This window comes from Ranitomeya imitator, chromosome 2 (genome assembly GCF_032444005.1).
Source record: "Ranitomeya imitator isolate aRanImi1 chromosome 2, aRanImi1.pri, whole genome shotgun sequence".
Classification (NCBI taxonomy): domain Eukaryota; kingdom Metazoa; phylum Chordata; class Amphibia; order Anura; family Dendrobatidae; genus Ranitomeya; species Ranitomeya imitator.
Genome location: NC_091283.1, coordinates 411,413,472 through 411,485,560, shown reverse-complemented (window position 1 = coordinate 411,485,560; position 72,089 = coordinate 411,413,472). Strand labels below are relative to the sequence as shown.

Sequence of the window (72,089 nt, the reverse complement as noted above, 5' to 3'; positions counted from 1 at the left end):
TCCTCTGCTGCACAGGGGGAATCTCGATCCGTGTCTGCTGTGGTCTCCCATTCGGTATCGGCCGCAGTGGGCTCTGCTCAGCGGAGACGTCGCTCCCAGCGTCTCACTGAGGCTGATTTGGTGCATAGGGTCACTACTGCCTTTTCTGGCTTTCCTATGGTACCCTGCACTGATCTGCGGCGAGCGAGCCTCTCTGGGACTAAGTCCTTGTTTACTCACACTGAGCATGCCCAGGGCAGGGTCTCCCATTGGAGGTCGAGGGCCACATGTTCGCTCACATGCTCAGGTGCTGCAGTACATTCCATTGGTCCTCCTGGAAGGTCCTGAAAGGGCAAAACATGCTCAGGTACTGCAGCACTTTCCATTGGTCCTTCTGGAAGGTCCTGAAAGGGCAAAAACTTCAGTAGCAGCTTCCTGTGCTGCAACTATATAAACTGCGCATGACCGCACGGCCATGCGCTAGTATTGTCTTGAAAATATGTGTGTGTGTAGATGGATGTATGTCGAAGGATGAAAGCTCCTAAATATCCCTCCCTAGTGTTGTTGACTGTTTGCGGATGATGGTAGCTATCTAGCGCCCGACTAGCCATCAGCACAAAACACACATAACAGCGTCTAGTTGCTGTGACCGCCTGTACGGCGCCGTGCGCTTTCCTTACCCAAGCCTGGGTGGTTAGCGGCGTCCGTTTGTGCGGCACCGCACGCACTCTCGTGCCTTTATTTACTATTTCGATAGTTTCCTTACACACCCAGTTGTGGTGTTGTGCCAGCAGTGGTCTAATCGGACTTCAATCCTAGTTGGGGTTGTGTTCGCTGACTTATTGCTCGCGCTCTATGTGCGGTACCGCGGTCCTGTGACGCAACAGGATCGCTTCCTTCACGCAGGGTGAAGTTAACCCTTGTATGTATACTTATAGTACCGCCATATAGTCCGTCTTACTTAGCAGCAGGTACTTTCCTGCACGGTGGATCCCGGGTTGAGAACGCACCAATTCCATCTAATAAACTATATATTTGGTGCGTTCCGCCAACCCTAACACCGAGTCAGCCTATCCCGAGCGTGGAGCCAGCCGAAGCGAAGCTATGGAGATCGGAGTCGCCACCGAGAGCCGCGTCGGGAGAACCGCAGTGCGAGCCGCAGCCAATTCCAGCGGCCTTATCAACGGAATCGATCGGCATCGGTGGAACCATATCAGACGGAGGTACGGAAAACGCCCCTGCCCTCATGATCGATCCAGTTCCCCCGACAGCTCCCCATCCTGACAGTGACCGATTCCCTGCCCCTAAACTGGTGGCTATAACCCCTGGCACCATGGAGAAGCTGGTGCCTCCGCTACCAACAACTATGGGGACACCACTGTGCGTGAGCTCCGAGGGGGTGATCTTCCAATGGGATAACCCGAGGGTAGAGCCAGACGGGACCAGACAGGAGGGCCTCAGCATCGCTTCGCTCACTTGGGAACAATATAAACAATGCCTGATTTTACACTGGAAAGACCGAAAAGAGACAGAGCAAAGTGACCCACCGAAAGTACAAGGACCAAAGACAGGACGCAATAAAAGAAGTACGGTAAAGCGGGGAATTGTGCTAGCCTTTCACCCGAAGCGAGGTTGGGACTATATTCAGGAACCGGGGCTACCGACAGAAATCTTCTTTGCTAGCTACAATGTGAAAGAGCCGCGCCGCGAACGAGGTGATGGACAGCTGTTACATAGAGGGGACCAGGTGACGTACACCCGCCATCGGAGTGCGCAGGGGTGGTGCGCTCGAAATGTCTACCGATGCGAGCCGGTGATGACGCCACCTGCTGCCCTGATTACGACTAACCCTGATTTGACGAATTACACCCCTATCACCACAGTGTGCATTATCGCCGCTACTGAACTTGCAACCAAAGCTGACATTCGGATCCAGACACCGGGTGACCTGGCCGCACCTGAGAGACGAACCCACGACACTGACACCGCATCAGGCGAGAACACGGAACCAGGGCTTCCATGGCCGGGAAGTGTTCCTTACCGATGGATGCCTTGCAACATGTTATAGGAATAAACCTCGAAACCCTGAGATTTGTATATAGTTCATTGTGTTCCTGCAGCTACCTTCAACCCGTCCAGGGTTAACTCCTAGGGATCCCTTCGTTTACCCGGGATCCCTATTGTTTTCCACTGTTTTTCTACTGTAGCACCATGTTCATCATTGTTTTAAAGACTGCCGGATCATGGACGGTGAATGATTCAGAACTGCTTTGTAAATAGTTTGCACCTTCTTAAAGGTGCTCCCTACTGGTTTTATAAGCCAAATAAGACTTTGTGAAGACATTATGCAGAAGGACTTGCTTGCTGTGAACTTGCTTGCTGAAAGAGAATCTGCACCAGAGACTTGGGTCCCTCTTAAAGGGAATGTTTGATAATTACTTTGATAAAGGTTGAAACGTTAATAATGTTGAAGAACTTAGATAGTTTAATAATGTTGACAAAGATTGAGGACAGGAAAGTTTGGAAGTGAACCCGTAGGGGTTAGAAGGAGAGTCCTCCTGAGAAATGTAGAAAGATGGTCGGTACAATGACAGTAGGCCCAGCCAAGGAGCTAGGCGGTCCCGCATTGGGGAAGTTGGAACAGAAAGAAAAGTTGAGTTATGTCGCATTCTATGGTAGGCCTTTAGTGGGTTCAGCGAATACGCCCTTAAAGGAAGAGTTAGTTATTGTTCAAAAATTTGCGCTTAGTAGAATACCCGGCTGGGTACTGAAAGTTATTTATACTCTAAATGTTATTTAAAAATATTTAATCTTGTTATTGTTTGTAACGTTTAAGCGTCCTCACCTCCCATAAAGGGAAGCACCTTTTCTATTTACTTGTTCTTAGCATTCAAAAATTTTGTATGTCTTTCACTGCATTATATTGTTGTTCTTCTTCCCAGTCCAGGAGTACTGGATTTAACCGGGGGGGAGTGCAGCGCCCCAGAGACCTGGTCGTTGCAGTATGGCGCTCTGCCGCTAAGGGGAGCAGCGGTACGTCTGATGGCACTAAGGAGTTCTCCTGACCAGGTATCACCAGAACACATTACACTTCACACTCCGGCCACTAGCGGGAGAAAAAGGCTTTATTTATTGGGCCACTCCTCACACTGGTAAAACTAGGGGCTGGGGAGGAAGTTAGTCAGAAGCTGACTGGGTTGGAACCAGGCAACATCCCGTGGCAGGGGGTGTTGCAGGGAGAAGGCACAGGGGGGTCCCTGTCAGGCGTGGGAACCTGGCAGGTGCCTAGCGAACAGAACAGAACGTAACGGAACCGCGCCTGCACACCCTGCGGCGGTATCCTAAGAAAGAGACATGAAGGGAAGGATATTGTGGAACCGTGTAAACGAGTTCAAACACAAAGGAGAGCCAGTAAGAGTCGTGCCGAGAGAGAGAAAGGCAACATCTTACTGAGGCGTGTAGTCGGTGGCCGGAACACCGTAGGAGTAACTGACTTCAGGCCTTACTTCAAACTCCGCTGGACAGTCAGTCATAGGCTGGCTGTCTACCTTCTACACCAATGAAGACATAGGGGGCAACATTGGGAGAGGGGCATCTCTAGGGTTCCGGAAGACCTCCAAGCCTTCCCGTCACACGGGTGGCGTCCTAGCCATAACATATCTGGGGGACGTTAGAAACTAGTAACATCTGGAACCAAAAAACGAGAGAGAGAAAGAAAGCTGTAGAGAACGAACGAACGGGAGCAGCAGTTGTGAGGACTATTCCGAATGCTCAGCAGGGTAGGACTACAACACACAGGCGCTATTGGTAGGCAACGATTTCCATCTGCGAGGGAAACTCTGGATGTGCCCATCGGACCGGCCGGTCTCTGATAGCCCGGTTGAACGTGCTCTGAACTGAGGATATTGAAGCCTTCAGTAAAGAGGTAAAGAGACTGCAACCTTGTGTCCTCGTTATTGCCTGCACCTCACACCATCACCATCTACCTTACTGGGAAGCCCTGGGGACATACTTCACCTGTGGGAAGGTATACCATCCAGCTGCCATTCCATCACCCCAGCGGACCCCACCGCAGCGTCGGTCACCCTGACCGAACACCACAGGTGGCGTCACGAACCCCTGACAGACTGTACTATCACCTTTATTGGACGCCCCTTAGCAGGGTCATGACCGGGTCCAGCCACCGTGACAACCGTATAACCGAGCAGAAAGGACCGGTACCGAGTGACTTGTGGCCCTGTGTCTGGGGGCGATCCAGTTCCCCCCACATATGGGGTATCAGCGTACTCAGGACAAATTGGACAACAACTTTTGGGGTCGAATTTCTCCTGTTACCCTCGGGAAAATACAAAACTGGGGGCTAAAAAATAATTTTTGTGGGAGAAATTTTTAGTTTTATTGTTACAGCTCTGCATTATAAACTTCTGTGAAGCCCTTGGTGGCTCAAAGTGCTCATCACACATCTAGATAAGTTCCTTAGGGGGTCTACTTTCCAAAATGATGTCACTTGTGGGGGGTTTCAATGTTTAGGCACATCAGTGGCTCTCCAAACGCAACATGGCGTCCCATCTCAATTCCTGTCAATTTTGCATTGAAAAGTCAAATGGCACTCCTTCCCTTCCGAGCTCTCCCATGTGCCCAAACAGTGGTTTACCCCCACATATGGGGTATCAGCGTACTCAGGACAAATTGTACAACAACTTTTGGGGTTCAATTTCTTCTCTTACTCTTGGGAAAATAAAAAATTGGGGGCAAAAATATAATTTTTGTGAAAAAATATGATTTTTTATTTTTACGGTTCTGCATTATAAACTTCTGTAAAGCACTTGGTGGGTCAAAGTGCTCACCACACCTCTAGATAAGTTTCTTAGGGGGTCTACTTTCCAAAATGGTGTCACTTGTGGGGGGTTTCAATGTTTAAGCACATCAGGGGCTCTCCAAACGCAACATGGTGTCCCATCTCGATTCCAGTCAATTTTGCATTGAAAAGTCAAATGGCGCTCCTTCGCTTCCGAGCTCTGTCATGCGCCCAAACAGTGGTTTGCCCCCACATATGGGGTATCAGTGTACTCAGGACAAATTGTACAACAACTTTTGGGGTCCATTTTCTCCTGTTACCCTTGGTAAAATAAAACAAATTGGAGCTGAAGTAAATTTTTTGTGAAAAAACGTTACATGTTCATTTTTATTTAAACATTCCAAAAATTCCTGTGAACCACCAGAAGGGTTAATAAACTTCTTGAATATGGTTTTGAGCACCTTGAGGGGTGCAGTTTTTAGAATGGTGTCACACTTGGGTATTTTCTATCATATAGACCCCTCAAAATGACTTCAAATGAGATGTGGTCCCTAAAAAAAATGGTGTTGTAAAAATGAGAAATTGCTGGTCAACTTTTAACCCTTATAACTCCCTAACAAAAAAAAATTTTGGTTCCAAAATTGTGCTGATGTAAAGTAGACATGTGGGAAATGTTACTTATTAAGTATTTTGTGTGACATATCTCTGTGATTTAATTGCATAAAAATTCAAATTTGGAAAATTGAAAAATTTTCAACATTTTCGCCAAATTTCCATTTTTTTCACAAATAAACGCAGGTAATATCAAAGAAATTTTACCACTATCATGAAGTACAATATGTCACGAGAAAACAATGTCAGAATCACTGGGATCCGTTGAAGCGTTCCAGAGTTATAACCTCATAAAAGGACAGTGGTCAGAATTGTAAAAATTGGCCCGGTCATTAACGTGCAAACCACCCTTGGGGGTAAAGGGGTTAAAAACGCATACATTATGCATCCTATCATTTAGAATGCATTCTGCATGTTTTGTGCACATGATGCTTTTTTTCCACGAAAAAACGCATCGCGGTAAAAAAAAGCACCATGTTCATTAATTTTGCGGATTTTCTGTGTTTTTCCCACTATCCTATGCATTTGGGAAAAACGCACCAAAACCGCGTCAAAAATGCATGAAAAAATGCATGCGGATTTCTGGCAGAAATGTCCGGTTTTTGTCGGGAAAATTTCTGCAAGAAATCCTGACGTGTGCACATACCCTTACACTTTTTGCTCCTTAGTGTCTGTGCTGTGTGACTGTGCTTATGTTTTTCCCTGTATATCTTGTTTGTGTTTTCCCATACACTTCTGCCCTACCTCCCTAGGAACAGATTAGCGTAATTTATGAGCATAGCCAGGAACGAGATGCAGGCATCCCCAATATCAGGGGTAATCCTGGAGACAGGGATATCCTAGGGTCCCCTAGCTTGTGGAAAGAATAGGAGCCTATTGTCCCACACTATCCCAGAGTCACACTGTGACGGTCGTATAATCAAGAACTTTAAAGAGAAGTTCAATTGTTGGGAAGAAGACTTCAGGACAACCAAGAAAGTCCAGCAACTGCCAGGACAGACTGTCTCCTAAAGAGGATTCAGCCACAGGATTGGTTCAACACCGATGCAGAGTTTGCTCAAAGATGGCAGCAGGCAGGTGGATTACCTGACATCAAGGACAGAAAAGAAGCTGAACTTTACAAAAAAATTCAAATAACAGCCTTACACTCTGTAGGACTGTACAGGAATTGGACTTCAGGGGACTGAGGCAAGGTTATTTTATCTGATGAAGCCCCTTCAGACTATTTGGGACATCTAGAAGAATGATTGTCCAGAGAAGAAATGGTGAGCCCTACCATGAATCCTGTGTATGCCAACATTAAATAAAGCGACCTGAGACCATTCATATGTGGGGGCTTTTTATCCTTGGAGGGGGATCACTCACAATTTCGCATAAGAACACTGCCATAAATTAAAACTGTGATCTAAGCATCCTCCGAAAGCAACTTCTTCCAACAATCCACAAGCAATTTGGTGATGAATAATGGTTTTTCCAGCATGATACACAAAGTAAAAATGATAACTGTGGATCGGTGAAAAAAAATATTGAAATTCGAGGTCGATGAGAAGGAAACTTCCAGATCTCATAAATTATTAATAATAATAATAATAATAATAATAATTTTATTTATATAGCGCCAACATATTCCACAGCGCTTTACAAATTATAGAGGGGACTTGTACAGACAATAGACATTACAGCATAACAGAAATCACAGTTCAAAATAGATACCAAGAGGAGTGAGGGCCCTGCTCGCAAGCTTACAAACTATGAGGAAAAGGGGAGACACGAGAGGTGGATGGTAACAATTGCTTTAGTTATTCGGACCAGCCATAGTGTAAGAATCGGGTGTTCATGTAAAGCTGAATGAACCAGTTAACTGCCTAAGTATGTAGCAGTACAGACACAGAGGGCTATTAACAGCATAAAGTGTATGAGAACATGATGCGAGGAACCTGATTATGTTTTTTTTTTTTGAATGGGCCACACAGGGATAGTTAGGTAAATGCGTTGAGGCGGTAGGCCAATCTGAACAAATGAGTTTTTAGGGCACGCTTAAAACTGTGGGGATTGGGGATTAATCGTATTAACCTAGGTAGTGCATTCCAAAGAATCGGTGCAGCGCGTGTAAAGTCTTGGAGACGGAAGTGAGAGGTTCTGATTATTGAGGATGCTAACCTGAGGTCATTAGCGGAGCGGAGGGCACGGGTAGGGTGGTTAACTGAGACCAGAGAGAAGATGTAGGGTGGTGCTGAGCCATGGAGTGCTTTGTGGATGAGGGTAGTAGTTTTGTACTGGATTCTTGAGTGGATGAGTAGCCAGTGTAATGACTGGCACAAGGTAGAGGCATCGGTGTAACGGTTGGTGAGGAATATGATCCTGGCTGCACAATTCAGGACAGATTGGAGCGGGGAAAGTTTGGAAAAAGGGAGGCCGATTAGTAGAAAGTTACAATAGTCCAGACGAGAATGAATAAGTGAAACAGTAAGAGTTTTTGCAGAGTTGAAAGTAAGAAAAGGGCGAATTCTAGAAATGTTTTTGAGATGCAGATAAGAAGAGTGAGCCAGTGATCGGATGTGGGGGGTGAATGAAAGCTCGGAATCAAGTATGACCCCAAGGCAGCGGGCATGTTGCTTTGGAGTAATGATGGACCCGCACACGGAGATGGCAATATCAGGCAAAGGTAGGTTAATGGAGGGAGAAAACACGAGGAGTTCAGTTTTTGACAGGTTCAGTTTCAGATAGAGGGAGGACATGATGTTAGAGACAGTGGTAAGACAATCACTGGTGTTTTCTAAAAAGGTTGGCGTGATAACAGGAGAAGAAGAATATAATTGGGTGTCGTCAGCATAGAGATGGTACTGGAAACCAAATCTACTGATTGCTTGTCCAATAGGGGCAGTATACAAAGAGAAGAGGAGGGGGCCTAGGACTGATCCTTGAGGAACCCCAACAGTAAGGGGAAGGTGAGAGGACGAGGAACCAGCAAATTATACAGTGAAGGAGCGGTCAGAGAGATAGGAGGAGAACCAGGAGAGAACGGTGTCCTTGAGGCCGATGGAGCAGAGCATAGTGAGGAGGAGCTGATGATCCACAGTGTTGAATGCTGCGGAGAGATCCAAGAGAATTAGCATGGAGTAGTGACCATTAGATTTAGCTGTTAGTAGGTCATTAGAGACTTTAGTGAGGGCAGTTTCAGTAGAGTGTAAAGAGCGGAAACCGGATTGAAGAGGGTTGAGAAGAGAGTTATCTGAGAGATAGCGGGTAAGACGGGAGTGGACCAGGCGTTCGAGGAGTTTAGAGATGAAGGAAAGATTAGAGATAGGTCTAAAATTAGAGGCACAGTTTTGATCGAGGGATGGTTTTTTAAGTAATGGATGTATGATGGCATGCTTAAATGAGGAGGGAAAAATACCGGAAGTGAGAGAAAGGTTGAATATTTTTGTTAGGTGAGAGGTGACAGCCGGGGAAAGGGACTGGAGGAGATGTGACGGAATGGGGTCACTGGTGCAAGTGGTCGGGCGAGAAGATGCAAGGAGCCTGATTACTTCTTCTTCTGTAACTGGTTCAAAGTCAGAGCGTGAACTAGATGCAGTGGGGGAGGGAGGACAGTGCATGGTATGAAGAGATTGAGATAAATTACATGTACGGTATATTATTGACTACAAAACAGACACAGTTGGCATTGCACATGTCAGCAGGACTCCTCTGGTGTAGTGAAGGAGGACACTATACTGTTTTCATACATATCATTTCAGATATTTTCACTTTGTAGAATGCTGTTTGCATAGGCCGATACATGCAGGTTGTAGGCATGAAATCATAGAGTTCCAGAGGGTGTGACTGTTTTCACTGTATAGCACAATTTGATCACAATAAACACTCACTGAATGGACTCGCTCACTGTGATGGACACATATGTTTGTCAAGTGCGGAAAAGTTGACGGGTCTCTCCGTTCCAGTTTCCTTCACTGAGTAGCGGTACGAGCGATACTTATCTTATATAAATTAAGTAAAAAAAACACAATATCAGTCTCAGTATGTGAGAAGACGCCTGGGGCATATAACCTCGGGCAGTGAGAGGAGTGATTGTGGTAAGGGCCAGTTGGTGGCAGTGGATGAACAGCAACAACAAAAAAATTTTACATTTGTTCTTGAACAAATAAGGTGTTCCTGCACCTTTCACTTCCACATTGCATGGGGCTGACATGGCATTGTTGACCACTTGCCAGGTCTCAAAACGAAGCCTGTTAAGTGGCTGTCAACATCGACATCAGTAGACTGTCTCCCCTCCCAATAATCCCTTTGACTATTCTGAAATTTAACATTCTTGATCCTTTGTTCATGAAGGAGAGTCAGATATACCTGGCAGCTGCTCATCTCTATCTCAGCATTTCTCAATTGAGGTGCCACTGAAATACCCAAGAGTTGCCAAAACATACCAATTAAAAATGGTGGTTGCAAATGATTTATTCAATTGTTTCCACATCTTCAGGAGACTGCAGTGTAGTTATAACAGGTGAAGAGGTAGCAATTGTATTTTAGCTCTATACACAGATGAGAGCCCAAAGGTCCCTCTGCCACTAACATAGTAGTCTCTGTTCCAGAGTTTGCATTGGGGCCCAGCAGCTGCAACTTATGACCCCGCTCCTGGGAAGAGCTGGAGTTATGTTGGAGTCAAGGCTCCTAGTTAATGGCCATTTTTGCCCGCACTATAGTCCAGTTTTGCATGTGAAGGATACAGTTTTCTAGCTTAGAAATGTTTGCCCTGAACTTAAAAATAGTAGCTGTCCTAAAGAAAACTTTGTTAGATAAAATAAGGATTGGAGCCATATAATATCATACTTTTCCTGCCTCCTGATCCAGTGGCTGCCGTGAGCAAACACATTTTGAAAAGGGGTTGTCCATATTGGACATATTATAATATTATAAAGCTGACCATACACATTAGACTTATGTCGACAGAACCCGCTGATATTGATGGGTTCTGGGGACGGTTTAGCATGTATGGGGGTGCCGGCCAACTGATGGTCGGGAGAGACATCAATTAGGAATGTCCGATTTTGGACTGCATTGCTCTCTCTGAGATAAGCCACCAGCCAATGTGTGTGTTGGGGGCATTCTCATAGCGAACACTGGCCGAACGAGTGTTGCACTACCATAGATTATTATTTAACAATGCTTACCAATAGTTTCAGCCTTACAAAGCCTCTTATATGTTATCATGAAAGCATACCAGGATGAAGAGCGTCCCACTCTGGACTCCACACATATGGTCATGTTGACCTTGTGTCCTACACACAGACCTGAAACTGAACAGGTTGCCAGGGCAGGAAATAAGTGTGTTTATATAAAGTGATCACATCCCCTCCGTGGACATCTCATTTCTAGTGCAAATAAATACTTTCTTCATAACTGAAATCTAAAATCCACTTGCATTAATCCTCACGATTCAGTTTACGACATTCGTACATTTAAATTAGTAGGAAATAAATTGAAAAATCATTTTTTCCCTGAAATGGTCAGCAAATTTTACCTGAATTTTGCATAAATCAATAAGGCAAATGAGTGTAAGGAATGGTGTAGCATATCTGAAAAATGTGTGTTTACCCCACATCTTAACCACTTCTACCCCCTCACCCTGCCTCCTGAACTCATCATTTACTTTGAAAAAGCATTCATTCTCAAAGCCATCCTATTTGCAGCAAGAACTGCTGGGTCACTGAGAGATCATATTACAGCTTTCTATTAAATGTTCATCTCACGCCAGTGCTGAATTCACAGATACACTGCTCTGCATCACTGTGCAATGTCCTTCTTGCTTCTACTGCTTCTGAACATGTACCTGAACCTGAGAGACAAGAGAGCATGGATCCCTCATATCTGTGTAAGCTGTGAATGGGAGACATCACAGCAGCTATTCTCCATGCACTAGCTCAGAGACAATTGAAAAGGATAGAACTTACAAAGGGGATGCTAGTTGCTTGTTCTGGCTAAAGCACTGGGCTTTGCTCCTTTCTTCTTTGGTTGAGTCCCTCTGTTAATGTTTGAGCTGGATTATTGTGGCAACCTGGCAAGAACCCCGGATGTCATGTGTCCAATAGATGTAAATAATTGTATTGAAAAGGGAAACAAAATGTAAAATATATTTCAATGGTCCTTTATGGTAACAAAAAAAGAAAGAAATGGAAAAAAAGTGAATAACAATAACATTTCCTTTAATTTCCCAATGATATTGCCCAATATCAGCAAAAAGCAGAGATTATGAAAATAACAAAAAAAAAATAAGCTCTATGTATCACAAAAAAAGAAGCAAAAGACGAAAAACTTTTAGAGCTCTTTAAAACCCATGTTTGAAAGAAACCAAAAATATGCCTGTTAAGGAACGAGGGTAAATGGCTTTTTTTCAACTGGTTAAGGAAGAGGTTTACTTTTTTGGTGGTTTTACCTTATTACAATTGATTGACGAACAGCCCATTACCACGCTGGTCAAGAGGCCATTATCACGCCGGTTAAGAGGCCATTACCATGCCAGTCAAGAGGCCATTACCATGAGAGTCAAGAGCCTATTACCACACCGGTCAAGAGGCCATTACCATGTCGGGTAAGAGGCCATTACCATGCCAAACAAGAGGCCATTACTACGCCGGTCAAATGCCCATTACCATGCCGGGCCATTACCACGATGGCCAAGAGGCCATTACCATGCCAGTCAAGAGCCCATTACTATGCCGGACAAGAGGTTATTACCATGCTGGTCAAGTGTCCACTACCACGCCGGTCAAGAGGCCATTACCATGCCAGACAAGAGGCCATTACCATGCCGGTCAAAAGCCCATTACCACGCCGGTCAAGAGGCCATTACCACGCCGGTATAAGAGGCCATTACGACGCCGGTCAAGAGGCCATTACCACGTCGGTCAAGTGCCCATTACCACGCTGGTCAAGAGTTTTGTTTTGACTAAAGCAATATTTCTAAGTAGTGAAATAAGCAGAAAGTTCCACAAATGTATACACTAAATACAGACTGCTTACGATGATTGCAAGGAAAGTTCATAACTGACTGTAATAGGTTGCCAAGGATAAGAGTCCTTCAGGGCTCTGTCCTAGGGCCCCTACTTTTTTCCATCTATACTCTTGGCCTAGGACAACTCATAAAGTTCCATGGCTTCCAGTACCACCTGTATGCGGACGACACTCAGATCTACCTCTCTGGCCCAGATGTCACCTCTCTGCTGTCCAGAATCCCAAAGTGTCTGTCAGCCATATCCTCCTTCTTCACCTCTCGCTTCCTAAAACTCAATGTAGACAAAACTGAACTCATCATCTTTCCCCCATCTCACGTATCCCCCTTACCTGACCTATCTATTATGGTAAACAGCATCACGCTCTCTCCCGCACCTGAAATCCACTGCCTTGGGGTAACTCTCGAATCTGCCCTGTCCTTCAAACCGCACGTCCAAACTCTTGCCACCTCCTGTCGCCTCCAACTCAAAAATATTGCCAGAATCCGTTCCTTCCTCAGCCCACAATCTACCAAAACTCTTGTGCATGCCCTCATCATCTCCTGCCTCGACTACTGCAACACCCTCCTCTGTGGCCTTCCCGCTAACTCTCTTGCACTACTCCAGCCTGTCCTCAACTCTGCTGAAGGCTAATCCACCTCTCTCCTCGCTACTACCCTGCTTCTCCCCTCTGCAAATCCCTCCACTGGCTCCCCATTCCCCAACGAATCCAGTTCAAACTACTAATACTGATCTACAAAGCCATCCACAACCTGTCCCCTCCCTATATCTCTGAACTAATCTCCCAATATCTTCCCTCACGTAATCTCCGATCCTCCCAAGACCTCCTATTCTCCTTTACACTTATTCGTTCCTCACACAACCGCCTCCAAGATTTCTCCCGAATATCCCCTACCCTCTGGAATTCCATGCCTCAACACGTCCGACTATCCACCACCCTCGGCTCCTTCAGACGGAACCTGAAAACCCATCTCTTCAAGAAAGCCTACAGCCTGCAATAACCATTCTGCCGCCTCACCATCGCCAGAGCCACCGCCTCGCCATCGCCAGAGCCGCCGCCTCGCCCCTACCTTCTGTCTCTCCCCACTATCCCATAGAATATAAGTCCGCAAGGACAGGGTCCTCTCCCCTCTGTACCAGTCTGTCAATGTAAACCTGCTTACTGTAATCGATATCTATAACCCTGTATGTAACTCCTTTCTTATGTACAGCACCATGGAATTAATGGTGCTATATAAATAAATAATAATAATAAGAAACAAGAAATCTGTCCCCCTCAACAACATCACTCTTTTCATAGTTTTCATTTGGAATTCCAGCTCAGCTCCATTTGCATCAAACAGAATTAGTTGCTGTACCAGATAAAGTTCTAGGACATGTTACCCTGTTTTTGTACAAAAAAAAGTAGACCCTGTTATATAATTTTATTTATTTTATAACTCCTTTAAATGACTGAATATAATTCCATATCTTTCCTATGGACCAGGGGTCTTGAACTCGGCAGGGTAAATGGGGCGCACATTAAAAAAAAAAACTTCGTAGTTGATGAGCCTTATACTTTGCGGAACTAGACGATGTTTCCAGTGATACCATTTTTATATGATGTTTTGATCACTATTTATTCCGTTTTTTGTGTGTCAGTCTAATGAAACAGCTTAACCTTTGGCATGTTTTTTTTTTTGTTTTTTTTATGCTGTTCATCTCATGTGTAATAGGACAGTTTCACGACTGGGATTGTTCAAGTGTCGGTGAGACCTAAAAGTGTACTCTTATTATTTACTTTCAATTTTACATAACAATGGTTTGAGTGGCAAAATATTTTTCCGTTATTTTTTCAAACTTTATTTAGATTTTTTTTATTCATATTTTTCCCCCAACTTTTATTTGCCTAATTGCTGGCGTAATATCCTGAAATATTTCTGTACAGCAGGATATTAGATCTGTCAGTTTTACACTGACACTTCTCCTGTTTGACACAGCTTATTGCAGGGTCTTACAGGTCACCAAAGCTTGCTGACCCCAAGGCCATTATTTGGCTTTGGTTTGGTAGGGCAACAACCGGAACCCCTCGATCTTTAGATACCAACAGACTTAAAGGGACTCTGTCACCTGAATTTGGAGGGAACAATCTTCAGCCATAGGGGTGGGGTTTTCGGGTGTTTGATTCATCCTTTCCTTACCCGCTGGCTGCATGCTGGCTGCAATATTGGATTGAAGTTCATTCTCTGTCCTCCATAGTACACGCCTGCGCAAGGCAAGATTGTCCCTTTAAAGAGTGAGACACCACCTTAAAAAAAACATCTATGGGAAACCCCTTTAAGTGGTGTTTTATAAATTCACGTGCCCTGTGGCGGTATCTGCAGAAGACTGAGCAATTAAAACAACAGTAGGGAATGAGCTGACTACGAGCTGTTAAGAGAAAACACGCAGAGAACTTTCCATTTCAAGAACAACATTAGAGAATATGAGGTCTGCTGAAATGTCCGGGAGAGGCTGGGGGTCTCTTTTATTCTCCTGCACCACTTTCATCGTGACCAAACAAACTCAAGATTCGTCTGTCGCAGGCCTTGCTCCAAAACAAACATTTAGATCCAGTTTCAGGAAACTCAAGACCCTGGCGAGAAGTGTCTTCTTGGGGACTGATAGATGACAGAGACAGCGGGCTGGCAACCAATGCAGATCAGTATTGGATTGTGGAATTAATCATTCTGACAGGCGGCTGAGCAGTGGCAAATTACTGAGTGTTGGTCTGCTGTTTGCAAGGTCGCTGGTTCACGTCCCTGGAGGGTACATACACGTGTGCAGTGGCACACCAAGAGTGGCAGGCTGTTAAAACAAACTGGGAACCATGAAATAGTCTCAGACTCCATGTAGTAATATTAGCCACACTGCTGTCTGCAAAAAAACACTAGTATGTGGTCAGGAACAAGAGCGTCTTGCTACGATTGTAGAGGCTTTTTTATGTTGAATATTGAATATTGAATACACATACGGATAGCAGTGCGATAAATTTTATTTGTGACGGTTTGACATTTGTCTTGAAGCACAATGCCAGATTTGATGATCAATGGTATGCGCAATATGAGGGGACCGCTATGGGTACGTCAGTCACATGTACCCTGGCAAACCTCTACTTGGCAGCGCTAGAGGAAAAACTTGTTGATTCTATAACCAATCCTTTCTTAAAACACATTAAATTGTTTATAAGGCTAGGTTCAGATTGCGTTAGTGCAATCCGTTTAGCGCCTAGCGCTAGCGGATTGCGCTAACGCAATGTGTTGTAAAGGGGTCGCGTTAAACGTCCCCGCTCTCGCAGATCTCCGATCTGCGAGAGCGGGGAACGGACCGCGGGCACGCCTCGGACGCTGCAAGCAGCGTCCGCGGCGCGCCACAAAACACCGGCACATCGCTAGTAATGCGCGTCCCCATTGCTGTTAAGGGGCGCGCTAACGGACGCGTTGCACGGCGTTAATTTCGCCGTGCAACGCTGTCCGTTAGCGCGGTCCCATTAACGCAATGGGAACCTAGCCTAAGATATGTGGACGATGTCCTGGTGGTATGGGATGGGACAGAGGATACTTTCTTTCATTCAATTTGTCGATTTTTGGGGAAAAAACAACACTATGAACATGAAATTCACATGTCAATATGGTGGTCAGAAATGAGAATTTCTAGATGTTAGACTTGAAATACAAGGTGGTACAATACAGGGGTGTCAAACTGCATTCCTCGAGGGCTGCAAACAGGTCATGTTTTCAGGATTTCCTTGTACTGCACAGGTGATAATTTAATCACCAACTCATTATTTGTGTAGGTGATTAAATTATCACCTGTGCAGTACAAGGAAATCCTGAAAACATGACCTATTTGCAGCCCTCGAGGAATGCAGATTGACACCCCTGGTACAATATATACTGAGGTCTTCCGAAAACCCACCTCTTCCAATGCACTCCTCCACTATTATAGTGCCCACCCAAATTACACCAAGCAGGCTTTACCATATAGCCAATTCTTAAGGGTGAAAAGAGTCAATAGTAGCCACAGTGGTTTTAAACAACAATCACATGAGCTATACAAACGTTTTGAGAATAGCGGTTACCCCCGCACGTTGTTAAATGCAGCCCTGGAAAGGGCAGAAAAAGAAGAGTTATCCCTAAAAAATCCAGAGAAAAAAACTATAAAAAAGAAAAGCGATTTGTGTTCAGTTTTAAATTCGGCCCCATGGACACATATATTAGATCTATAATTAGAAAAAATTGGCATATACTGGGAAAAGACACTGACCTCACGGATATGGTAGAAAAGGGTCCATTACTTGCTAGTCGGCAGGGAAAAAACATTAAAGATTTGTTAGTCCGCAATCGTGTTCAGGGTGATCACACAAATTGGTTGGATAGAAGCATCCCGAAGGGTAACTTCAAATGCGGGCAATGTAGCTTTTGCTCCTACCATCTAATAGGTAGCACTTTGAAAATCGGGCCTATTAGTCACAAAGTTCGGGAATTTATTTCTTGTAAGTCAGCATACGTGGTATATGTAATATTTTGCCCTTGTGGCTTTTATTATATAGGAAAAACTATTCGAGCCCTTTTTGTGCGAATCAGAGAACATTTCAGTTCCGTACGCACAGGGAAGGGAGTCCCGCGTTTAGTGAACCATGTAATACACTGTCATGCAGGTAATGTTCACACACTCCGTTTTGCAGGCATTGAAAGGGTGAGTCCACCGCAGCAAGGAAGCAATCTAAATCAGCTACTTCTGAGGCGAGAAGCAAGGTGGATAATGCGCACATGCGCAACAGGGCCAATTGGCCTGAATGAAAGAATAGACATGTCGGTCTTTCTATAAGATTTCCACCTAATGATGTTCTCTGAATTTTCTAAAGTTTGTTCATGTTCTTATTGCTTTTCTTCTGCTATGATGTTATTCTCAGTATCACATGATTTTAAATGTGTATATATATATATATATATATATATATATATATATATATATATATATATATATTTTGTAGTAGTCTATGTTACTCACGTTTTGAAACTAGGTGCTCATTAGCACCGATGACGTAGGTAAGGGGGAGTGCACAGTTTTTGGGTTAATTATAAATCCAACCTCCCCATTTCCTTTAGTCATTGGGACCTGTAGAAGCACATACGTGCGAAACAGCTGTCGTCCTTTTATCTGCACGTTTTTCCTCGTCTGTAACCGCCTTATGTCCAAATAAAGGAAACTGATTTATGGGACCGGTGAGTGCACATCATTTTTTTCTTTTTTATGTTTTAGATATGTGAAATAAAATCCACATAAAACTTGTAAAAACATTACCTATCCTGAACTAATCCTAAGTTACTATTAGTCATCAATAAAATGAAAATGTTTAGGGACCCGTCTATCTGCAGCCTCCCGGACCTCTGCTACTAGTTATGGCCCATGAGCCCATTCAGAACTATGGCTTTGAGAATCCACCTCACCTATTGAGCCTGAGAGAATATCAAGGCCATGGATCCCAAAGAAGCAGCAACAACAACACTGTTCCCATGAGTTATGGACTCATTTGGGAGGGGTCCTAGGAGGGTGGTACGGTTATGTCATGCTAGGTGAGAGAGAAGCAAGGTGCATAACAACAGGGAGAGGCAGAGTAAGCCCAAACACTAGGGAAGGGGGGATTGAAGACCCCTAGGCATATCTCACAACACCCTGTCTGCCCTTAACATCCCTAAATAGGTTCCGCACCTATCGCCGAGCAGGAACCTAATCCCTGTCTGACCCTAGCAATAGGCCCTGGAACGGAAGGAGACGGGGTGCTGCTAGTCATCCCTCACTTCAACTAAAGACAGAGAGGGTGGACAAACGACAGGATACACTTAGCTTGAGAAGACTACCGAGATATGACACCAGCAATCCTTCAAGAATACTCCAAGAAAACACTAGCCGACTGCTAGTGCGAACAACTAGACAGAGGGAAATTGAGCTAACGGCAGCCCCCTGCTGAAGAGCGTGAAGGTTTTTAAACCAGTTTTAATTAGCAGAAGGTGGATGTAACTGTTGGGTCCTAGAGGGAGAAGGATATCACACCATAGCAGAGATGCAAAAATCAAGAAGGTGCTTGTAGAGCTAATCGCAATGACCTTCTATAGCCGGATCCAGGATTACTGTCTGTCACACCTGACACACCCATGACAGTTACACAACTGTTCCAGATCTGAGCTCTGCTCCCCTTACCCTGGTTCGCTCAACTCTGTTGTGCTTCACATCAGGCTTAACAGATGGGCCGGTGTGATCCCATATGATCATCTGCCTTGGCCCATATAAAGCCTACCTAGACACACACCAAAGTCTTGGTTTTCTAGCCATGGGCGAAGTACTTGTCTTCCATGACCCTGCACGTACATGAAGAAGGGGGTCCTGGCTCGGTGTGTGGTCTACGTCTGTAGGGGCTCTACGCCTGTGAAGGCCTCATGCTACTGATGACTTTGGTTGGCCAGGCCCAATTGTTATAGGGTTCAATGATGGAGACCGTCAGTCAGCAATAAACAGTCTTCTTTGGTGGGAACTACAGAATGTACAATAGATATCGGGTGTATAACTTCACAAACATTTCCTTTAAAACATGGATCATCTTCACACACAGTCTCTCTCTTTCAAGCTCACTTGTTTCTGCCCCCAAATTCCTCTGCTTTCACCACAGCCTGACACAATACACAGTCCAGTATGTGAAAGTCATGTCCCTAATCCACAGTTCTGCATGCTCTTTTCCCCTTAGGGGAGCTACTTTGCCACTATGGCTGTTGCTTAACTTTTTGGCTTGCTGATGCCTTGGAACCACGGCACTCTCTTCGTCTCACATTGCCTGTTCCATCCAAGCCCATTACCTCTCCAACTTGTGTACTCCAGGCCATACTGCTAGGCGTCCTGTCCCAGGACCCATCTCCAGTGCTTCACTCTGTCCTTCTGTCACTTTTTCTTTCTGTACTCCGAATTTCCCAATCCAATGTCTCATTCTCCACTCACATCAGGGACACTTATGTCATGTGGCTCTGCTTCTACTGCAGGCAAGGCACTATCTGTCTTCCTGACAGGAAACTGTCTCTGTCCCTGCATTTTAGACCCTCCACGATGGGCTAGTCCCAACCGTTAACCTTAACTGTCTCTATTATTGGGCAGAATATAATACTATTACTAATCACAGTACATATTACAACAATACTCGTGTCTTCAAGGGGGAGTGTGGGCAGTATGTCCATCTCCTTACAAAGACTTTCTAGTTGCTTGGAGCTCTGTTTGCTACCTGTTCCCAGTCTTCCAGGACTTTTTATACCTGTCTGGCCGCCTCCCAAACCTCTCCTACCTGTTTCCTGTGTACTTCAACTGCTTGCGACACTGACGCACATGGCCCCTGTGCCCACTCGGGCCTTGAGCCTTGAGGATTCACCTCACCTAGTAAGCCTGATAGAAAACTGGTCCAGCCACTCAATCTATTAGCATAAACATATATTATTAGTATACACACATATATACATAAATGCCATACCTTAAACACAATATATGAATATGCACTTTGCACTTTAATTGGGGAATTGATGAGTGACTATCATTAGATTAGTCTTTATACCTTCTTACCAACTATGACTTGAGTATATCAGATTATTTACATAGTTTGTTGGCGGTGGTGCAGCTTTTTTATACGGTGAGACATGTGCTTAATTTGTTACCTGCCATATGTGCACTTGCAGAGCGACCACGGCTAACAACTGAAGTTATTTTCTACAATGAGGTGAATATTTGTGCAACCTATATGCTCATACTGAACTTTGTTTATATAATGCTATAGCCTATTTTTTAGTGCAGCATTTTTTCTACATACCAAGTACCGGTAGCTATATGGAGCTTTGAGTAGACAATGGACTATATAAAACTATAGGTCTATTCTTCCATTTGCTCTGTGGCTTTGTTCTTGTGCCTGTTTCGCTACTTAAGAATGTGACCTCTGTCTTTTTTATTCCAGCACTTTGTTTTGATTTAAATGGGTTTATTGACCAATACAAATAATGTTTTTTTACTTTCATATACAGTGCCTTGCGAAAGTATTTGGTCCCCTGGAAATTTTCAACCTTTTCCCACATATCATGCTTCAAACATAAAGATGCTAAATGTAAATTTTTGGTGAAGAATCAACAACAAGTGGAACACAATTGTGAAGTTGAATGAAATTTATTGGTTATTTTAAATTTTTGTGGAATTCAAAAACTGAAAAGTGGGGCGTGCAATATTATTCGGCCCCTTTACTTTCAGTGCAGCAAACTCACTCCAGAAGATCATTGTGGATCTGTGAATGATCCAATGTTGTCCTAAATGCCTAATGATGATAAATATAATTCACCTGTGTGTAATCAAGTCTCCGTATAAATGCACCTGCTCTGTGATAGTCTCAGGGTTCTGTTTGAAGCACAGATGAAACCAAAATCTGTTTGCCAAGGAAGAATGGGCAAGAATTTCAGTCTCTCGATGTACAAAACTGATAGACATACCCCAAGCCACTTGCAGCTGTAATCGCAGAAAAAGTGGCGCAACAAAGTATTAAGTTAAAGGGGCCGAATAATATTGCACGTCCTACTTTTCAGTTTTTGAATTTCCACAAAAATTTAACATAACCAATACATTTTGTTCAACTTCACAATTGTGTTCCACTTGTTGTTGATTCTTCACCAAAAATTTACATTTGGTATCTTTATGGTTGAAGCATGATATAGTTGAAAGATATGGTATAAAAGGTTGAAAAGTTCCAGGGGGCCGAATACTTTCACTAGGCACTGTATAATTGGTAATCAATCACCTCAATTTTTTTGGCTCTGATATAACTATTGCACTGAGCTTATTTCTGTTTTTTAATATTATCATAAAGAAGTGTTACCCACCAATGTAGGGTTGTTTGCGGATTTAAGGACTACATTTGTTATAATAATTACATTACTTATCCTGCACTGATCCCAAGTCACATTCTGTGTTATACTCCAGAGCTGCACTCACTATTCTGCTGGTGCAGTCACTGTGTACATATATTACATTACTTATCCTGTACTGATCCTGAGTTACATCCTGTATTATACTTCAGAGCTGCACTCACTATTCTGCTGGTGCAATCACTGTGTACATACATTGCATTACACATCCTGTACTGATCCTGAGTTACATCCTGTATTATACCCCAGAGCTGCACTCACTATTCTGCTGGTGCAGTCACTGTGTACATATATTACATTACTTATCCTGTACTAATCCTGAGTTACATCCTGTATTATACTCCAGAGCTGCGCTCACTTTTCTGGTGAAGTCACTGTGTACATACATTACATTACTTATCCTGTACTGATCCTGAGTTACATCCTGTATTATACTCCAGAGCTACACTCACTGTTCTGCTGGTGCAGTCACTGTGTACATATATTACATTACTTATCCTGTACTGATCCTGAGTTACATCCTGTGTTACACTCCAGAGCTGCACTCACTATTTGCTGGTGCAGTCACTGTGTACATACATTACATTACTTATCCTGTACTGATCCTGAGTTACATCCTGTATTATACTCCAGAGCTGCACTCCCTATTCTGCTGGTGCAGTCACTGTATACATACATTACATTACTTATCCTGTACTGATCCTGAGTTACATCCTGTATTATACCCCAGAGCTGCACTCACTATTCTGCTGGTGCAGTCACTGTGGACATACATTACTTATCCTGTACTGATCCTGAGTTACATACTGTATTATACTCCAGAGCTACACTCACTATTCTGCTGGTGCAGTCACTGTGTACATACATTACATTACTGATCCTGTGCTGATCCTGAGTTACATCCTGTATTATACCCCAGAGCTACACTTACTATTCTGCTGGTGCAGTCACTGTGTACATACATTACATTACTTATCCTGTACTGATCCTGAGTTACATCCTGTATTATATCCCAGAGCTGCACTCACTATTCTGCTGGTGCAGTCACTGTGTACATACATTGCATTACTTATCCTGTACTGATCCTGAGTTACATCCTGTATTACACTCCAGAGCTGCACTCACTATTCTGCTGGTGCAGTCACTATGTACATACATTACTTATCCTGTACTGATCCTGAGTTACATCCTGTATTATACTCCAGAGCTGCACTCACTATTCTGCTGGTGCAGTCACTGTGTACATACATTACATTACTGATCCTGTGCTGATCCTGAGTTACATCCTGTATTATACCCCAGAGCTACACTTACTATTCTGCTGGTGCAGTCACTGTGTACATACATTACATTACTGATCCTGTACTGATCCTGAGTTACATCCTGTATTATACCCCAGAGCTGCACTCACTATTCTGCTGGTGCAGTCACTGTGTACATTGTTGTGAATTCCGCTCTTGGGCTCCCTCCGGTGGTTGTAAGTAGCATTTTTGTGAGTTCTGCTCTTGGGCTCCCTCCTGTGGTTTTTAGTGGTATGGCTGCTTCTTGGATTTAGCTTCAGCAGCTGTTTTCACTGATCGTCTTTCTGGTTCGGCTATATTAGTCTGGCCTTATCCCTCATTCAATGCCAGTTGTCAATTGTTCCTGCCTGGAGTCATTGCTCTTAGGACTTTCCTGACACTCTGACCAGTTCATCAAAGCTAAGTCCTTGCTTGTCCTTTTGCGGTTCACTTGTTGTGGACTTTGTTGTTCAGCACTTTCTTTGTTTTTGTTCATTTGTCCAGCTTTTCTGTATGGATCTATTCAGCTAAGCTGGAAGCTCTGGGCAGCAGAGTTTGCCCTCCACACCTTTAGTCAGGTGTGGAGATTTTTGCATTTCTCTGCGGTGGACTTTTTCTAGTTTTTATTACTGACCGCACAGCGTTCTGTCCTGTACTATTTCTATCTAGCTAGAAGTGGCCTCCTGTGCTAAATCTTGTTTCATACTACGTATGTAATTTCCTTCTCCTCTCACAGTCATTATTTGTGGAGGGCTAATCTATCCTTTGGGGATTTTCTCTGAGGCAAGATAGTTTTCCTGCTTCTATCTTTAGGGGTAGTTAGCTCTTAGGCTGTTATGAGATGCCTAGGCAGAGTTAGGAGCATTCCACGGCTACTTCTAGTGTTGTGTTGAGCTTAGGGACTGCGGTCAGTATAGTTGCCACCTGCTCAGAGCTTGACGCATGTCGCTCCTTAATCACCAGATCATAACAGTACATACATTACATTACTTATCCTGTACTGATCCTGAGTTACATCCTGTATTACACTCCAGAGCTGCACTCACTATTCTGCTGGTGCAGTCACTGTGTACATACATTACATTACTTATCCTGTACTGATCCTGAGTTACATGCTGTATTATACTCCAGAGCTGCACTCACTATTCTGCTGGTGCAGTCACTGTGTACATACATTACATTACTTATCCTGTACTGATCCTGAGTTACATCCTGTATTATACTCCAGAGCTGCACTCACTATTCTGCTGGTGCAGTCACTGTGTACATACCTTACATTACTTATCCTGCACTGATCCTGAGTTACATCCTGTAGATCTTTTATTATAAAAATGAAAAACATAACAATAATAATAGCAGAAAACATAACAAAAATATTAGCCAGAAAATAAACAGTATACTGAACACTGGTCCAGCCGCTCATTCTCTCTTCTCACACATATTATACAGTATATACAGAATAACTACTTTGACCTTCTGGTCCGGTCACCAAACAAAAATAATAATAACAAATAAAATAAACAATGGCAAACAAAAACTATATACATGAACTTTTTTTTTTTTTTTTATAATTTTTTTTTTTAAATAAAATAACTACAAATATATACAATACTAAGCTATCCTTCATTCCCATCCCCCCGCACTGACCTGAGAGCTGGTCCTGCGTCTCATGCCTCAGTCCATGTCCAACGTCCATAGGCCAGATCAGGCAGTGCCAGTTTTCCCCCAAACAACCCAGTGTCCCATAGTCCCACAAGATAATCCCACCTCCCCCCTTTTCCCACCACCCAACCTAACACCTACACCCAATTCTATATCGCTATATACATTATATACATTATATACAGCAGCACACACCACAATAATTACAAATCACGAAGCCCAAGTTCGGCGCCTGCAGCCCTACATCACTGTATAATGATCAAGCAAAACAAAAATCTACAGTGTCAGCAGCAGCCCACCACCAGGAAAGGAGATGACCAGACTAGGGCACACTAAAAGAAAAGCCCCTCCAGAGGAGAGCGGCCCTCCGTGCGCCCAGTCTCCCATACTCCAGAGAGCGCACCTTCACCAGGTCACCGAGTATGGTCCTAAACACATCTTCCACTGGGAGGATTTTTCGTTGCGTCGATACTAAGCACCGTGCGTTCCACGTGTGATACCTAACCACTGCGCTAACTAGAAATAAGGTGCAGCGGTCCCGACCACCAAGGTCTCCGAATGCTCCATAGGCCCATTCCGCATAGGAGAGACCGGCCAGCCGAGACCAGCCAATGAAGGCGCCCACCCTGTTGTACACCTCTGTGTTGAAGGGACAATGAAGCAGGAAGTGGTCCATGCTTTCCAGCAAGGTACCACAATGCTCCCGAGGACAATTCCTGTCCTCAGAGCTCCTACACTTCAGATTGTCCCTCACACACAGTTTCCCATGGAAGCAGCGCCAAGCCAAGTCCCAAAACTTCGAGGGGATCCTGATAGAATTCAAAAGATGCAAACCCACCCCAAGATCCTGACTTGGGCAGTCCCTGAGCGCCAGAGGCCTCTGGAAATGGGTCAACAGAACCCTATTGTCAAGGAGTTTCCTTGGCAGAGTCCTGATCTCCCACACTCCCAGACCCCACCGACGAATTACCTTCAGAACCAAGGTAGCGTAAGCCGGAAGATGTCCATGCGGTGTGTGAAGATCCTTCACTTGCCCTCCTGTCTCCCATTCCTGGAAGAAAGGCTGAAACCATCCCCTACAGGAGAATACCCACGGAGGAGCCCTCTCTTTCCAGAGGTTTGCGATATTGATCTTAATGAAGGTATCCACAAGGAATACCACAGGGTTGACCATACCCAACCCTCCTAGTCTCCTCGTACGGTAAGTAACCTCCCTCTTGACCAGGTTCAGTCTATTCCCCCATAACAGTTGGAAGAACAAACTGTAGACCCGAGTTCAGAGAGATTCTGGCAAGATGCATACACTGCCCAGATAAATCAGTAAAGGGAGCAGGTAAGTTTTGATCAGGTTTACCCTTTCCCTTAGGGTCAAAGACCAACCCTTCCATTGGTTCACTGTTGTGAATTCTGTGGCAGAGTTCACTCCTGTGGTCACAAGTGGTACTTCGGCTGATTCTCTCTGGGATCTTCCGTTTGTGGAGGAAAGTGGTACTGCAGCTTCTGAGTTTCCTCCCTCAGGTGATCTGGTGAGCTCGTTAGCTTCTTCTCTACTTAACTCCACCTGATGCTTTGATCCATGCTTCCTGTCAATGTTCCAGTGTAGGATTTGTTTTTTCCCTGGATCATTCCTGTGGCCTGCTGCTCTGCAAAGCTAAGTTTTGCTTTTGTTATTTTGTTGCTATTTTTCAGTCCTGCTTGCTTTATTGGTTTTTCTCGTCTGCTGGTAGCTCTGAGACGCAGAGGGACCACCTCCGTACCGTTAGTCGGTGCGGAGGGTCTTTTTGTCCCCTCTGCGTGGTTATTTATAGGTTTTTGTGCTGACCGCAAAGTTATCTTCCCTATCCTCGTTCTGTTCAGCTAGTCGGGCCTCACTTTGCTAAATCTGTTTCATCTCTATGTTTGTGTTTTCATCTTACTCACAGTCATTATATGTGGGGGGCTGCCTTTTCCTTTGGGGAATTTCTCTGAGGCAAGGTAGGCTTAATTTTCTATCTTCAGGACTAGCTAGTTTCTCAGGCTGTGACGAGGCGCCTAGGTTCTGGTCAGGAGCGCTCCACGGCTACCTTTAGTGTGGTTTGATAGGATCAGGGATTGCGGTCTGCAGAGTTCCCACATCTCAGAGCTCGTTCTATTATTTTGGGTTATTGTCAGATCACTGTATGTGCTCTGACCTCCATGTCCATTGTGATTCTGAATTGCCTTTCATAACAGTACAGGAAGCCAAAAGTGCTAATGATTCTCAATAGAGGGAAAAAAGAAGTTCTGAGACCATTTTTTTTTCTTTGCACTGTGTTTTGTCTTTTCTTTCCCCTAGACATTTGGGTGGTTCAGGACACAGGTGTAGCAATGGACATTAAAGGTCTGTCTTCATGTGTGGATCAGCTCACGGCAAGAGTTCAAAATATTCAAGATTTTGTGGTTCAGAATTCTTTGCTAGAACCGAGAATTCCTATTCCAGATTTGTTTTTTGGAGATAGAACTAAATTTCTGAGTTTCAAAAATAATTGTAAACTATTTCTGGCTTTGAAACCTCGCTCTTCTGGTGACCCAATTCAACAGGTTAGGATCGTCATTTCTTTTTTGCGCGGCGACCCTCAGGACTGGGCGTTTTCTCTTGCGTCAGGAGATCCTGCATTGAGTAATATCGATGCGTTTTTCCTGGCGCTTGGGTTGCTGTACGATGAGCCTAATTCAGTGGATCAGGCAGAAAAAAATTTGCTGGCTCTTTGTCAGGCTCAGGATGAGATAGAGGTATATTGTCAGAAATTTAGAAAGTGGTCAGTGCTCACTCAATGGAATGAATCTGCGCTGGCAGCAATATTCAGAAAGGGTCTCTCTGAAGCCCTTAAGGATGTCATGGTGGGATTTCCTATGCCTGCTGGTTTGAATGAGTCTATGTCTTTGGCCATTCAGATCGGTCGACGCTTGCGTGAGCGTAAATCTGTGCACCCTTTGGCGGTATTACCTGAGCTTAAACCTGAGCCTATGCAGTGTGATTGGACCTTGACCAGAGTTGAACGGCAAGAACATAGACGTCTGAATGGTCTGTGTTTCTACTGTGGTGATTCCACTCATGCTATCTCTGATTGTCCTAAGCGCACTAAGCGGTTCGCTAGGTCTGCCACCATTGGTACTGTACAGTCAAAATTTCTTCTGTCCATTACCTTGATCTGCTCTTTGTCATCGTATTCTGTCATGGCATTTGTGGATTCAGGCGCTGCCCTGAATTTGATGGATTTGGAATATGCTAAGCGTTGTGGGTTTTTCTTGGAGCCCTTGCAGTGTCCTATTCCATTGAGAGGAATTTATGCTACGCCTTTGGCCAAGAATAAGCCTCAATACTGGACCCAGCTGACCATGTGCATGGCTCCTGCACATCAGGAGGTTATTCGCTTTCTGGTGTTGCATAATCTGCATGATGTAGTCGTGTTGGGGTTGCCATGGCTACAAGCCCATAATCCAGTATTAGATTGGAAATCCATGTCGGTGTCCAGCTGGGGTTGTCAGGGGGTACATGGTGATGTTCCATTTCTGTCAATTTCGTCATCCACCCCTTCTGAGGTCCCAGAGTTCTTGTCTGATTACCGGGATGTATTTGATGAGCCCAAGTCCAATACCCTACCTCCGCATAGGGATTGTGATTGTGCTATCAATTTGATTCCTGGTAGTAAATTCCCAAAAGGTCGATTGTTTAATTTGTCCGTGCCTGAGCACACCGCTATGCGCAGTTATGTGAAGGAATCCCTGGAGAAGGGGCATATTCGCCCGTCATCGTCGCCATTAGGAGCAGGGTTCTTTTTTGTAGCCAAGAAGGATGGTTCGCTGAGACCTTGTATAGATTACCGCCTTCTTAATAAGATCACGGTTAAATTTCAGTACCCCTTGCCATTGTTATCTGATCTGTTTGCTCGGATTAAGGGGGCTAGTTGGTTCACAAAGATAGATCTTCGTGGTGCGTATAATCTGGTGCGAATTAAGCAAGGCGATGAATGGAAAACTGCATTTAATACGCCCGAGGGTCATTTTGAGTATCTCGTGATGCCGTTCGGACTTGCCAATGCTCCATCAGTGTTTCAGTCCTTTATGCATGACATCTTCCGAGAGTACCTGGATAAATTCCTGATTGTGTACTTGGATGACATTTTGATCTTCTCGGATGATTGGGAGTCTCATGTGAAGCAGGTCAGAACGGTTTTTCAGGTCCTGCGTGCTAATTCTTTGTTTGTGAAGGGATCAAAGTGTCTCTTTGGTGTGCAGAAGGTTTCATTTTTGGGGTTCATCTTTTCCCCTTCTACTATCGAGATGGATCCTGTTAAGGTCCAAGCCATCCATGATTGGACTCAGCCGACATCTCTGAAAAGTCTGCAAAAGTTCCTGGGCTTTGCTAATTTTTATCGTCGCTTCATCTGCAATTTTTCTAGTATTGCTAAACCATTGACCGATTTGACCAAGAAGGGTGCTGATGTGGTCAATTGGTCTTCTGCTGCTGTGGAAGCTTTTCAAGAGTTGAAGCGTCGTTTTTCTTCTGCCCCTGTGTTGTGTCAACCAGATGTTTCTCTTCCGTTCCAGGTCGAGGTTGATGCTTCTGAGATTGGAGCAGGGGCTGTTTTGTCACAGAGAGGTTCTGGTTGCTCAGTGATGAAACCATGCGCTTTCTTTTCCAGGAAGTTTTCGCCTGCTGAGCGAAATTATGATGTGGGCAACCGAGAGTTGCTGGCCATGAAGTGGGCATTCGAGGAGTGGCGTCATTGGCTTGAAGGAGCTAAGCATCGCGTGGTGGTATTGACTGATCATAAGAACTTGACTTATCTCGAGTCTGCCAAGCGCTTGAATCCTAGACAAGCTCATTGGTCGTTGTTTTTTGCCCGTTTTGACTTTGTGATTTCGTACCTTCCGGGCTCTAAAAATGTGAAGGCGGATGCTCTGTCTAGGAGTTTTGTACCCGACTCTCCGGGTTTATCTGAGCCGGCGGGTATCCTCAAGGAAGGAGTAATTGTGTCTGCCATCTCCCCTGATTTGCGGCGGGTGCTGCAAAAATTTCAGGCTAATAAACCTGATCGTTGCCCAGCGGAGAAACTGTTTGTCCCTGATAGGAATAGAGTTATCTCTGAACTTCATTGTTCGGTGTTGGCTGGTCATCCTGGAATCTTTGGTACCAGAGAGTTAGTGGCTAGATCCTTTTGGTGGCCCTCTCTGTCGCGGGATGTGCGTACTTTTGTGCAGTCCTGTGGGATTTGTGCTCGGGCTAAGCCCTGCTGTTCTCGTGCCAGTGGGTTGCTTTTGCCCTTGCCGGTCCCGAAGAGGCCTTGGACACATCTCTATGGATTTTATTTCTGACCTTCCCGTTTCTCAAAAGATGTCAGTCATTTGGGTGGTCTGTGATCGCTTTTCTAAGATGGTCCATCTGGTACCCTTGTCTAAATTGCCTTCCTCCTCTGATTTGGTGCCTTTGTTCTTCCAGCATGTGGTTCGTTTGCATGGCATTCCAGAGAATATTGTTTCTGACAGAGGTTCCCAGTTTGTTTCGAGGTTTTGGCGAGCCTTTTGTGGTAGGATGGGCATTGACTTGTCTTTTTCCTCGGCTTTCCATCCTCAGACTAATGGCCAGACCGAGCGAACCAATCAGACCTTGGAAACATATCTGAGGTGCTTTGTTTCTGCTGATCAGGATGACTGGGTGTCCTTTTTGCCTTTGGCTGAGTTCACCCTTAATAATCGGGCCAGCTCGGCTACCTTGGTTTCACCGTTTTTCTGCAATTCTGGGTTCCATCCTCGTTTCTCTTCTGGACAGGTTGAGTCTTCGGACTGCCCTGGTGTGGATACTGTGGTGGACAGGTTGCAGCAGATTTGGACTCAGGTAGTGGACAATTTGACCTTGTCCCAGGAGAAGGCTCAACTTTTCGCTAATCGCAGACGCCGTGTGGGTCCCCGACTTCGTGTTGGGGATCTGGTTTGGTTATCTTCTCGTCATATTCCTATGAAGGTTTCCTCTCCTAAGTTTAAACCTCGTTTTATTGGTCCGTATAGGATTTCTGAGGTTCTTAATCCTGTGTCTTTTCGTCTGACCCTTCCAGATTCTTTTTCCATACATAACGTATTCCATAGGTCATTGTTGCGGAGATACGTGGCACCTATGGTTCCATCTGTTGAGCCTCCTGCCCCGGTTTTGGTGGAGGGGGAATTGGAGTATATTGTGGAGAAGATTTTGGATTCTCGTGTTTCAAGACGGAAACTCCAGTATCTGGTTAAATGGAAGGGTTATGCTCAGGAAGATAATTCCTGGGTTTTTGCCTCTGATGTCCATGCTCCCGATCTTGTTCGTGCCTTTCATGTGGCTCATCCTGGTCGGCCTGGGGGCTCTGGTGAGGGTTCGGTGACCCCTCCTTAAGGGGGGGGGGTACTGTTGTGAATTCTGTGGCAGAGTTCACTCCTGTGGTCACAAGTGGTACTTCGGCTGATTCTCTCTGGGATCTTCCGTTTGTTGAGGAAAGTGGTACTGCAGCTTCTGAGTTTCCTCCCTCAGGTGATCTGGTGAGCTCGTTAGCTTCTTCTCTACTTAACTCCACCTGATGCTTTGATCCATGCTTCCTGTCAATGTTCCAGTGTAGGATTTGTTTTTTCCCTGGATCATTCCTGTGGCCTGCTGCTCTGCAAAGCTAAGTTTTGCTTGTGTTATTTTGTTGCTATTTTTCAGTCCAGCTTGCTTTATTGGTTTTTCTCGTCTGCTGGTAGCTCTGAGACGCAGAGGGACCACCTCCGTACCGTTAGTCGGTGCGGAGGGTCTTTTTGTCCCCTGCGTGGTTATTTATAGGTTTTTGTGCTGACCGCAAAGTTATCTTCCCTATCCTCGTTCTGTTCAGCTAGTCGGGCCTCACTTTGCTAAATCTGTTTCATCTCTATGTTTGTGTTTTCATCTTACTCACAGTCATTATATGTGGGGGGCTGCCTTTTCCTTTGGGGAATTTCTCTGAGGCAAGGTAGGCTTAATTTTCTATCTTCAGGACTAGCTAGTTTCTCAGGCTGTGACGAGGCGCCTAGGTTCTGGTCAGGAGCGCTCCACGGCTACCTTTAGTGTGGTTTGATAGGATCAGGGATTGCGGTCTGCAGAGTTCCCACATCTCAGAGCTCGTTCTATTATTTTGGGTTATTGTCAGATCACTGTATGTGCTCTGACCTCCATGTCCATTGTGATTCTGAATTACCTATTCATAACAGTTCACCTTCTGAGTGGCGATCTCTAGCCTGCTGTCCCAATTTTGTTTGGGGTAATCCCCCTGGCCAAATTCGATGCCAAGGACTTTTGCAGAGACTTTGGGTCCTGGAAGGGTGTCCGGGAGATCAAAACCAGGATCTCCTCCTCCCAGCCAGAGACTCTCACACTTATCCTGGTTGATCTTGGACCCGGATGCCTCCGAGTAGCGATCTACCTCTGACATCAGCCACCCTGCCTCCTCATGAGAGGAAACAAACACAGTGACATCATCGGCATATGCCACCACCCTCAGAGTGGCTTCCGGTGCTGCCCGGTCCATCCCGATCCCGGCCAACGGTCCACGCTCCACCCTCCTAAGAAGAGGGTCAATCGCAAACACGTACAGCAGCGGGCTCAAGGGACAACCCTGGTGAACACCGGACCCAACCTCAAAAGAGCTGCCAATCCAACCATTCACAAGTGGGAAACTCTCTGCCCCACTGTACAAGGTCTTAAGCCAATCAACAAACCCCCCGGGCAGGCCATATCTCAGAAGGACGGACCAGAGGTACTCATGATTAACCCGATCAAACGCTTTTGCCTGGTCCAGTGACAGCATGTACCCCTTCCAGTGACCAGCCCTACCCTGCTCCACTGCCTCTCGGACACTGAGCACAGCACTAAATGTGCTACGGCCTGGAACAGAGCAATGCTGGGCCCCCGAAAGGAGTCGGGGTGCAAATTTCACCAGCCGATTAAACAGCACCTTTGCCAGAACTTTCCTGTCTGCATTGAGAAGCGCTATGGGACGCCAGTTCTCAATGCAAGACGGGTCCTTACCCTTTGACAAGATGATCAGAGCAGACCTCCTCATTGACTTCGGCAGAATGCCCGAGGAAAGACACTCATTGAATACATCAGTCAAGAGGGGAACCAAAACGTCCTTAAAGGTCTTATAGAATTCAGATGTTAAGCCATCTGGACCAGGCGATTTTTTGGGGGCAAGCCCTTCAATCGCCAACTGAACTTCCTCTTTACTGATCATTTCTGTCAAAACGTCAAGAGAGGGGTCTACTCCTGGTTCGGGGACAGCTTCAGTCAGGAAAGCCGACATCTCATCCCAATCAAGATCCCTCTTCCCCAAGAGGTGTGAGTAGAAGGATCTGACAACCTCCAGAATCCCTGATCTGGATCGCCTCAGGGACCCCGTAGTGTCGACCAGTCCTGTAACCACTTTACTATTCACTGACATCCTGCAGTTTCTGTAAGGGTCGGGCGAGCGGTACTTCCCGTAATCCCTCTCAAAAACCAAAGATGCGTGTCTATCGTACTGACACCTCATAAGCAAAGATTTCACTCTGGAGATCTCCTCGCGGCTACCTCCAGTTGAGACAAGATGCTTGAGTTTCCTCCTCAGACCCTGATACAGACGGTACCTGCTCAGACTCCTGAGGCTCGAGAGCTGGCGGAAGAATCTCGCCACCCTTTCCTTGAACATCTCCCACCACTCTGACTTACTACTACAAAGATCCAGTAATGGTACCTGGCCCTGAAGAAATTCCTCAAAGGACTGTCTTATCTCCGCTTCTTCCAAGAGAGACGAATTGAGCCTCCAAAAGTCTCTTCCCATCCGGAGGGTCTCTGTAACATTCAGAGAAAACAAAATTAAACAGTGATCGGAGAACTCCACCTCAACAGACACTGCTGAAGAGACAGCTTCCTCCTTTAAATAAAACCTATCTATTCTGGACCTACAGTTACCTCTATGATAGGTGAACCCCTCGTGGCCTGGGGTGTGCCGAATGTGGACATCCACCAGGCGAGCCTCACTAGCTATACTATTAAGGGCAGCGCTATCATAAGTCAGCTTGTCTCTGGAACCTCCTCTATCTTGGGGCCTCGTGACAGCATTGAAGTCCCCTCCAAAGACAACCTGCCGACTTGTAAAAAGGTAGGGCTTGATCCTCATAAAGAGACACTTCCGGTCCCACTTAGATTGGGGACCATAAATGTTGATGAGCCGGAGCTCTTGTCCCTTCATGAGGACATCTAAGATCAGGCACCTCCCCATTTCTAACTCAATAACCCGTCGGCATTCCACCGGTGCGGTAAAAAGGACCGCCACTCCGCTATATGGCTCGGCCGCAAGAGACCAATAGGAGGGCCCGAGTCTCCACTCCCTCTTAGCTTTAAACACATCTGCCATGTTTGGCAGCCTGGTCTCTTGCAAAAAGAAAATGTCAGCTTCAACCCGGCTGAGAAAATCAAAGGCCGCAAATCTAGCTGTATTTGACTTTATGCTGGCGACATTAATGGACGCCAGCGTCAACGGAGTGGGTACCACCATCATTGGTGATTGAGTTAAATGGCTTTCTTTTTCCCACTCCCCTTATCCTCTGCCTCAGAGGAGGAATCCTTCCCCCTCTTTAATGACAATGAGGTATCCATTCCCACGTGTTTTTTATTTTTTTCGTCCTCGTCTCCGGACTCTGGGCCAGTCCCTCCCTCCAAGGACCTTACATTCCCAGAAGGAGGAGACTCGGCGTCTCCTGTGAGCCCCGCCGAAGCCAGAACCTCACCCTCAGCTTCCTCCTCAGAGGAAGAGATGTTTTCAAGGGCTTGGAACCGGTTAGAAAGACCAACCAGAGGGGAGTCGGTTTTTCCTTCCTTGGGTACCTTGGTCAGAGCGGGAGAAGATTTTTTATCTCCCTTCTTTCTCTTCTTTTTGGTGCCGAGCTTACGCTTGTCCTCTAGCCACTGCCTATTATCCTCAGCCATACTTTCATAATGGGAGGACTCTGAGGCAGTGGCACTTTCCTCCCTGTGGATCCTCCTGACCTCCTCATCCAACTCATCATCCGTTGGGGCCTCAGCAGCAAGACTGGCGTCCAGGACAGGGGCCGCCCCAGTAACACGAGGCTCGCCCAGCTCCCTATCCTGTCTGCGCTTGTCTAGACGCCTTAGCTGTGCAGGCGTCTTTTTATTGCTTTTCTTCCTTGGCCGCTCAGCTCCCTCACCCCTGCTAGTCCCTTCCCCAGCAGAATCAGCCTCACGGCTTTCTCCCACCGGGGTCACGACTGCGTTAGCGAAGGAGCGAGGACAACGGCTGAATGGGTGACCTAACTCACCACACAGGTGACACCTAATCTCCACACAAGATGCAGCAAGATGGCCGATATCCCCACACAATGCACACTTCTGCACAGTGCAGTTTGCGCTGAAGTGTGTGGGGTCGCCGCACTTGTGACAGAGCTTCGGTTGCCCCTGGTAGAAGACCAGGATGCGATCCCTACCCAGGAAGGCAGATGATGGTATGTGGGCAACCGTACCACCTGAACGCTTAAGTTTTACCATAAACGTCCAGGCCCCTGACCAGATACCAAACTCGTCACGGTTTTTCTTTGGCATTTCTACCACCTCTCCATACCGGCCAAGCCACGTCATGATGTCATAACAAGAAAGTGACTCGTTACAAGTCATCACGGTCACCTTCTTGACTTGGTTTTGGCGAGACACCACCTGAACGGCAAAGTCTCGCCAGCCGGGCTCATTTTTTGTCAACTCATAGTTCGACCAGAAGAGCTCAAGCCCCTCCGGCCGAACAAAGCTGACATCAAAATTAGGTGTGGAATAGGGATGTATCAAGGCGTAGATGTCAATCGCACTGAAGCCCATCCTCAGCAGGAGCTCAACAACTTTAGACCTTGGAGGACATGCATCACTGCCCCTCCACTGAAGACGGACCACATTCCTACGCACACTACCCAGCCCGGCTGTTGGGAGGGACCACACTGTATCCCCCCTCTTTGCTCTCGGAAGGCTCCGAGGCCATGCCTCTCTATCCAGAAGGATAGATCAACCTCTCGACCCTCTACTATTAGTGATCTCTCCCCCCTCTTTAGAGCCTCCAGGAGACGCCGTTGCAACATGCCGTCCCCAGAGCCAGGAGACGAGGAGGATGCCCTATTTCCCCCGGAGGTGACAGCAGCATAACTCCTGACAGGCGCTGCCACCACCGGGGGGGCAACCGGACCAGTGACCACATCCACACCAACAGCATCACCATTACCAACCTCCATAACCCCCTCACCCTCTACCAAACCAGCAACCACACCACTAGACAAAGAGTTTTCTGCATCCATACCCACCACCACAATCACTCCTACTGGACCAGTGACAACAGGGGGTGACACTTTGGCCTCCGCATCATCAGGCACAAGGGGCTGAGTCTCCTCCACAGAACTGGAGGTGACCTCACCCCTGGTTTTTTGTGTGCCCTCCGCATCATCAGTTGATATTTTCCGCTGCTTCATGGTTGCTACCAGGCGTCGTTGATCTTTAGCTGCTGTGGGGCACCGCTGATCCTTAGCATCAGGATCTTGTTGACCAGCGGTACCAACACAAAATAGGACTTTGGGAAGACCGGAACTCCCAGCCCCGGTAACCCCCTCACACCGCCGCCGCCCCTCAACTAAGTGATCAGCGGCAACAGTATTCAGGGGCACCGAGGCTACCGGAGCTGCCCCCGACACCGGGCCGCTCCCCCCTCCCACTGAGGAGCGGACCACAGTATCGTGGCCTGATCGTTTGCCCGCCGCCAGAACGCCCTCACTGTCCAGCCTTTCGGCTGTTGCACCTGCTGCTACGTCCCCGCTACTACAAGGAGAGACGGAGCTCTGCGGCTCATTACCGTGCTCTGTAATCTCCCCGCGCCTTTGCACCGGATCCACAGCAGAACTCAGGCTGGGCTGGGCAACGGGGCTTATACAGCGAGCTGACCCTGCAGCTGACTCAGAGGGTACAGGGAGGGGGGCATATACATAGCTTACCGCTTCCTGCAGCTTTGGCTTGGTGGTTTTCTTTGCCTTTTTCTTCTGGCCCCCAGGTGCCTCCTCTGGTAAATCATCACCAAGATGGAAGTTCTGAAGGCACACTGGGGACTCCAGCAGCTTGATCTCTGCCATTAGCGCCCCTCCCTGGCCGATGTCACTGTCCTCCCCAGAGCCAGCAGAACTGCGACGAGATGTCATTGTCGCCTGTCCAGCAGGGAGCTCGCTACACGTGGCCTCTGAGTGACTAAGAGGGCTGCCAGGTGGGGCTTTCTGCTGGTCATCCTCCTCCTCCTCCTCATCATCATCATCCACCTGGCTCTCAGGCTGCAGCCCCATCTGCCTTTGCTCTCTGTTATCAGCCATTTCTCTGAATCTGTCTTCATTTATAAGCTTTTCTTTAAATGGTCCACTTTTTTCTCGAATAAATGCTTTTCTTACCTCCAAGTCATTAATTTCAAGCTTCAGAATCTTTACCTCCGCCTGGAATTGCGTCTTCCTGGGTCTGGAGGCGCCTGCAGCTTTAGCGCTTGTGCAGCGCAGCTCCTCCCGGAGCCTCCTCAAGGTCTTGCTAGCATCTTCATACTCACGAAGGTGGCTCATGACCCGGGAGGCATATGTGTCCACAGACTCCCGGGGTCTCTGCAGCGCCCAACCCTCCTCAGTGAGGTCGGCCTCACCTCCGTGAGCACTCAGCTTTCCTCCGGAAGGGCCGCCATCTTGCACGCTAGCAGGCTTCTCCTCCATGGAAGCCTTGCGGCTTCTCTGGGTCTCTGCAGACCTGGGGGGAGTAGGAGCCACATTGCTGCGACTCCTGGTGGAGCGTCTCACCCCCGAATCCTCTGATGTGCAAGCTGGTTGCTGGTTCCTTCTGCCCCCCGCCAGCCTGGTCCGGGAAGCAGAAGCCTGGTACTTGGCTCCTTCACTCATCCCAGGAAACCCACTCCCTCCCTGGGTAAGAGAAAGAGCAGGTCCCCGGGTGGAGAGGTGGTTCCCAGGAGCTCAGGAGCACACAGCAGGTTCAGCAGCGACCGCATCCACAATTAGCACAATGAGCAGCAGCTGAGCAGAGCTGCACCCACTATCCTGCTGGTGCAGTCACTGTGTACATACATTACATTACTTATCCTGTACTGATCCTGAGTTACATGCTGTATTATACTCCAGAGCTGCACTCACTATTCTGCTGGTGCAGTCACTGTGTACATACATTACATTACTTATCCTGTACTGATCCTGAGTTACATCCTGTATTATACCCCAGAGCTGCACTCACTATTCTGCTGGTGCAGTCACTGTGTACATACCTTACATTACTTATCCTGCACTGATCCTGAGTTACATCCTGTATTATACTCCAGAGCTGCACTCACTATTCTGCTGGTGCAGTCACTGTGTACATACCTTACATTACTTATCCTGCACTGATCCTGAGTTACATCCTGTACCAACCAACAAAGCAGTCTGCGATTAGAAGGCCAGAGGCAAATGAGGCTGGCTTTTATGTTGACAACATGAAGCCTTAAAGACTAACAATCGTTTTATTCTATTTTTTTTTTCAGCAAATCAAATAAATGGGATAATAAGAAACTTTGTAATATACTATATCAGAGAGATCCACTTCTTTTTTCTTTGGGACTGATCTTTCATTCTCAAAATCCTCACTTTATTGGTAAAATGTGTCTTCAGTGAATACAGACTTTCCCATTACGGAGATAATAGATGCCAGTTAGTGCTCATTAAGCTCTATGGAGATTCTAACTGTCATTTCAGGAGAACATGCAGCAGAATGTCTGTGTCGGCCTCTAGCTCCTCCCCCTCCATAGAACTTTAAAAGCACCAACTGTCATCTCCTATGTCATTATTGGGAAAAATTGTCTTCATTGAATACAGATGTTACCCATGAACTGAGAATGAACAATCAGTTCAGGAGGAGAAAGAAGCAGATTTCCCTGATAAGATATGTTACACAGTTTCTTATTTTTACGGTGAGGCTTTGTCCATCAGACACCTTAAATCATTCAGATGGAGATAAGGCATTCAAGGTGGCATCTAGTGAGTGTCTGGTGCTGTAGCTCCACATCTCCTGTAGGTGCATTCAAGGTGTCATCTAGTGAGTGTCTGGTGCTGTAGGTCCACATCTCCTGTAGGTGCATTCAAGGTGGCATCTAGTGAGTGTCTGGTGCTGTAGGTCCACATCTCTTGTAGGTGCATTCAAGGTGGCATCTAGTGAGTGTCTGGTGCTATAGCTCCACATTTCCTGTAGGTGCATTCAAGGTGGCATTTAGTGAGTGTCTGGTGCTATAGCTCCACATCTCCTGTAGGTGCATTCAAGGTGGCATCTAGTGAGTGTCTGGTGCTGTAGGTCCACATCTCCTGTAGGTGCATTCAAGGTGGCATCTAGTGAGTGTCTGGTGCTATGGCTCCACATCTTCTGTAGGTGCATTCAAGGTGGCATCTAGTGAGTGTCTGGTGCTGTAGGTCCACATCTCCTGTAGGTGCATTCAAGGTGTCATCTAGTGAGTGCCAGACACTCACTTGATGCCACCTCGAGTGCAGCTATAGGAGATATGGAGCTACAGTGCAAGACACTCACTAGATGCCACTTTGAATGCCTTATCTCCATCTGGATGATTTAAGGTGTCTGATGGACAAAGCCTCACCGACCATGGCATCCAGCCAAATGATGTTATTTACCCACAATTAGCGAACAGCAATAGAGGGGACTAATGTTATGATGACAGAGGACTCAGCTGAATGGGTGTCATAAAGACGGTATTGAAGTTTCAGGTCTACGGAAAGAAAGACTCCTTTCAGACGTGTTTGGGACACAAGTACAAGTTCAGAGCTCTGTGCCCTGCAGCTGGGTATCTTTCATTGGCAAAAGCATCCAAGACTGGCGCCTCTGTCTGAATACTAACACTGAGGATCTAGTTAGCTCTGTGTTACAAGATCCACACAATATACGGAGAGGACGACCCAGGGGGAGGCCATTGTACCTAAAATGGTATTATATATGCAGAAACATTTAAAGGAGTCTGCTTTAAGGACAGAGAATCACTTTAGTCTTATATTTTAATATATTTTAAGTGTATACGTGTTTATGAAAAGTTAACTAGAGCTCATACTCCGATTCATATGCGGCCTATTATTCAAGAATCATCACTGATGACATCAACACCAGTAGCCCTGTCCCCAGACTGTGCAGCCAACATGATTAAGTGTTTTGGGTATAGGACAATGGACTGTATGTGCCTTTGCATCTTAGATCCATTCACTTGCATGTCACTGACCTGTTTAGGAAGAAATTAGCTATTTTTCTCTAATCTCATGAACCTTTTTATATTATACTAGATGGTGGCCCCGATTCTAACGCATCGGGTATTCTAGAATATGCATGTCCACGTAGTATATTGTCCAGCCACGTAGTATATTGTCCAGCCACATAGTTTATTGCCCATCGACGTAGTATATTGCCCGGCGACGTAGTATATTGCCCAGTTACGTAGTATTTTGCCCATTTACGTAGTATATTGCCCAGCCACGTAGTATATTGCACATCGACGTAGTATATTGGCCAGCCACGTAGTATATTGCCCAGCCACGTAGTATACAGCACAGAGCCACGTAGTATATTGCACAGCGACGTAGCATATTGCCCAGCCACGTAGTATATTGCCCAGTGATGTAGTATATTGCCCAGCCACGTAGTATACAGCACAGAGCCACGTAGTATATTGCCCATCGACGTAGTATATTGCCCGGCGACATAGTATATTGCCCAGCCACATAGTATATTGCCCAGTTACGTAGTATATTGCCCATTTACGTAGTATATTGCCCAGCCACGTAGTATATTGCACAGCGACGTACTATATTGGCCAGCCACGTAGTATATTGCCCAGCCACGTAGTATACAGCACAGAGCCACGTAGTATATTGCACAGCGACGTAGTATACAGCACAGAGCCACGTAGTATATTGCACAGCGACGTAGTATATTACCGAGCCACGTATGTCACAGGTTAAAAAAATAAAAACTAAACATACTCACCTAACGGTCCGAGGGCCCCTTGTAGTTTAACATACTCACCATTCTGGTTGCTGCTGCTCCTCAGCGTTCCGTCTCTCCGCCTCCTGGGATCCTGTGCAGGTGGGCGCGCGGCTGCTGCCATCTTGCGTTCCCAGGATGCTTTGTGAAATTACCCATATGACTTAGCGGTCTCGCGAGACCGCTAGGTCTTGTGGGTAGTTTCGCAAAGCATCACTGGGAAAGGAAGATGGCGGCAGGCGCGAGCGCCTCAGCGGACAACGGAGGGTGAGTATAGCAGGTTTTTTGTTTTTTTACTATTTTTAACATTACTTTTTTTTACTATTGATGCCGCATAGGCAGCATCAATAGTAAAAGGTTGGGGACACACAGGGTTAATAGCGGCGGTAACAGAATGCGTTACCCGCGGCAACGCGGTCCGTTACTGCCGGCATTAACCCTGTGTTAGCGGTGACGGAGGGGAGTATGGAGCGGGCGCCAGGGAGAGTGACTGCGGGGAGAAAGCAGCGGAGCGCCGGGGACACTGACTGCGGGGAGTGGAGCGCAGGGGACACTGACTGCGGGGAGCGGGGAGTATGGAGCGGGCGCCGGCCACTGACTGCGGGGAGTATGGAGCGACCAGTTTCTTCCGGACTGTGCCCGTCGCTGATTGGTCATGGCTGTTTTGTCCATGGACTCGTAGAAGCGCCTGCGCGCGAAACGGCCGTCATCCTCCCCTGTCTCTCCCCCGCTCCCTCGTATACTACTGCCGATGCCGCATCATGTTTGTGAAGGCTTAAGTGCTAAATAAAGGACATTTTTAGCTGAAGACAGATGGTGAGTGCCGCATTTCTTTCTTATACCTGCTCACTTTGAAAATAAGATCAACCTGCACATAAATGATTGGCAGAAGAAAGTCTGGAGAAGGCTTGTAATGGCTCATGATCCAAAGTATACCACATATCTGTAAAACATAGTGGAGATAGTGTGATGGCATGGGCATGCATGGTTTCCACTGGCACTGGGTCACTAGCGTTGAAAAAGCAGGTGTGTGAAACGCGCGTCACAGGCCGCAAGTAGGACTTCAGCGCTCTGGAAATATTATGGGTAAGCAAGTGATAATTTGAGACAGCTCATGTATTTAATGTGCATGGTGTACTACCTACCCATTAGGGACTTTGTCCAGTTACTTTTGAGCCCCTAAAATGAGGAGGCTTTGTAGAAAACTGGTTGCAATTTCTAAATGTTTCACAGGATATTTGTGTTCAAACCTTTTAAATATTAAACCTGAAAGTCTACAATACACTTCAATTGCCTCTCAGATATTTCATTTTAAATTAAAAAAATAGTGGACTGCAGAGCTGAAATCACAAAGATCCGGTCACTATCCAAATATTAATGGAGCTGTTTATTGATAAATTAATTTGAGTGCTATTTTGGACCAATTTAGGCATGAAATATTATTTGTGTGCGAACAATCACTCTAAAGCAATGACAGAATGAGTTTAATGTATATATGATTTCTCAGAAATATAACTAGAGGCTGAATGTCACTTTTATCATCTTCCCATATATGAGGAGTCAATCAGGCCATATCTCTGATGACATCACCAGTAGCCCCACCCCCAGTAGAATGATGACGCTGGGTGACATCACAGTGTCGTGTCCAGTGTTCTATGTATTATAGTAACTAGAGTCTTTTGAGTGTTATGGAGGTGTGGAGATTTATTCTAACATTGTTGGGGATTCGCTCATGGTTAGCAAGTGAGAACATCTCAGAGACACCTGCAGGTAACGGATATTATCACTCAGGGTTATACAAGTTTTTAGGGTTACAGTATTGAGGTCATCAATCATGGGTTTCATGTCCTCATTTCACTCCTTTCTCTTCTGGTCAGAGAATCTCCATGCATGGAAGAAGACAATCCCCCAATCGAATGGCATCAGTGACAAAATGAACAGTGAGTAGTCAATTCCTTCCCAACTTCTACTCCCATCTTGCTATACCACGTCCTGACTGTAGTGGAGAATGATTGGTCCTATAAAGTGATGTGTTACTGGAAATGTAATGTGGTGCCTTTGATCTATGCAATATTTTATCTGTAAAAAGAATAACTGACCTCTTGTTTTCTTTAGTTCCAGGCCTCATCATGCTTCATTATACCCTACCTGTATGTTTTTATATAATATTCTTGCTAATGATGGTGATCTTGCTCTACTGGTGAGTTTCCATATTCTAGTCTTCATATTACATTTTTCTCCATACACTACACTGCCTGTCCTACAGGGGGTGCAAAAACTACTGCAGCTGGGTTATATTACAGGGGGAGGTCAGGCACTGCTATAATCATATAGCCACATCTCCCTTTCCTCGTGCTGCAGTATTAAGATATAGATCATGGAATCATAGATTGTTAGAATGGAAGGGACCTCTAGGGTCATTGTGTCTCCCTGCTCAATGCAGGATTCACTAAACCATCTCAGTCAGATATCTGTCCAGCCTCTGTTTGAAGACTTCCATTGAAGAACTCACCACCTCTCGTGTCAGCCTTTTCCACTCATTGATTACCCTAACTGTCAAAAAGCTTTTTCTAATATCTAATCTGTATCTTCTCCCTTTCAGTTTCATTCCATTGCTTCTCGTGTTTCCATGTGCAAATGAGAATAATATTGATCCCTCTACGCTGTGACATCGCTTCACATATTTGTAGCCAGCTATTAAAGGGAACCTGTCACCCCCCCCCCCCAGGCGGTTTTAACTAAAAGAGCCACCTTGTGCAGCACTAATGCTGCATTCCGCCAAGGTGGCTCTTTTAGTTCGGGTCCCTGCAAATGCAGGGGGCATGTCTTTTCCTCCATGACACACGCCTCCCAGCTGTCACTCAGGGCCTCTGTGCGCCAGTCGCCACCTCCATTTCCTTCCTGAACGTCCCCGGCGCCTGCGCTGTAAGTTTTTTTTCGGGCATGCGCAGTTTGCGCTGCCCTTCGACTCCCAGCACATGATGGGAACTTACAGTGCAGGCGCCGGGGACATTCAGGAAGGAAATGGAGGCGGCGTCCGGTGCGCGGAGGCCCTGAGTGACGGCTGGGAGGCGTTTGTGTCAGGGGCGAAAAGACATGCCCCCCTGACAAACTTCAGGTATGAGGGGCACATTATAAAAGCGATTATTTCAGCATTTGCAGGGACCCGAACTAAAAGAGCCACCTTGGCAGAATGCAGCATTAGTGCTGCACAAGCTGGCTCTTTTAGTTAAAAACGCCTGGGGGTGTGACAGGTTCTCTTTAAGTCTCCTCTTAGCCTTCTTTTTTGCAAGCTAAACATTCCCAGCTCCTTTAACTGTTCCTCGTAGGACATACTTTGCAGTCCGCTCACCATCCTGGTAGCTCTTCACTGAACTTGCTCCAGTTTTTCAATGTCTTTTTTAAAATGTGGTGCCCAGAACTGGCTTGACCAAGGATGAGTAGAGGGGCATAATTACTTCATGTGATCTAGACTCAATGCTTCTTTTAATGCATCCTAGAACTGTGTTTGCCTTTTTTGCTGCTGTATCACACTGTTGCTTCATGTGCAGTCTGTGATCCATTAGTATACCCAAGATTTTTTCACATGTGCTGTTACTTAGTTCTATTCCTCCAATTCTGTAGATGTAATTTTCGTTTTTCTGGCCCAGATGTAGAATCTTGCATTTCTCTGTGTTAAATACCATTCTAATAGTCGCTGCACATTGTTCAAGCTTATCTAGATCCTTCTGAATCCTTTATCTGTCTTCTCTTGTGTTAGGGTACCGTAACACTGTGCAATTTTGATCGCTACGACGGCACGATTCGTGACGTTCGAGCGATATAGTTACGAGATCGCAGTGTCTGACACGCTCCTGCGATCAGGGACCCCGCTGAGAATCGTACGTCGTAGCAGATCGTTTGAAACTTTCTTTCATCGTCTAGTGTCCCGCTGTGGCGGCATGATTGCATGGTGTAACATATATCGTATACGATGTGCGCATGGTAACCAACGGCTTCTACATCGCACATACGTCATGAAATTATCGCTCCAGCGTCGTAGATTGCAAAGTGTGACAGCAGTCTACGACGCTGGAGCGATATTGTTACGACGCTGGAGCGTCACGGATCGTACCGTCGTAGCGATGAAAATTGCACTGTGTGACGGTACCCTTAGCTATCCCTCCTAGCTTTGCATGATATGCAAATTTGATTAGTTTACCTTCAGTTTCCTTATCTAGATCATTTATAAAAATGTTGAACAACACTGGGGCCAGGACAGAGCCTTGTGGTACCCCACTTGAAACATTCTTCCAATTGCATGTGCAGCCATTAATTACCACTCTTTGAGTAAAATCAATGAGCCAGTTATGAATCTACCTAAACGTAATCTTATCAATCCCATACTTGATAATTTTTTCAATAAGGATAGTATGAAATACTTTATCAAATGCTTTGTTGAAGTCCATATATAATATATCTAACGCATTTCCCTGATTCACCCAGTCAGTGATTCCATCATAGAAGGAAACTTGTTTAGTCTAGCATGACTTGTTTGCTACAAATCCATGCTGGCGTTGCTTAATTACGGTACTGTATTCTTATCCAAGTACTTACATAAATACTGTTTAATAATTTGATCAAAGATCTTTCCTGCTATAGAAGTAAGGCTCACTAGCCTGTAACTTCATGACTCATCATCTATCCTTTTTAGAAGATAGGGTCAACATTTGCCTTTCTCTCCAATCTTCTGAGGCTTCTGTTCTCCAGGATTTTTAAAAGATTCTGGCTAGTGGTTCTGTAGTTTCCTCTGCTAACTCTTTCAGTACCCTAGAATGTAATTAATTTGAACAAGGAGATTTAAATTAATTTAAATTTTATTTCCCTCACCATCTCTCTGTTAATAGATAGTGTTGATGTTGCAATTGCTTTCTTAGAGAAGACAGATGCAAAATAGGAATTTAAAAATTCGGCCTTCTCAATATTACTTTTGACCACTTCACCCTTTTCATCCTGGAAAAATCCTATAGCATTTTTGACTTTTCTTTTGCTTTTGACATAACCCCTCAAATCCTTTTTTACTGCATTTCGTCTCCCTTGCAAGCCTCACTTCATTACTGGCTTTAGTTCTTCTAACGCTTTCCTTCAACCTTGCAGACAGTATTGTATTCTTCTTTAGACATGCCCCCCTCTTTCCATTTAATATACTTGTCTTTTTACCTTTTTAACAAGTGACTAAATTCTGTGTTCATCCATCCTGGTCTCTTTAAATGCTTCCAATTCTTCCTTCTTTTCGGGATTGTTACGGAATGTGCAGCGAGAATTTCATTTAGCAAAATCTCCCATCCTTCTTTGACATTTCTGTCCTTTAGAACATCCAGCAATTGAACCTTTCCTACCCTCTTTCTGAGTCCAACCTTAAAGTCTAAAGGTACCGTCACATTTAGCGACGCTGCAGCGATCTAGACAACGATCCTGATCGCTGCAGCGTCGCTGTGTGGTTGCTGGAGAGCTGTCACACAGACAGCTCTCCAGCGACCAACTATGCGAAGTCCCCTGGTAACCAGGGTAAACATCGGGTTACTAAGTGCAGGGCGGCGCTTAGTAACCCGATGTTTACCCTGGTTACCAGCGTAAACGTAAAAAAAAACAAACACTACATACTTACATTTCGGTGTCTGTCCCCCGGCGCTGTGCTTTCCTGCACTGACTGTGAGCGCCGGCCGGAAAGCACAGCGGTGACGTCACCGCTGTGCTCTGCTTTCCGGCCGGCGCTTACACAGTGCAGAGAAGCACAGCGCCGGGGGACAGACACCGGAATGTAAGTATGTAGTGTTTTTTTTTTTTTACGTTTACGCTGGTAACCAGGGTAAACATCGGGCTACTAAGCGCGGCCCTGCACTTAGTAACCCAATGTTTACCCTGGTTACCAGTGAAGACATCGCTGAATCGGCGTCACACATGCCGATTCAGCGATGTCTGCGGGAGGTCCAGCGACGAAATAAAGTTCTGGACTTTCTGCTCCGACCAACGATGGCACAGCAGGATCCTGATCGCTGCTGCGTGTCAAACTGAACGATATCGCTAGCCAGGACGCTGCAACGTCACGGATCGCTAGCGATATCATTCAGCGTGAAGGTTCCTTTAGTCTTTGCTGTTCTTCCTCCTCTTGTAATCCAAAATTTGAGGATAACATGATCGTTGTCTCCTAAATTCCCAGCCACCTTTACTTCCTCAACCAGTTCCTCCATGTTGGTAAGAATTAGGTCCAAGATTGCAGATGCACTGGAAGCCATATCTTTCCTGCTTGGTATACATTGGATGCTATATCCTTCCTGCCTGCTATACCCTGTATGCCATATCCTTCTTGCTTGGAATACACTGGATGTTAGATCCTTCCTTCCTGGTATACAATGGGTGCCATATCCTTCCTGTCTGGTATACACTGGATGCCATATCCTTCCTGCCTGGTATACGCTGGATGCCATATTCTTCCTGTCTGGTATACACTGGATGCCATATTCTTCCTGTAAGGCATACACTGGATGCCATATCCTTCCCTCCTAGTATACACTGGACACCATATCCTTCCTGTCTGGTATACACTGAATGCCATAGCCTTCCTGTCTGGTATACACTGGATGCCATATCCCTCCTGCCTGGTATACACTGGATGCCATAATCTTTATTAATAATAATCTTTATTTTTTTATATAGCGCTAACATATTCTGCAGCGCTTTACAGGTTGCACTCATTATCATCGCTGTCCCCGTTGAGGCTCACAATCTAAATTCCCTATCAGTATGTCTTTGGAATGTGGGAGGAAACCGGAGTACCTGGAGGAAACCCACACAAACACGGAGAGAACATACAAACTCTTTGCAGATGTTGTCCTTGGTGGGGTTTGAACCCAGGACTCCAGCGCTGCAAGGCTGCTGTGCTAACTGCGCCACTGTGCTGCCCTGCATATCCTTCCTGTCTGGTATACACTGGATGCCATATCCTTCCTGCTTGGTATACACTGGATGCCATATTTTTGTTTTTTTTCTAGCATTTTACAGACATCCTCATCATTTGTGTCTCTGACTTAGAATTTAAATTCCTTATCAGTATGTCTTTCAGTGTTGAAACACACGCAAACATGTGGAGAACATAGAAGCTCCTTGCAGATGTTGTCCTTGATGGGACTTGAACCTAAGGACCCCAGTGCTGCAAAGTGACAGCCCTAGCCACTGAGCCACCATGCTACCCATAGCTTCCAACCTGACATACACTGGACACCATATCCTTCCTGCCTGTATACACTGGATGTCATATCCTTCTTGCCTGGTATACACTGGAGGCCATATCCTTTTTTCTTGGTATACACTGGAGGCCATATCCTTTTTTCTTGATATACACTGGAAGGCCATATCCTTTTATCTTGGTATACACTGGGACACCTTATCTTTCCTACCTGGTATACGCTAGACCTTTAAATCTTACTCTCTGTAGTGGGGAAGTGGATCAAGAGTGTATTGTGATTGGTAATGGGATATTATTCTTTGTAGCATTCTTTGTATAAAGACATTTCTTTGTGTCACAGTTACATGTATAAGACTCTACATCGTTGTGCCAATCCGGACCAGAAAGAACTGGACGATATAGTGGTGGAGTCACCAGGTAACTATTACTATATAATAGCATATTACCGGGGTATGGGCAGAACTTTGGTATACTTGTCATTACTGGGGATATCACACTTTGGTGTCCTTCTATTACAGTGGAAATCAGCAGAATGCAGCCGTGAGTTAAGTTGTGTCCGCTGATGGGCAGCAGCGCTACAATATTGCAATGCAGATATTCTTATAGGGATAGATTCTGCTACATCTGATAGTTTCCTTTTATTTTGCAGCTATTGAGGAAACTGTGATTCAGATAAAAAACAAACCAGAAGTGAGAAATGTGGAGAGTACAGAAGAGGTGGTGGAGAAAAATGAAGAAACACCAACGACAAATGAAGAAAAGGCAATTAGACAGGAGGTGATGGAGATACGTGAAGAAACACCAACGATAAATGAAGAAAAGGCGAGTATACAGGAGGTGATGGAGATACATGAAGAAACACCAACTATAAATGAAGAAAAGGCGAGTATACAGGAGGTGATGGAGATACATGAAGAAACACCAACTATAAATGAAGAAAAGGCGAGTATACAGGAGGTGATGGAGATACATGAAGAAACACCAATGATAAATGAAGAAAAGGCGAGCATACAGGAGGTGATGGAGATACGTGAAGAAACACCAGCGATAAATGAAGAAAAGGCACTGGAAACCACTAATACCAAGGAGAAAATCGTCAGAAAGGAGAAGACAATGATTCAGAAATGGCTGAAGAAGAAAACACATAAAAAAAGGGAGACAAAAAATAAGGGGAACATTTAAGTTCCAGTTCCCCCCACACTGGTCCAGATGCCATTTCTTTAGGGATACTGCGTGTGTAATCGGGAGTTAAACAAGAAAAATAAAAAAAATTGTGTGTAGAACATCCTGAACAAAAATATATAAAAAGTTCTTCCTAAACCCGAGCAGTTTTACTATTACCGTATATGATGTGTACAGATTATGGGGTCATTTATTCAGGGCTGAGGTCTCTGTTACTTTCTTATGGTTTCTTGGGGGGTTTGTGCTTCCTCTCTCAGACCCAATCATCCCACTTGAGCTTAGATATGTGACAAGTCAAAAGATGCCCCACATTTTTTACAGTGTTGCTCACTGTGGGATAGATTTTACACATTATGTTGCCTCTTATTAGAAAAATTAATGTGGTATACAGCATTTGCACCCAAAAAATTGCCAGCGAAGCTTCTGTTTAATTGAATCTTTATTGTAAGTTTTTTTTTTTACAATTTATAGAAGTAACAAGTACAAATAGATGTCAGGGGTTTTCAATCAAAGTAATTTACAATTTTCCAAAATACAAAAGAAGGGACGTGTTTAACATATAGTGCCATGTCCACAGTGACTATCAGGAAGAAATTCGGAAAGGGTCTCTCCCCAAAGACGAAAGAATCATTAATTGGAGCATGCCACTTTTTAGATGCCCCTGATTCATTAAGAGGCATGTGTCTCTTAATGAAATAGGTGACCTCAAGACCGATGTTCTAGTCTTAATGAATACAGGCTGTAGAGTCTTGATGAGGGGGGGTGTACTGGCCACGCCAGTCGAGATGAAGGGGCTTGCTGGAGTCAGGTGCCTGATTCATTAGGAGCTGAATGCTACTGTACTCTCATCTCTTCTGGTACAAATACTTGTTACAGACTCTTCCTCTGCTAATACTCTTTCTGTTCACACCATTGTTTCTGCAAGCAAGTTATCAGTTTGTCAATACCTCACTGCTATCCTGTGGTTAACCATATACCTGCTATAAGCTCCTGACAGCATGCATCATATGATTTCTGAAAGGTCCTAACTGCATATGTATCTGCTATTAATTATTTGCTTGCTGCAAGGGCTGGATTGCCTATACTTATTGTTTCCTTTGGGTAACTGTGTCTTTGCAAGCAAGTTAGAAGATTGTAAATCTACTGTGCCCATGTGTATTCGCATATCTTGCTCCACTTCTTCTGGTGCTTCCTGCTCCACTTGTCTGTCTGCCATCCTGCATAACCTACTGTCCTGGTCCTTGTTGATCCACGTACCGTTTGGCAAGACACCCTATGCTGCACCGCTGCCTATGATCCATACTTCTCACCCTGACCTACGATTATAGAATTCATCTTACCTGGTGAGCCTTTAACACTTCCGCACAGCAGTGCATAAAAAGCCCACCTGGTCTTTAGAAATCAAGTTTGGAAGTGTAGGGCCAACAACTTTGAAATGATATAAAGATCAGTATTAAAAGAAAAAGTAGGGTGGTAATTAAGACGTTCTGATGAGTACATTGCCCAATTTTGGAAAAACTTTTTCTGTACAGAGACATTTATAAATGACTTACAGTATAAGTATGTAAAACCATTCCTCCCCAGAGACTTCTCATTTGGTCATTCTTTGACGGGTTTTGTTAAATCTTTTATAGTGAATGTTGCATTACAGGTTTGTAGTGCCACAGAGGACAAAGGGAGAAGATGGCATACATCTAGATATGATTTAAGTTGTCAGTCTCAAACCACATACTTTATCTCTACCCTATGACCAACAATGTTGAAACTCACCCTTGGCATGGAGGAATGCAAAATGCAGCACGGGTTTTGGTACCATAGCCATTTAGATAACGTGCATTAGAGAACTGGTTATAGGCAATGGTTGCCCCTTTTATTTCTTTTCTGATGTGTCATCAGCAGTATTTTCTGTCTTCTCTAGCAGAACCAAGAAAAAATGCTTCCTATTCCCTCTCCCCTAGTGAAGATGGCTTGTATTACATGATTTAGTATTCCTAGTTAGTGGACTGCATACTGCAGAGACAAGTGCTCTTCCCAGTCACACTTGTCCTGCCTCAAGGGCAGCGGAGATGTATCATAAAGCCAATATGACAGATTGTAGATTGCAGCACAGATGCTAAAGGATCCCACGCCCTGCACACCAATAAAAGTGCCAGTCAAATAAGCAATGATAGCGTTGACTGCAGAGAGATGGTTGTCCTGGTGAACACTGGTACATTTCTATACAATATATACCACTAATATAAAGTCATAATTCTCCAGAGGTAAGGCTGTTACCAGTGGTGTAACTTGAAACTCATGGGCCACGATGCAAAAGCTCCAACGGGGCCCCCAAATATTTAAAATCTTTAATAGCAATAGTCTTTTTCTATAGGCCAAAGGGACTTTTAGGGCCCCCTAGGCTCCAGGGCCCGGGTGCGATTGCAACCCCTGCACCTGTTGTAGTTACACCCCTGGCTGTGACTAAAATATAGGTGACTACTAGAGGCACCCGGTTATTTTCTTCTATTTTGATCAGAAAAGTAGAAAAGCCATCCAACCAAGACAAGGTGTACGCAATGAGGATGGTCCTATCTTTAGAATTTCACATTTCTCCTCTATAGACAAGGCCACAGTGTGAATTGCACATATACCAACAAGTATGACAGCCCACTTCTTTGTTTTTTCTTTTGTTCCTTGTACTTTGTACACACGGGGGTTCGGCCCCCTTCATGAGCTGTGCATCTTGTCTATGTAGCTTTCCGTGAGCAGGTGTAAAACAGACAGGACTGGGTCCTGCTCTGCTCCCACCCATTCACGAGCCCTAACGGACTGGAATATAGATTACACAGGAGCATTCTTGGGAACAGAACGATTGGCAATACGATCATTCTGTCCCCATACAGCACCATGTTGTTCGTAGCATGTCCCTGTTTACATAGTTATGAGAGTTGCCAAAATAATTTTTTTTAGATTGGTTAAATGATCTGTAGATGAAAATTTTGTTTGTTTGTCATGTGATGACTGGTTGATGATCTGAAACAAATGTTCTTACAAATACTCCTTTACCATTTTTGGCCCAACTGTAAAGGCAGTCTTAAGCCCCATACACTTTAGATAGCTGTCAATAGTTCAACCAGCAGCTATCTTGCCCGATACCTCGGAGAGTGAGCACTACTGTGTTCTCTATGAGAAAGCCGCTGCCAGATTCCTCTAGCGGTGGATTTTTCTTAGAGGACAAAAGTATTGTTAGTCCAAAATCGGACATGCAGGATGCTTATCTGACCCCGACATTGTCTATCGGGGGAGCCCATTTACATGTCACACGATCCCCATCAATATCGGCCTACTGCATTGGGGGCCATACAACCTTGTTTATTATGAACGCCAGGTATAGTCTTATGTACACATCGCTACGGAAGATTGTCATCTTGTAGTTTATCCAGAGAGAGATGTAAAGCTGAGATTACAACACCGAGAACTCGAATTTCCAGTTTATTATAGGAAGATGACAGAGGTGACACCTATGTGTGTTATTATCCTCTCTATTCGTATTCAGTTTGCGGTAGAGAGAGCTTGGTGTGTTTTATATATACCGTATATATTTATTGTTATTATTGTCTTTCTATAGCTCAGAGCTCATTCTACACATATCCAATCTATTTAAAGAATATTTACCTACAGATCTGAGATATGGCACTCTTCAGTAACAGATTGTACCCCACAACAGTACAAATGCCTCCAAAGTGTCTGCCAAGCCATGTCGGACTGCCAAGGGTCCACCAGTGAACAACTCCAGGGCCCCACTTTTCAGCTACATGCAAATGTGACGTTATCCTCAATCACAAATCTGTATAACAATGAATGGGGTAGATTGTTAAATGAATAAGATGCTGCCTTTATCTGTACAAGTATATTGTGCCAAGTACTGCTCATATAAGAAAGTGGCGGCCCACCGGAGTATTCTCCTGCTCTCCTGTGGGCCAGTCCAAGTCTGCTGCTAAGTGCTTCTCCATATACCCAACTCAACAGGTGCGTAACTACAATAGTTGCAAGGGTTGCAATTGCACCTGGGCCCTGGAGCCTAAGGGGCCCAAAAAATCCTTTTGACCTATGGAAAAAGAATTACTCTTAAAGATTTGCTATAATAGGGACCCCGTTGGAGCTTCTGCATTGAGGCCCATGAGCTTCAAATTGCACTACTGTAACTCAATAAACAGACCATCATTATCAGTGTCTGATTTCTGGGAGGCTGACCACTACCGGGGGGGGGGGGGGGGGGGGGCTGGGACCACTACCAGAAACTAGCACGATTTGGTGAGACTCCCCAAAACTTTCTCCCGTCAATTTCATGCTTGCATTATATTCCTAATAACCAAATTGTTCTCTTTGAGATTTATACAGAGCAAGAGAAGCTGCAAGCAAATTCCATGCAGTATCTCTCTAGGCAAGGGGCGGAAATAGTATTTGTGTAGGGGCCCAAGAAGTAAAAGGGGGTCTCTTCCATCTCCAATGCAGCAAACCTGTCCGAGATGCATTATTGGACTGCAAAGGGCCCTTATACTGTTCTTGCACAGGGGCCCCCTCCTGTCTGTGTCCGCCCCTATCTCCAGGTGTCGGCGGACAGACTACAGGCACCATGTATGACACTTGAATTTAATCTGATTGATCTAAACTGATAGAAAACCTTATGGCATCCGTTTGCATCATTTTTTTCTATGAGCTTTAATGTGAAGTGAGGCAGTGAATAATGCCACATAAGTGCTATCCTCAGAAGCCGAGTGCCCATGCGTTTCAGATTTGGGCGCTAGCCCCTGTTCCCCAGGCTGGGGTGTCTTTTCCTCGAAGCTTATCCAGTTCAATAAGAATTATAGATATTGGCAGCAGCCACAAAGAGGTGTTGACAATGTATTGTTCACATGAATAATAGCTCTGCCCTCACATACTAGTTCTTTGCGGTTGGCAGAGATTAGAAGCATTTCCGATGCCAGCCTCCCAGCGGGCAAAATCCTTCTGCTTAGGAAGAAAGCTGTTTGCTAGTCTATCGGAAGATCTCACAAAAGCTTCTCCCAGAGCAAAGAGCGCCAACCCCCATTTGTTACAGCTCCATGTGTACTTAAAATGCCAGGCACTACCTGAGTCCCATCTATTTGCATGTGTGCATCTAGTTATTAAAAACGTTCCGGCTTAAGAAAAAAAAACATTTTTTTTTATTTTTACATTTTGTACAGCATGGAAAGTTCTGAAACCTTTCAAATCAACTTTTACTGTCTTCATTTCTGTAAAAAAAATGGCTTCCAAACCCCAACTTTTCCACAGTCTACTTGCCTACAGCTGCATTGATATCAGAACGTACTCCTTTGGAGTACAGATGATGGCAGTGATGGGTCAGCTCAGCACCTGGGTCTCACTAACTCTGGGGAAAAGCTGCTGCACGAGATTATTCTGGCACAACACTCAGAGGAGGAGGCAGGAGCTGACCCATCACTGCCATCATCTGTACTCCAAAAGGAGTACGTTCTGATATCAATGCTGCAGAAAGCAGGCAAACAGACCGGGTAGAAGCTAGGGTTTGGAAGCCTCTAAGGCTAGTTTCACATTAGCGTTTTGAGGAGCTGCGGAGGGCTGCGGACTTCCTCTGTGAAGCTCCGCCCTCGGCCGCACCTCCACCTCTAGCTCCGCCTACTTCTGCATGCGGCCTGCGTACCTATCTTTAACATTAGGTACGCAGGTCGTGCAGCTGTATGCGGATGCTTCCGCATGCGTCGTTTTGACAATGCGGAGAAAAAAAATTGCTACAAGCTGCGTCCTACGCTGGTCGCCGCATCGTCAAAACGATGCATGCGGAAGCATCCGCATACAGCCGCATGACTTGCGTACCTAATGTTAAAGATAGGTATGCAGGCCGCATGCAGAAGTAGGCGGAGCTAGCAGCAGAGGTGCGGCCGAGGGTGGGGCTTCACAGAGGAAGTCCGCAGCCCTCCACAGTTCCTCAAAACGCTAATGTGAAACCGGCCTTACATGCAATTTTTTTACAGTAATGAAGACGAATCTCCTAATAAAGGGATTTCCAAAGTTTCAGAACTTTCTATACTGGACAAAACAATACGTTGCAGGTCACTTACTGATTGACCTGCAACTGGTTACTATCAGAAACTTTGCATAAATTGATAGTACAAGTGAGTATAAGAAATTTTGCAATAAGGCTTATAAGAAATTATGTTTCTTTCGTCACCTCTCTTAGTTCCCCCTGAATTCAGCATTCATTCTTAAACACTGCCAAAATCTATCCTGTTCAAGTCTAGGAATGCCTCCTTACTGATGGATCAGATTGCAGCTGCCTATCGAAATCTGTAAAGAAGGGAGAAGAAAACGCAGAGAGCGATACTAAAAAGCATCAGCACCTTGGGGTGTTTTATGTCACCCTTGAACTGGATTCACAGCTACACTGCTTTGTGCTGCTGTGTAATGTCCTTCATGCTTCTGCACAAGTAAACTACATAGAGACAGGAGAGCAGTAGAGATGAGCAAACCCAACTGTAAAGTTTGGGGTTCATACCGGTGCCGAACTCCGAATACGAACTTCTCCTGGAAGTTCGTTTTACAGTTCGGGAGTTCGGATAGGATAGGCAGAAAGAGAAAGAGAGAAGAGAGAGAGAAAGAGAGAGAGAGAGTTTCCAGCTTCAAAGTGTGGGTCCCCATTGATTTATATGGGGTTCGGGTTCAGGTTCAAATTCAGATACAGTTCTGGTACCCGAAACTAAAGTTTGGTCGAAGCCAACAAACTCGGACTTCCATGGGTCCGCTTGTCCCTAGAGAGCAGGAATTCCTGACTGTGTGTATGGTTTATAGTAGCTAATCTCTACCCACTAGCTCAGAGACAAGTGAAATTTAGAAATACAGCCAGTAGAGGGAAACATTTACGAAAATTAAATATTCAAGTCTTGAAATAATGACGTATGGCTGGAACTACCAAGTTATGTGGTCGAAAGGCACCAGGAATAAGTTGTGGCCACAATTTCTGAACCCCTAAACTTTTACCATTTTTACATATGCAGCAGCACGGTGTATGGGGCAGCACGGTGGCAAAGTGGTTAGCACAGTAGCCTTGCAGCGCTGGGGTCCTGGGTTCTAATCCCACCCAGGACAACATCTGCAAAGAGTTTGTATGTTCTCTCCGTGTTTGCGTGGGTTTCCTCCGGGCACTCCGGTTTCCTCCCACATTCCAAAGACATACTGATAGGGATTCTAGCTTGTGAGCCCCATTGGGGACAGTGATGATAATGTGTGCAAAAACTGTAAAGCGCTGCAGAATATGTTAGCGCTATATAAAAAAAAATAAAAAAAAATAAAGATATGCAGGAAGATAAATGAACCATCATTTCTGAGTGAACCTCCATGTCAAGAGCATCCGATCCTATAGGATAACCAATTTGTTTAAAGGTCACCTGTCACATGTATGATGACATGATGAGGGATGAGATCACTGAACAAAGCTTGTGTGAGGTCAGCAGTCAATGCGCAGATGCGGGATTTCAAGCAGTGATTGGGTGGATCATCATGTTAATTGGGAGGAGGGTCTAGGAAAAACATTAGGTTCATCTCTTCAACTCACATCACTAGCATGCCCGACGGGAAATGTTTAGGAGGAAAAGTGTCTCCTATAACAAGTTATTAACAGATTTGCGGGAAGTTTTATAGGCTTGTTTCACAGTATATAGTTATCTATTAAAGCTAAATGAGGATGACAAATTATTTTAGTACTTAGTGGGTTCAGCATCCATAAATAAATCTATGATGGGGATGCTCTAAAATGACAGTTAAATGCGATTTTTTATTTTTTTTAAATGCCTGACATTTGAATAAAGTACAATACTGATTAGGTAAACTAGATAAAAATAAATAGTAAAAATAGGATAACCCTATATGTAACTTCCTAGCACTTTTGGTACTTTAACAATCAAAATTCAAAGGTGACACTCCTTTTGTGTCTGCACTGTCATCCAATATTACTTATGAATCATATAATCAGCTAATTGTTCAAAATGTAATATTATTATCAGAATTACTCTCAATATAAGCAGAAGCAATTAAACCAGTAAACATACACGTCACCCACCTGTCATTGCCAGCAGGTGTTTATATGTGCAGGAGGAATTGGCCCATGTTATTTAACGGGTAAAATAGCAAGTGCTTATGAAAACAACTTTACAATTAAAGGGGTTTGCAATAAAGGATTACGTCCTGACACTTGTCAATGTAATGTATATACACCAGCCCCACTGTCTCTTATGTAATGTATATGCACCAGCCCCACTGTCTCCTAAGTGATGTATGCACCAATCACACCATCTCCTATGTAATATATGCACTAACCCCGCTGTCTCCTATGTGATGTATATGCACCAGCCCCACTGTCTCCTATGTAATGTATACACCAGCCCCACTGTCTCTTATGTAATGTATATGCACCAGCACCACTGTCTCTTATGTAATGTATATGCACCAGCCCCACTGTCTCTTATGTAATGTATATGCACCAGCCCCACTGTCTCTTATGTAATGTATATGCACCAGCACCACTGTCTCTTATGTAATGTATATGCACCAGCCCCACTGTCTCCTAAGTGATGTATGCACCAATCACACTATCTCCTATGTAATATATGCACTAACCCCACTGTCTCCTATGTAATGTATATGCACCAGCCCCACTGTCTCTTATGTAATGTATATGCACCAGCCCCACTGTCTCCTACATGATGTATGCACCAATCACACCATCTCCTATGTAATATATACACTAACCCCGCTGTCTCCTATGTGATGTATATGCACCAGCCCCACTGTCTCCTAAGTGATGTATGCACCAATCACACCATCTCCTATGTAATATCTGCACTAACCCCACTGTCTCCTATGTGATGTATATGCATCAGCCCCACTGTCTCTTATGTAATGTATGCATCAGCACCATTGTCTCCTATGTAATGTATACAACAGTCTCAGTGTCTCCTATGTAGTGTATACAGCAGTCTCAGTGTATCCTATGAAATATATACAGCAGTCTCAGTGTATCCTAAGTGTTGTATATACAACAGTATTGGTGTCCCCTATTTGATGCATATACAGCTGTCTCGGTGTTTCCTATGTTATGTATATACTGCAGTCTCAGTGTCTCCTATGTCATGTATACACAGCAGTCTCAGTGTATGCTATATGATGTATATACAGCAGGCTCAATGTCTCCTATGTGATGTATATAAAGCAGGCTGAACGTCACCTATGTGATTTATAGACAGCAGTCTCAGTATCTCCTATGTGATGTATGTAAAGTAGACCTACCACCACTTGACTTCTATAACTGTAAAGTGAGTAGTGATGAATGTTACACTTTCAGATGCTATCCGAGAGCAGTCTGATATTTGCCATACACTCCTTGACTTGCATGGCTGATTGCAATCTGAATCGGTGATGCAAGCTGAATCTAATTCGGTGATGTGTACGGCCCCATAGAATAACATTGATTTGAGTGCGATTCGATGTTTTGTCGGAGCGCATTTAGGTAAAAAATACACTTGCCTGCACCTGCCCTTAGGGTGAGCAAACATATTGCATTTACTGCGATACATTTATTTTGATGATAAAAAAGAACGAAGTCTCTTTCATTATATCGAGAAAAAGTTGTTTCCTTTTTGTAACTTTCTATGAACTCTTGAAAAAAAAAAAAGTTTATGTTAGAAGAGAGAGAGGGCCATTAGGAGAAGTAGCTTGAAGTGTGGGCTGTTCCCAGAATGTGAGTCTCTTCCAGGGACGAGTGTACCTGAGTTTACATTAGAGCTGAAATGGTTTCAGAAAGTAACTCAATAGCTCAGAAGTGGCTTGTTGCAGGGACACAAACTTGTAACCTGGAATTGTCAAAGCGCAACCCCCACCCTGCACTTCAGCTACGTGCTGGGAAAAAAAAAAAGTTACAAAAGGTAAAGTGAGTAATGCGAAACCCTCTGAACCTGCCTAATCCTGTTTCCCCGATTCAGTTGTGTCTGGGAACAAACACCAATCATCATCCTGAGGAGGGGGGAGGGGAACAGGTAATGAACTTGTCTTGATTGCAGTGTTCCTCTGAGAAACGTGTCAACACAAAGCCGGGTGACGAGGTCACCAACACCTCGCTTATTACAGATACGGTAATGCCACCTCACCTGCATCACCTCCACCTTTAGGTCTAGTGTGACAAGATGTCCGCCAGAGACAGAACCGCTTTCCTCATGATCCTGGAGGTAGCAATGGACAATGACGTGAGGGCATTAGGTCTTGCGAAAGGAGATTAATTGATGGAGAAAAAGCTTGAAATGTATAATAAACAGAACACAATTGGGCAACAGTCAGTCGATGTGACTCGAACAGGGCCTTCAGATGTGTGCAATATGCGAAAGGCCAAATCGGACCCCTACTGCCCCCTGATCCTCGTCCCCTTACTAAACGGAAGTACCGATCATAAGAGTACAATCTCCTCTTCACCGTGGATTTTATTGTTTCAAATCCACAGCAAAATCTACAAGGTTTTGCGAAGCTGTTGCAAATTTACATGTGGATTTATAGAGGATTTTGCATTCATGGCAAAAATTCACACTATAAATTCACCGATTTTTTTCGGCAGTGCGTGGCTGAAAATACGATGAAACCTCATCCACTTTGCCACTACTGTATTCTGATTAAAAATATCAGCCCTTAAATCTGGATGGAGAGTGCACACCATCTCCAACACAAGCCCCCCATGTCAACTGGCCATTTATGAAGGGTTGATGATGAAAGGGGTCATGGTCATGATGGACATTTACGGCATATCACCATGTCCTGTCAAAAATGTCAAATATGTGCAACTGTCCCACATCCCTCTTTAGAATGTGGGTCCTTTTATCCACCCTGACCGCAGTAAGAGGAGGGGTCATGACACTGGCGGACACAGACAGAAAAGGGCCCCTGTTCAAGAACAATATATGGGCCCTTTGCAGCCCAAGGACTCCTAAAAAAGCTAAATTGCACCTGCTTTGGCGGTAGAAATGCCCCCCCTTACCTCTTGGGTCCCTGTGCGGCCGCACAGATTGCACCAATGACATGTCTGCCCCTTGGTCATGATGCATGTGGGGGCTTCAAAATACCAAGGATTGTTTGTCTGCTGTCTCTAACATCATGTCCTCCCTCTATCTGAAACTAAATCTCTCCAAAACAGAACTACTTGTGTTTCTCCCTTCTACTCATTCTACCCAACATCGCAATTACCCTGGAGGGTTCAATCATAACCCCCAAGCAGCATGCCCGCTGTCTTGGGGTCACATTCGACACCGAACTTTCCTTTACTCCCTATATCCGATCACTCACTCGCTCTTGTCACCTGCATTTTAAAAACATCTCCAGAATCCGACCTTTTCTCACCTTTGAAACTGCTAAGACTCTTACTGTCGCTCTTATTCATTCCCGTCTGGACTACTGCAACTCTCTTCGGATCGGTCTCCCTCTTACCAAACTTTCTCCTCTTCAATCCATCATGAATGCGGCAGCCAGGGTCATATTTCTGTCCAGCCGCTTCACCGATGCCTCCATCTTGTGCCAGTCATTACACTGGCTACCCATTCGCTACAGGGTCCAGTATAAACTCATCTTTCTCACCCACAAAGCTCTCCACAGTTCTGCACCACCTTATATCTCCTCTCTCATCTCTGTCTATCACCCTACACGTGCCCTCCGTTCTACAAATGACCTAAGACTAACATCCCCATAATCCGAACCTCGCACCTCCGTCTCCAAGACTTCTCTCGTGCTGCGCCAGCTCTCTGGAATGCACTTCCCCAGACGATCAGACTGATACCTAGCCCCGACCTATTCAAGCGCGCTTTAAAAACCAATCTCTTCAAACAAGCCTACCACATCAACTACTCAGTAAACTAACTTTGTCCTGTTCCCTCCTTCCAAATATTACTCTGAATCTGCACCCTACTATTCATCTGTCTCCACACCCTCCATGCACATGATAACTGCACTTGATATTTGACTATTGCACTTAAACACACGGGCTGATGACCGGATCATGCAGCTTTATATGAAAATCCCTATTTATTATAATTGCCAGACCTGAAATAACAAGCACTTTTCACCTATTGTCACCCCCCCCCCCATTTCCTTGTAGATTGTAAGCTTGCGAGCAGGGACCTCACCCCTAATGTCACTGTTTAAATTGTCTTAACTTGTACTGAATTTATTGTCTGTACATGTCCCCGCTTAATTGTAAAGTGCTGCGGAATATGTTGGCGCTATATAAATAAAAATTATTATTATTATTATTATTATTAATAATGATGTACTGTACAAGCCACGACTATATTAATGAGAATTCAGATTTAATCTTGTCTCTCCTATATATAATTTAGTCCAAAACATCTCAGGATAGGATAGTGGATGCAGTTTGATCTTTAGAATCTGCAGGAAACACCAGGAAGAAGCGAACAGGCGAAACCCAGGCTCAGGTAAAAGCTGATGTTTCGCATGTTTGACAAATTTTATTTTTTCTTATTTTTAACTTATTCTTGGAAACTTGTGAGCGTATTGTTGGCGGTGAATGTATGTGGAACTATTGGTCTCAGCAGGACTGATGGCAGTGTCATTGGATGAATACACGGATCTTGGAAGTGTGATGATAAAGGAGGATTTCAAACTATGTAGATTCAATAGTTAACCCTTGCTGACAGGTGGATTTCTATATTGTAAAGGAAGAATTTGCAGAAGTCCTAATTCAATGGCTGCACAGAGCGCCCACCGAAAGTGGAGTACATCAACCACCAAATTCTGGATCGGGGGGCTGGACGGTGGCGATATCTATAGGACATCGGTTGCAGTACTACTTGTAAGTATAAGTGTAAGACCCCTCCTCTGGGGCGCTGAGAGTTCATTTGGTCCCCAGGCGGTTACCGGACGGCCGCAGGACACAGTGACACCCGGATCATCTTCTTTCTTTCATTCTTCTACTTGTGACAAGTTAGTAGGAAGTTGTTTTTTGGCTGGAGACTTGACGAGCAGATGCTGCAGGCGAGGAAGGAACAAACTTAGTGGAACAAGTTTTTACCAGCCACTTAATGATTCTCTTGACAGCTGGAGTTTGACTGAAAGCTGAAGTGCTCTGTGCAGAGATTCAGGGCCTGCCCGTCTTACTTAGGCCCTTGGAGGAGAGGAGGGAGGCAGAGAGGAGAGCCCAGCCAGTGCAGAAGGGGTGAGCTGTTAAATTCTTCACCTGCAAATAACCTCTCCATCCCTGCTGGTGTCATCTTTAGCTGTCACTCCCCTGAAGGCTCCAAGCTTAATGCTCGCTCTTATATTAATGGTTAGCAGACACTGACAGTATAATAATGCCCGTGTCATCCTAATGCTACACGTAAGCGGTATCAAGCTGTTCTGGAACTACAACTCCCAGCATGCTCGGGCAGACTGCCAACCCTAGAACTTGGGGCTGCTTTATATATTGCAGTCTTGCATTACTATTAGACAGTTCTCATGGCTGAAAGTTGTGGCCAAGCAAGCAAAGATGCAGTGTAAAGCATGGCGGGGAGACAAGCAAAATGAGACACTAATGAGACTATTTCTAGTACTAGAAAAAAATGGCTGCCTTTTGTCCGGACATCTGGGTTGTGTTTGGTATTACAATTCCACTTCATTGCTGTAAAGGAGGCAAAACTGCAATACCGCACACAACCTGTGAACAGGTCTGGCGCTGTTTCTAGGTGAAAGCAGCCATGTTTATACTCAGACCAATGTGTCTCCATATTTATAAACTCTGGATCTTGTCTGCTGGGTCTCATCCTGCAGTGTACTTACTGGTAACACGCATTGGACTGCATAGGAGCTGTATACTCAAAACGGGAAGATGTTTCTTTTTCAATCGAGACTCTTTATAAAGCTTAATCATTATTTATTTGACATATGGGGGCAAATAAAAATGGTTGGAAAATTGTGGATGCCCTATTGTCATCGTGAATATTCAGTAGGGTGGCAAAAATCATTGACTTGGCACACAGCAATGGGCATGGCAATATGTGGTGCCCATAGGGCTTAGATGCCTGTCAGCCGACAGCTTTCTTTCCTGATATTACTGACACACATAACTTGGATCATTTCTCTCTATGGAGTGAGTATCCATAAATGCAAGATAATAAAGATCACAGCACACGGATAATCACTGCACCGACAATACAGCAATGATGGGATGAATCTGAGTGACACGACCCTGCTCCTCCTTCCGACACAATGGGAAAAAAGAATCTGCGGCTGACAAGGAAAAGTGTTCCTTTTTTTTTTTTTTGTTGGATCCAAAGCATTTTACCTTTCATCTCGCCGAGCGCCAGGGATCCTTCGCTGTGTGCCGATAAATATGGTTTATCCTCATGCATTATTGAAATATCCAGTGGGGAAAACTCTGCGTCTTACAGGAGGAAATCCAAGATGAAAGTAGAAAAGTATTGAGTTCTTGGGTCGCTCGTATTAGACTCCGCTTCTCCATAACATCTCAGTGTGAAGTCGCTCCATTTTAATAAAACATTTGGATTTAAGGAGGTAAAGGCTGGGAGTCTGTAGTAATGGGATGGTTATTACTTCTAGACTTTTATTTTTAATTGATTGACTGTGCAGACCTCTTGGTTTTCCTTTATATTGGCTTGTAGAGCGATTAGAATCAATGTTTCAGAATTTCAAACTTTTAACGGAAATATGAAAAATATATAAAGTATCCAGCACTTCCTAATCTCCTTCTTTCCTTTGGTCGTATTTTGTCACATAGTAGAAAATCGAAGGAGATACAGTTAATATAAAGAATCATCTACTGTTATTGTTTCAGAGGAACTCAGCCATGTTCTCTTCTTGCTCTTCCTCCCTTTCCTATCTATGTCTGTATAACAACTCTCTGCAGAAGGAGCCTCCCCCTCTGTCTGCAGTGGGAAACTCCCCCCTCTCCCTACAGTGGGAACCTCTCCCCTCTGTCTGCAGTAGGAACCTCTCCCCTCTGTCTGCAGCGGGAACCTCCCTGTCTGTCTGCAGTGGGAACCTCTCCCCACTGTCTGCAGCGGGAGCCTTCCCCCTCTGTTTGCAGTGGGAGCCTCTCCCCTCTGTCTGCAGCGGGAACCTTCCCGTCTATCTGCAGCGGGAGCCTCTCCCTCTGTCTGCAGCGGGAACCTTCCCCTCTGTCTGCAGTGGGAACCTCCCCCTCTGTCTGCAGTGGGAGCCTCTCCCCTCTGTCTGCAGTGGGAACCTCCCCCTCTGCAGTGTGAGCCTCACACCTCTGTCTCAAGCGAGAGCCTCCCCCTCTGTCTGCAGTGGGAACCTCTCCCCTTTGTCTGCAGCGGGAGCCTCGCCCTCTGTTTGCAGCGGCAGACTCTCCCCTCTGTCTGCAGTGGGAACCTCCCCATCTGTCTGCAGTGGAAGCCTCTCCCCACTGTCTGCAGTGGGAACCTCCCCCTCTGTTTGCAGTGGGAGCCTCTCCCCACTGTCTGCAGTGGGAACCTCCCCCTCTGTCTGCAGTGGGAACCTCGCCCCTCTGTCTGCAATGGGAACCTCCCCCTCTGTCTGCAGTGGGAACCTCCCCCCTCTGTCTGCAGCGGGAGACTCACCCCTCTGTCTGCAGCGGGAACCTCTCCCCTCTGTCTGCAGTGGGAACCTCCCCCCTCTGTCTGCAGAGGGAGCCTCCCCCCTCTGTCTGCAGTGGGAGCCTCCCCCTCTGTCTGCAGTGGCAGCCTTCCCCCTCTGTCTGCAGTGGGAGCCTCTCGCCTTTGTCTGCAGTCAGTGCCTCCTATGTCTGTCTGCAGCGGGAGCTTCTCCCCCTCTGTCTGCATTGCGAGTCTCTCACCTCTGTCTGCAGCGGGAGCCTCCAACTGTAGACAGTAGACAGACGTAGGAGGCTCTCCCCTCAGTCTGCAGTGGGAGCCTCATATGTCTGTCTGCAGTGGGAGGCTGTGAAAAAGAAAGGTTCTGGTTTAGCTGTTTTAAGCAGTCAGCCAGTCCCCTTCATGCACGCAGTTCAGGTCTTGTTGCCGTGAATAGGAGCTGAGCCGTAGTACTCAAGAACAACCATGTATCAGTGTATTGAGCTGTGCGTTCTAGTTGGTCAGTTGGGTTTCTGGGTATTTTATCCCCCCGATATGACATCAAAGTAGACAGCCCCAAATAATAGACCTTTCCCGCCATGAATAATTAGAACGATTTAGATCTATTACTTCTTCTTAAAGTTGGCCACTATACATGAGATGAGAGTCATCTGAACCCTGGAATTCTAGCAATGTGTATGGGGTCTTACGACAGTCGCCGCCGACAAAAAAAGTCGGTGGAAATGGTATTTGGGCATTGTAGGATGTTAACAAGGTGGAGCCCTCATCACCATGGAAGATACCCTGCTATAGGGGTTGGATAGCTTCCTTAACCCCCCACCCACCGAAATACCCAAACAGGCTCTGCCCAGTAACGGACGTCCTCTATTGATGACTAATTTGGGTAGTTCACCTATGCTGACGCACTTGGTGTTGGAAAAAAATGATGTTGCAAAATAACAAATATTATTTTCCTATGATGTTATCTCATTTCTGGAAAACATGGGAAGAATCCCAAAGACGTCTTGTGCAGGTTGGGACTTTTCGATTAGAGAAGCCATCCTCCCAATGTCAGGGGTGACTAATAAACATCATTAAGTTCACACAGAAGCTAATGCCCCGACTCCTTCATACTTAATAGGAGGAAGATTAGGGAGATAGACAGGAGGGAGGGGCAGGTGAAAGTTTGAAAGACAATTTTTATCTTCAGTTTATATTGCAAGGATTAAAACGGCTAATCCCAAGAGAGCGGGACGGGATAATGTGCACAAAATGAAATACAAAGCTTTGGGCGCTACATCCGGGAGCAAATAGGCACCTTGTATATGTTCCTAGGGTGTCAGAGAGCTACCAACATGGTGGACAGTTCCCGATTCCTTCAAGAAAACCAAAATGAGGCCAAAAACAGAAAAAAGGAGTTCTAAAAGAAGTTCTACTATATAGGTCAGACGATGGAGAACTACAAGCCTCTTGGACGCAACATAGGAATATCCTACCGTACAGGAAAAAGTTATTCAAACCTAAGAGTAACCGAAGTCAAGGAGCTCCTGGACGTGTATTTAGCCCGACTCGGAGAAATTCCCTTGTGGCACAAGATAAAAGGACAACGACAAACCATGGCACCCATGTAGGTTATTCTTACTGAAATGAGAAGGACCCCCCTAGACACAAGGATCCTGAGACTAAGGCGTTACATATTCTTTTGACTGTTTCTATATTCACCTCTGTAGAGAGTGATCACTCATGTGAGAACCAACCACGAGGATCCCTTGATCTGTGCGCCGTCGGGGATCTGACCACTACACTCATCACTGATCGCAATATGCAATAACTATTTTTAAAGCCCTGATAAATTCGATTTTCTAAATTTTGCACACGTTGGCTGATATTTATGAATCAGTTTTCACTAGATTTTGCAGAGTCTCATGAAAAATTGCAATTTGAGCAAAAAGTTGGAAATTTCACCAAAACTTTCACTTTTTCTATTCACTTTCCAGGTGTCCAAAATGTAGATAAAAGTGCGTGGTCATCAGTGAAGACGTAATATTAAAGCCGTAAATGGTGCAAAAAATGGTGTAAATCTAAGTCTGACTATAGCAGGAGAAAAATTCAAGGGGATTTGTTAAAGGGATTGTCTACTTTTGAAGATTATTGGTCCAAAGACTCTGGAAGGCATAGCAAAATAAAAAATAAAAATCAAGCTTTTACTCCCCCTCCTTGGTCCTGCACTGCCTTTCACTGCTGTCTGGTCTTTGTCGATTGGCTGCAGTGGTGATGTCACTTCAACAGTTTGTGTGGGTTTCCTCCGGGTTCTCCGGTTTCCTCCCACACCCCAAAGACATACCGATGGGGGATATAAATAATAATGAAGATAATGTCTGTAAAGTGCTGTGGAATTAATGGCGCTATGTAAGTGAGCATAATAAATAGCGGCCCTAAAGGAAATCATTGGTTGATGATGTTTACATCGACAGGCCTGCTAAGGTCAGTGATTGGCTGCAGCGCTGTTGAGGTGATGTAATCTCTGAAGACGAGAAATAGAGTCCAAAGCAGTGGTTAGAGGCAGCGCTGGACACAGGGAAGGTGAGTAAAAGTTGAAGGAAAATCCCTTTAACATCTTAATACTCCATGACGGATATATACCTTTTTATTAGCAGACATGGCAGATTCCCTTTAATTCTCTGCACAGTGCAGGTAAATGCATCAGCTGTTCCGTCCCTTGTAGCGCTGATCTCTCCGGATTACTCTCCTTCATAAGTCCCGCCAACCTCCTGCCGCTCCTGCAAATCTCCATGAAAACATCGTGCCTTACTTATCTGTAACAGTTGGAGACCGGACTGCCGTCCGACAGCAGTGAAAACACTAAGTGACTTCTTATACTGGCGTCCAATGCAGGGATCCGTTAGATATAACTTTTTGAGGTCTTTTTTTTATTTAAATGCATGTATTTGAGGCTAAAAATCATTTTTGCAATTGTGTTTCATTACAAATTTTGCAGGGTTTGCCTCTTAGGGCTCCTACTCACTGGCGAGCAACTCGGATGAGTCTCGCATGATTAAAACCTGGCTCTGCACCCGACACTCAGATCGGCGCGTGCGGCTGCATAGGAATACATGGAGCCGCACACTCCGCTCCTCTGTGCCGGCAGCAGCGCCGGGGTATTGTAGTGCGAGACTCATCCAAGTCTCGCACAAGCGAGTAGGAGCCCTAAGGCTACTTTCACACTAGCGTCGTGCACTGCACGTCGCAATGTGTCGTTTTTGAGAAAAAACGCATCCTGCAAAATTGCTTGCAGGATGCGTTTTTTCTCCATTGACTAACATTAGCGACGCATTGCGACGCATTGACACAAGTCGTGCGACGGTTGCGTCGTGTTGTGGCAGACCGTCGGCAGCAAAAAACGTTACATGTAATGTTTTTTGCTGCGTTTTGTCAGCCATTTCTGACCACGCATGCGCGGCCGGAACTCCGCCCCCACCTCCCCGCAACTCACAATGGGGCAGCGGATGCGCTGGAAAAATGCATCCGCCGCACCCGTTGTGCGGCGCTTGCACAGTATGTGTCGGTACGTCGGGCCCACGCAGTGCGACGGCCCCGTACCGATGCTAGTGTGAAAGTAGCCTAATAGTCACTATGGTGCTCTGTCTAGTGCTGGCTGCAGAACGAGGTAACTGAGAAGCTGTCAGTCAGCCTGCTATGATAGTCTTTGTAAACATTTTATCTGTCTTTTTCTGAGCCACTCTCAGCCACCTGGAAGTTTAATGTGCAAGGAAAAAAAGAGCCGGTAAAAGGCAAATGGTGCAATATTTGTAATAAAACCCAATTGCAAAAATGATTTTTATCCAAAATACATGCATAATAAAATTGTCTCCAAAGTTCTCTGACGTCAAAGTGATCGGTCCCATCTACAAGAACATAGGAGATGCAAGGCCCAATGCCTTCAGGCTTTGATGGGGGAGAGAAAATGGTTAAGTCCGCTTTCCAATATTCCGGAATGCAGTGATACATCCGGCTATAGCTCATTGCGTCATATCTGGGCAGGTTTCCCATTCAGAGTCTGCAGCAGAAATCTCTGGGCCCTAATGCAAAATAAACAGCGCCACCGTTGTCCACAGGCGGTGTCCGGTACTGCAGCTCTGCCTAAGTGAATACTGCTATACCTAATGCAGAGCCATTTTTTCTTTATTCACCTCCCACATTGATGTTGGTCATTTCAGGGCTCCCATATGTTACCCTGTGACTATTCTCACCTGGAAATATTGCTGCGACTGCCTGTGGAACTCCGGAGAGTCGTGCTCCGCCACCGCGATGACCACGTGACACGTCCCGACATTCATCTGTCTCACATATTGCATGGGGCTGTTCTTTAGCGCCACCTCCCTGCGAAAACAAGCATCAGGTAATCGCTTTCTGTCACGTTGCAAAAGCATTGGCTGTCTAGGACTTGAAAAACATGGCAGCTTTCTGCCAGAAACAGAGCCTCACTTGTCCATGGGTTGTGTTTGGTTTTGCAAATCAGTTCAATTAACCCCTTCACTTCTTGACTTTTTGCGCTGTTATTTTTTTCTCCTCTTTTTCTAAGAGCCATAATTTTATAATTATGTCATCATCATCATATTATTATTAATTATTATTATTATTATATTATATTACATATTTTTATATATATACATACATATATATATATATATATATATATATATATATATATATATATATATATATATATATATATACACAGTATGTGAGTGTTACATTTTTTTAAACACATTTTTTTATTCTCACTAAAGGACTTGACCACGTGATCGCCTGATCACTTGTACGGTAAGCTGCAGTACTTAATTTCCTCATCCATGACAGTTATGGTCGGATGTCAGCTGCACAACACAGCCGGCGCCTGTGGTGTGTGAAAGGGGTTAAGCTCCTGTTCCCGCTTTCGAAAACTCCTTCATATTCATATTCACTAATATGGTGTATTTCGAGCATATATTTTAAATGAAAGCCATGACTCAGTTTTCAAAGTTATCAAAACTTTATTTAATTGTTTCTTTTAAGAAAATGAACAAGAAATAAAAAAGATGAAAAAAGAAATGCAATCTAAAATCAGCTACTTTCAAAATGGATTAAAAACCCAATATTACAGAAAAAGATGGAAATGAATAGATCAGATGCAGAATCTGATGGATGACCCTAAGGGTTTGTGTCCACGTTCAGGATTGCATCAGGATTTGGTCAGGATTTTTCATCAGTATTTGTAAGCCAAAACCAGGAGTGGAACAATTAGCAGAAAAGTATAATAGAAACATATGCACAACTTCTGTATTTATCACCCACTCCTGGTTTTGGCTTACAAAAACTGATGGAAAATCCTGACCAAATCCTGATGCAATCCTGAACGTGGACACATACCCTTATAGTAAATTATTAGTAAATTATTGGTTTCGACCTAACAAAAATGTAATGTACATGTGTAAACCCAACCTTCGACCTCACATCAATTAGCAGTAATTTGTCAAAAACCCATCAGTATGCATTCAATTCCCCTGCAGTGCCCCCACAGGGGAAATTAGGAATTACACAGTGCTACTTTAAATCAATGGAATGTCCATATAGTATACGGCAGTGTTCCCCAATTCCGGTCCTCAAGAGCCACCAACAGGTCATGTTTTCAGGATTTCCTTAGTATTGCGCAGGTGATAATTGCATCACCTGGACAGGCAAGCATTCAATAACCTGTGCAATACTAAGGAAATCCTGAAAACATGACCTGTTAGTGGCTCTTGAGGACCGGAGTTGGGGAACACTGGTATATGGCATAGTTGTGCCGAGTCCTCCAAAGAACATGACATTCTTCGTAGCTGCTCTTCACTCCAGCTAATAGACGAGGGTGCTGAATGGGATACTTTCTTCTATCAGCTCCTAATTTTCTATACTAGACAAGCCCTTTGATCATCTAGTCACAGTAAAGAGTTAATGCTTTATCATTGTCTATGTCTGTGGCACTAAGGCCAGGCTGGACTGTCAGCACCATCCTATTAATATGTAAATGAAGGGTTTCTGGTGAATAGGACATGATGAGATGCCCATAATGGAGGAGACTATAGGAGAATGCAGGAACAGGAATTTATTAACTGCTAGGCTACACTATTTAGCATGCTGAGAGTCTTGGGGTTATGGATAAAGTAGGTGTCCATATATAGTGTAGCAAATTTACCAGGATTCTATAAAACCAGCTAATCGACCTTGACTTTGTAAGGTTGCATCAATACAAATCTCAAAGAACAAACATAAAATGTAGATATCTAGTAGTAATCATATATGGCATGAACTAAAACTTTGGAGGAAAAAATTCTCCAGACGTTCATACCCAATGGACTCTACTACAGATAATGGTCTTGTATTGAGAACTGCATAAGAATGCTAATTATTGGTCAAAGAAAGGGGATAACTGAATAATCGACACCTTCTAAATGTGGTGCTGGAGAAGGATGTTATCAATACCGTGAATGGCAAGAAGAACAAACAAATCAAGCCAGACATGTCACTCGTAGCAAGAATCACCAAGCTACAACTTGCCTACTCTGGACACATAATACAAAAGAGAGCAATCACTGGAGAAGGACGTCATGGTCGGAAGAATAGAAGGAACAAGGTGAAGAGGAAGATCAGCAACCCAATGGCTTGATACTATCAAGACAAAGGAGGAGAAGACCCTGGTGGACCTATCTAGGCTTGCACAAGATTGATCTACAGATTGTTCATCCATCAAGTCTCCATGGCTCGAGATCGTTAAATAATAAAATATGAATGACTGTCCATCCAACAATAATACGGAAAATTTAGGAGACGGTGGGTAGTGGGGCAAATTTGTGATACCCCAACTTTGGACACCCATACACATTAAAGTCATTCTATCCCACCATTTTTGTGGGACATGTTGTTCATCCAATGTGTATGGGTGCCTCTGACAGATAGGGGAAAAGAGTAATCAACCTACAGCAATCCTTTTGTTTCCCTTGGGAATATGTGATGTCTGGCAGTGGTTTCCTCCATTCTTACCATTGAAAACCCAAGAAAAATCAGCAGAGCCTGTTTCTGCTTCTGTATGAGGGAGTTGGAAGAGATAGTTGAGCTTAGCTTAGCTTGGACAACCACTATCTAGGGTGTGTGGGTCCAGGCCAATCACTAACTTAGTTGTATGGCTCTGACATTGCTGAGAAAATATAGTTTGAAGAGTGGACCAGGGGCTACAGGGAGAGACCCAGCTGATTGTCTTTCCCACGTGTGTAGACCTGTCAATGATCAGGAGTGGAGCAGGGAGAAGCTGTCTATTGGTCTGTTCTGGACTCTCCCTATAGTTCCCGAGACAGCTCTTCAAACTAGGTTTTCTATGGAGCATTTCAGAAAAAGATATACTTGTCTGCAATCGTGAAGCCAGGCTCCGATTCAAGAGGGCAGTATGAATTGAGTGACAGGGTCCAATATGGAAGCTTGCCTTGCTCATACTAAGCCTTGAAAACCCTTTAAATGTTACTTTAACATGCTAAATTTGTAAATATACTTGTAAAAAACTTTACAACTATTAAACCCAGCAAAAATATATTTGTATATATAAAAAAATCGACCACACAAAATATTGTAAAAGAGCCCAGCAAGCGTGACTTGTTGGTTCAGTATATCTAGGCACTACTTCTTAAGACCATCACTTTTGCA

At 44.9% G+C, this 72,089-nt stretch overlaps 1 protein-coding gene across 1 annotated transcript; it reads left to right on the top strand.

Annotated features, from left to right (window-relative positions):
- Positions 1 to 20,117: 20,117 nt before the first annotated feature.
- Positions 20,118 to 48,915, top strand: LOC138667451 (uncharacterized). The gene is made up of 5 exons (XM_069755653.1): positions 20,118 to 20,170; positions 42,248 to 42,310; positions 42,486 to 42,570; positions 47,936 to 48,012; positions 48,245 to 48,915. Exons 2-5 carry the CDS (start codon positions 42,304 to 42,306, stop codon positions 48,775 to 48,777), a joined length of 702 nt encoding a protein of 233 aa, XP_069611754.1. The 5' UTR covers positions 20,118 to 20,170; positions 42,248 to 42,303; the 3' UTR covers positions 48,778 to 48,915.
- Positions 48,916 to 72,089: the final 23,174 nt, after the last annotated feature.

What these genes read in the sequence shown, in the direction of transcription:
- LOC138667451 (XM_069755653.1), top strand. An exon ending in ATGGTGATCTTGCTCTACTG is followed by an intron (nt 42,571 to 47,935) that starts GTGAGTTTCCAT and finishes TTTGTGTCACAG; the next exon opens with TTACATGTATAAGACTCTAC. An exon ending in TATAGTGGTGGAGTCACCAG is followed by an intron (nt 48,013 to 48,244) that starts GTAACTATTACT and finishes TTTATTTTGCAG; the next exon opens with CTATTGAGGAAACTGTGATT.